The following is a 72,089-nucleotide window of genomic DNA, read 5'->3' as shown; positions in this document are numbered from 1 at the left end:
CATCAATCATAGGACTTGTAGTAGATCAATTTTGTTTGGCCGGTTTTGTTTGGCCGGTTTATGAAACTTGGCAAATCTAACACAAACTATTGTAGTTCTCCCTCTCAATAGTAATCACCTCCTAATATATCAGCAATCAAAGAACCTTTCGTTTGGAGTCAACTCTAACATTCAATGTCACACCCTGACTTTTGCGGAAGCGTGATTACGTGTGACTTGCTGAGTATCATTGCATTCAACCATAACAAACAACTATATGATAGAAACCATGATGTTCATCCATAATTAAGTTTCAAAATATTACAACCAACCTTGTTTACCAACCAACCAAGACATCAAGTTTTAAAATACACAACAACCAAAGTTTAAAGTTCCATACTGGACTTCACAAAAGACACTAGTAAAAACGAGGCTTTGAACCATGTATCCTATCAAGGATAAAACACACGATTCAAACCCTTCAGTGCTGGATGACATCACTTATTTGAGATACAACTTGATATCTTGAACTCCCGCCAGATCCATAATCAGTTTCCTGAAATACATGTAGTTTGAAAACATCAACAAAAGTTGAGCGAGTTCATGTATTTTGTATGTGTGCACGAATAACCTTGTAAAACTTCTGTATATATGTATGTATTTGTAAACCGGTATGAAAGCAACAAGGAAAGAGATCAATTAATGGTTTGCAAGGCCATTAATATGTGTGCAACGGTGTAGGAATGGCTCAATCCTTTATGCGTAGTTTGTACCGGGCCATCCGGCGGGAACGACATAGTCGCCTCATGGTCCAACCCGCGGGCTAATGGGCGGGGCTCGCAACACCCAATAGATCTATCACTCATGCTCCTCGGTCCTTAAACAAGGATTAATGGTCTCTAGTTAATCGCCTACCCATTCACATGATCTAATAGTTCATTCCATAGCTAACCATACCATTTGTAATCGTAATCATTTGTAACATGTATTTCACCCCCAAAGTTATAAAACTGAAAACAGTTAAAAGAAAAGGGGACATGAACTCACTGTCTTGCGTTCTACGATCAAATAACTCAAAGCTTCCTTTAGGTCGCACGACTACCTACAAACGTGCTACGGTTTGTTAGACGGATGGGTCGTGCCTGGGCTTTTAGTCTTACTTAATATCTTTGAGTTACCTTTCTTTGTGTCATAAATATTATTCCAAAGTATATAATTATTTGTTAAAATAATCAATATTTTAACTTAAATTATATTTATTAATTAATGGAATATTTGTTAAAATAATATACTTTAACTTGTTTCATTATGTATGTATACATGTATATCTTTCCCCATTGATGGGTATCATTACTCTTGCATTCTTAGACTTGTGTATTTTTGCCAAGTATTGGTGGTGTATTCCGGTGTATTTATACGTACGAGAATACGTATCCTTATTGTGCTTATTAAGTATTCTTATACTTAATTTTCGTATTTATTTTTCCAGAATAATATTTCTAATAAAAATTCACCAATATATATTCTTAAAATATATATTTTTAAGAAATCATTTATAGAACTTTATCTATACTTCTTCTTGGCAAATATATTTATATTTTCATATAAACCTCAAAAATAATATATTTTCAAGTTTATCTTAGAAAATATTTATAAATCCATTTTTCACCAAAAAATAATATATTCTTAGTTTATTTAAGAAAATATATATTTTCTCCAAAAATAATATATTTTATAGTAATTCAAGAAAACATATATATTTTTCTATACTCAAAAATAATATATTTTCTTCTTGTAAAAAATATGATATATTTTTGTAAAAATCATATTTTTGTTCCCTTGGTGTCCAAAACACCGTTTACCAAAATATACCCATGAATTTAATTCCGGAATATTTATGTAAGATATATTCCTTGTTCGGTTTCTCAAATTTTTAGGCATATATTATATATTTATTTCTTGGAACTTTTGTAATATCTTGTATTGTAATTTTTGGTATTTTGGTGAGTTATATTATTTCAAGTCCTAAAATAATATAACTAATACACATAATATACAACTAATCACACACATTGTGACATCTAAATATATATTTTCCTAAATACATATTTAGTCATTTTTATTTATCAAAACCAATCTCTAATATTTATAATTTTTGTAACAAAAATCATGGCAATTTTTATATGAAAAATTATGGTTAAAATACACTTGTTAACACTTGTTTAAAAATATTTTTCTAAGTGTTTAATTTCTAGAAAAATTTTGCCATAGTTTCCCCTTAAAAATGGAGGTTTCCATGCTTTCAAAGCATATCATTTTCTTTTAAAAATCATCACAATTCACCAACAAAGCAAACCATACTTACCAAGTGCCAAAATCAAGCATTTTACACTACTTCATGAACTTGAAAATTTATAAAAATTTGTAGTAACTTGGTAGTGTGTTTATATAGCTTAGTTACCCTTTAAAGTGACGTTATTTGCTTAAAAACATCATTCTTGAAGATTTTAGATGTTTAAAACTTGTAAAATGATTTTCTAAAAATGTTTCTTCTTGAAATTTTCTTGGTAATAATATGTTTCTACACTTGATTAACCACTAAAAATGTGATTAGTTTCTTTAAGAACCAAGTTTATGTAAATCTTGTATTTTAACTTAGTTTCTTGAGAAAATTATTTTTGAAATCACATATTTACAAGACTTATATTACACTTTGATCACCGTTATTCGAGAAAAACATTTAACCTTTCAAGTTCATGTTTCACATAAGGATGATCATCTTGATCTTTCACAAGATCATCCACTTATCTTGCTAGATTATGTCTTTAATCACAATCTAGCAAGGTTTATATGATGTTTAACATCATAAACACAAACAATCAACAATCAAGAAACATCTAAATACTTAAACAACATAGATCATCATGATTTTTAGTCTTATGTTAAATATTATGTTCTTGATCTTTAGTGTTCTTCATGATTAGCAACTTATATCATCTTTTAACCAACATAACAAGATGTAAAATGAGATTAGAAGGATCTTACTACTAGCACAAGGCTAGGGAAGAAAACAAGATGAAGATGATGCTAATCTTGGTGGTTAAAAGCTTGTGAGAGAGGTCTTTCACTCAACAATGGCACTTAGCTCCTTTGTTTAGCTCCTTACACCTTTGTGTGGCTAGAGAATGGATGGAAATGACTTGAAAATGATGGTGTTGATGATGGTGGTTTTGGCCGTGAGTGGGGAGAGGAGAAGAGAGGAGAGTTTGAGTGGTGTGAGTTTGTGAAATGAAGTTACATTAGTCTGATGGTTCATATAAACAATCCTCCAACATAACAATGTCTAGTGTATAATATGTTGCAAAAGAGTTTGAGAAGATCAAATAAAATCCAAGGTGGTGGCCCACCTTCATGACCGTCCCAGGGGGGGGGTTATAGGCTAGCTTGTAATGGATAGTTAGGATAATAGTTGAAATCTAATGTTTAAGTTAGGGTATTTAGTTGTTATGTCATTATATGATGTGTTATGATGTTCGGGGGCAATAACTAGCTTGGAAATGGTGAAACAATGCTTCTAGTGAAAATTTGGTGTTTCGGGTAGTGTCCCGTTGTTCGGTTGGTTACCGGTTCATTACCGGTTCGTTAAGGTGCTAAACTATGAAGTTTAGGGTGCTTTATGTTACCTTTTGTGACAGTTTTGATTCCCGACACTTAGGAAAGCATTCTGGACCATTTAACCATAATTCTTCATAATATTAAATTGTCTAAAAGCTGATTTTTGCTGAATTCTACAGAATTCTGTAGTTTATGTGAGTTTTAGGCACTTTCCGGCACTTAAACTATCACTAGGAAGGCAGTTTTATGATCCTTACTTTCCTACACACTATACTCATGTAACTCTTGTTTTCTGGCCCATTCTGTGTCTCATTACCATGTCTGTCTATGTACTGAACTTCCGTCAGCATTTTTCTGATTTGTCTGATAACTGTGCTTACTTTATTTCGTGCATCATTTGAATCAATAAGGTGTTGCATGCAATAATGATAAGACATTATGCAATATATATGATGCACATGTATGTATGATAACAGTAATCAGAAAGTATTCATGTCATTAATTTAAATCAGCACAGACATTAAGGCACTAATTACTGTTCAATCATTGTACGGATACATGCAAATTTTGATAGTTGTCACATTCTTCCCCTGTTCAGAAAATTTCGTCCTCGAAATTTAGACTACGTTAACTTCTTAGAGTTACGTTATGCGTAGATGGACATGAATAATACCAAAGTGAATAACCACGAAACCGAATCAGGACTTATTCGAATCAAGTGAATCCAAGGACATATTACAACGATAAGAACCCAACGGTTAAAAGGTATGTGATTCAGAATTTGATGTCAAGGTATAGGCGTATTATTTAATGTGACTTTGTTAACAGGATTCAATAAGTGGAGTTTCGACCAGTACAATTCCCGACGACCTTTCATAATATGCAAATGAGTTCTAGAAACAATAGCATCCACTAGATGAACTCATAATTAGCAAGCTCAAATGTAATAGTAACATGAAAATGATCCATCAACTTTCGAACAAATAACTGAATAAAATTAGTGTGTTGACATTATTGAGTTGCGAGAATACACCGAAATGAAATACAACCGAATCTGGTGTATCATCGTCTTGATTCGTAGTTGCATTAAGAGTGTTTAAATGGCGAGTCAAACGAAAAGTATACCTAGTTTCGTATGAGACGGTTGACCATGATTAGCACAAGCTACAAGTTTATACCGACGCCCCAGGTGTCGAAGTGAATGAAATAATTCAATAATAGCGGTGACCGAACAAGTTCACCGTGTTTGAAATCAAATGAAAGCGCAATGAAGCAAATCTGAAAATTTGATTCAAACGACATCATAGGATTTTCAATTGAATAAGGAACATCAAAGAACTACTGTTTTTTATCGAAGATGAAAAAGCAATAAATATCGCAAGGCATTCGATCGATAATGAAAGAAGCGTTAATAGGTACACCAGAATATAAAATGAATTTGTGTACCATCGTCTTAACACACGATTGTGTTAAGATCTCTTTAATATGATAAATCAAAGCGGATTTAAAACAAATCACTAAATAAATAATTAAATCCGTGCATGAGATGCGTAAACGAGATTAGCGTAAACTTTAATTTAGTAAAAGCACCACCACAGGGTGTCGAAATCAACAAACGACTTAATGGAGTCGTAGAACGAACAAGTCTACTACGACTCAGAACAAACGAAACGCTTGTTAAAATGAATTTGAATATGATGCTTTCAATACATCATATGGTGTCTTGAATTGAATGTGTGGAATGGACAAGTTCAAGCAATTGAACTTGGTTTTGGCGCAATCCGACAATAGTTACACGTGTCGACAAGGAAATTTCGGCATGGTTACAAAGATAAACCATGTATGTAACTTGAAGGAAAGAAGTTTCAAGAAAGTTTTGTTGACTTGATATCAAGGAGTCAACACTTACAATAATGCAGGTTATCCGAGTCACAAGGAAATATCTGGATATAGCAAAATAGTATTTGAAACTTTGATGAAAACGATCATTCAAAGGGAAGCCACATGCGTAACAAACGATGCATGTGTAACATATGAAATGATCAAGAACCGAAGCAAATAAGTGTTCGCTCTAATGAAGAAAATTGTCGTGATACAACTACCATTAAGAGGAGTAGAGATGTAAAAATCTACTCGCTAGATGCAAAAGTGGGAATTTCGATAAAAGAAATTTAAGTATGTTCGGTTAACTAATATAGCATACATGACAGAATAATGGCATTTTCCCGAGTTACTAGACATGTTTCTTACGTGATAACCTTTAATGAACTTTGATGTAAGTTCCCGAAGGTCCTAAATGCATGTTTCCTAAATTTTCAAAGTTTTGTATTCGGTGTGTAACTGTTTTGTATACCAAGTATAAAACACAACGCTAGCGTGTGTAAAAAAAACAAATTTTTTGACTCACTGTTCTTCTGTGTACTTTCTTCCTGAATCCGCAGCTGATGATAAACTGGTCAAAGATCAATCTTAGATTAGTAGTTGGATCCTTGCAGTTGGTCGAATAAGTCATTAATCCTGGGATACCGATTCTTGATGGTTGGCTTGTTCAGCTCCCGGTAGTCGATGCACCTTCGAAGCTACCATCCTTCTATTTGACGAACAACACTGGAGCTCCCCAAGGCGAGAAGTTCGGCCTTATGAATTCTTTGTCTGGTAACTCCTGAAGCTGCGTGGATAACTCTTGCATCTCTAAAGACACAAGTTGATAAGGTGCCTTGGTTACAGGCGCGACGCCTGAAACCAAGTCAATGTGGAATTCGACTTGTCGTTGAGGAGGTAATCCTGGCAAGTCTTCGGGGAAGACCTCATGATATTCCCTTACCACAGGGATATCTCCAAGCTCTAGGACGCAACCTTTTAATCACTTCATTCGTCTCTACTAACTTCCCACTAGCCAATTCGATCGAATACTGGATATCTAACCTACTAGCAACTAAATCAAGCATGTTCTTAAAGTCTAGAAATACGAAGCTAAAATCGGCACCAGTATCAAACAACACAGATGTTAGGGCTGGATTTTTATTATACGTGATCCTTATACGTGATCCTAACCAGTGATCCTTGTTTCTTTGGCAGACAGTGATCCTCAGCAGGAGTTCAGGATCAGGATCATGGACCATCAAAGGATCCTCATGCTAACAGTTACCTTCGTTTAAAACAATGTTATTTTGCAGGAACATCTAGCAGGATACGCTCTTAGCATCATAATCAAGGGACGCGTCTTCACAATTATAGCATGAGCTTAATCGAAGATAGACGTTGCAAAGGATATGGAAACTTAGCTTGATTTATGGGCGGCAATTTAGGCTAGATTGTCTTTTATTTCTAAAGGGGTAATGAGCTGATTATTAGTCTATTTACCTAAAATAGGTCACCTACACTTGTATAAATACCACTCTTCCTCATTTGGAAGAACACACGACGACATACAACGCAACTCTCACACACTTAGACACTCGAAACAATAGTGATCCTTGTACTCAGCTCATTATCATCCGAAGTTGTAACCATTTTGATCTTATATTGAAGTTTGGTGATCGGTAGTTGCCATCACCCGAGGTTTTTTATGCCGGAGATCATGTATTGATCAAGGGCTTTTTCCTCGTATAAATCATTGTGTCTTTGCATCTCTATCACGAAAGTGATCCTTTACTTTTATAATTAACCAAGCATCATACCCCGTTTACATAAAGTTTGGTTACATTATCCTATGTGATTTTTGACCAAAACAGTTTGGCGCCCACCGTGGGGCAATTGGTGCTTCATTCATAAGAAAACCTTTTGTTCGAAATCATTTCATAGAATTACATGGCTTCATCATTGAAAAACATGTCCACGGCAATGTCTGCAGTCACCTCGTCCCAGAACATTCTGCCTCCACCACCGGCAGGATCACAGAAGAATGCTGAGAAGAGACAAACTCCTACTAATTCTAAAACTCCATCTCCTTCTGCTATGAATTCTTATATTCCCAGTACTAGTGATGTATTTACTTTGATTTTGCAGATGAAGGATCGTATGCAGCGGCAGGATGAAACTAATGAAAGGATCCTCAGGGAAATTGGAGATCTCAAAAGACAAAAGAAAGCGGCAGAGGATCATTCTCCACTGATGCCCAAATCCTTGAGCTTTGATACTCCAATGATTACTTCACAGCCATCAGGAATTCCAGACGTGCAAATCATGGGAGAATCGAGAGGATTGCACCACGGATCGACAGCAATGACTCAGGCATTAGGCTCACACTTCCAGCCGGCAGGATCCTACCCCCAGCATTTGGGATCCTTCATGAATCCGGGAGCCTATCCGGGGGCACAGCAGTTTCAAGGATCCTACTTTGTTCCAGGATCATTCCAGGGCCAAGGATCCTCCTTTGTTCCAGGATCATCCCAGGTTCAAGGATCCTCCTTCGTTCCAGGATCATCCCGGACACCAGGATCCTTCCAGATGCCAGGATCCCTAAAAAGTTTGCAAACAGGAAGTCTAGATGTCCATCAAGGGGACTTCATTCCAATGCAGACCATTGCTTCCACTGGTCCCTCCGTTGTCCCAGAATCCCAGCAATATGGATTCCCTAACTTGAACCCAATGGGAGGTAACACTTTAAATAATTATCCTACCACTAACCATGGATTCATGCAGGATACAGGTACCAATCATGCTATGGCCAGGGAGTTGCAGAAGCTAAAAGATATGATCTCAAGTGTTCCAGGGGTAGTCAAGCCTATCCCACAAGGTATCTCGCTTTGCACCACCAATTTGTGATGCAGAGGTACCCAAAAGGTCCCATATCCCTACTATGAAGCTGTATGATGGTACAACGGATCCAGAGGAGCACATAGCACAATACAGGGAAAGGATGGAGATCAATCCTATCCCAGAAAAGTTGAAGGAAGCATGCCTATGTAAAGGATTTGGATCCACTCTTACTGGATCAGCTCTTAAGTGGCTGCTAAGTCTTCCCCCCTACTCTATTACTTCATTTGCTAATTTAGTTAATTTATTCAATAACCAATTCTCTTGTAGTAGAAAATTTGAAAGATTAACTAGTGATTTGTACAGGATAACTCAAAATCATAATGAATCATTAAGGGATTATATAACTAAATTTAGTAAGGAATCCTTGGACATTCCCAACTTGGATATGGCTACGGCTGTTGAAGCCTTCAAAATGGGACTGCTTAAGGATTCATTATTCTATGATGATCTTGTTATGACACCATGCAGGAATCTAGATGAAGTAAGAACTCGAGCACTCAGGTTCATCCGGCTAGAGGATGACAAGAGGATCCAGGAGAGACAAGTAGGATCCTCAAAACAGGAGAAGCATGGATCCTCCTTCAAGAGCAATAAGTTCAAATCCTACCATAGAAACGATAACCAGAATGTGCATGCTGTTGACCAAGAAGAGGATGATGAAGATTATCCTCCAATCTCAGAATACTGTTTTTCCGTTGATAATCATGACCTGATCCTTGCAATGCAGAATCTAGGTGAAAAGGCTAGATGGCCCAGGAAGAACGATAAACCATCCGGGACTAAAGACAAGTCAAAATGGTGTGCATACCATGAGGATTTCAGGCATCTAACTGAAGAATGCATAGCTTTAAGAAAAGAGATTGGATATCTGTTAAGCAAGGGGCACCTAAAAGAATTGTTGGGAAGAAAAAAGCAAAGGACTCAGGATCCTGAAAGGATCCCTGAAAAGGCTCCAGCACCTCCGGCAAATGCACAAGTGATCAACTTTATTTCCGGAGGATCAGACATCTGTGGTACATCCTTCTCGGCGGCCAAAAGACATGCAAAGGAGTCAAGAATGGATAATGGAGAAAGGCCTATTAGAACATCAAGTGTCTCAGAAGGGAAGATGATAACGTTTGATGAGGATGATCGCATTAACATTCAGGATCCTCATCATGATAGTTTAGTTATCACTCTCTTTATCACTAACCATTTTGTCCGCAGGATCCTTATTGATGGAGGAAGCTCAGTGAACATTATCCAACTTGATGTTCTGAAGAAGATGGGAATCCCAGAATCAGACATCACACCAAGATCCTCCGTGCTTGTAGGATTCAGTGGGGAAACGAAGAAAACTCTGGGGGACATCAAACTCCCAATCTACGTGGAAGGATTACATAATTACCAGAAATTTTGCGTTATTGACTGTTTGTCTTGTTGCAATGTTATCCTTGGCAGGCCTTGGATACATGATATGAAAGCAGTCCCATCCACCTACCATCAATGTGTGAAGCTCCCTAGCCCATGGGGAATAATCAAGATCGACAGTGATCAGCAGGAGGCTAAGGATTGTTATACCTCATCCATGAAGCCAACCTCGAAGCCAAAGGAGCAATAGCAATTACAGTATCCTCCGAGGAATGTCTTGGAGGCAAGGGAACAAGATGTGGACGAAATCCTCTTGGATCCTAGTGATCCTGAATCAAAAATCTATATCGGATCAGGGATCCTTGGCAAGATGAAAGAAGACCTAATATCCTTCCTCAAAAAAAAAAAAAATCTACCTTTGCTTGGAAACATGAAGATATGACAGGTATATCTAAGGATATTATTACTCACAAACTTGGCATTGACAGGTCTATCAAACCAATCCATCAAAAAAGGAGGAAGTTTGCACCAGAAAGGAATGCCATTATCCAAGAAGAAGTAGAGAGACTACTTCGAGCAGGTATGATCAGAGAGGTAAAGTATCCAAAATGGTTAGCCAATGTGGTCGTTGTCCAAAAGAAAAACGGAAAGTGGAGGGTATGTGTCGATTTCACTGATCTGAATAAGGCATGTCCCAAGGATCCTTTCCCATTACCCCACATTGACTCCATGGTGGATGCAACAGCGGGGCATGAACTGTTGACCTTTATGGATGCATCATCTGGATTCCAACAAATTCAGATGGAACCATCTGACCAAGAGGATACAGCCTTTATGACCCCAACAGGTTTGTACTGTTATATTGCCATGCCTTTTGGATTAAGAAATGCAGGTGCAACATATCAAAGGCTGGTGAATATGATGTTCAAAGATCAAATTGGACAAACTATGGAAGTATACATAGATGATATGGTAGTCAAATCGAAGAAAGCTGAGGATCACCTAAGGGATTTGGAGGAAGCATTTGATATCCTTGATAATTATAACATGAAGCTTAACCCTTCAAAATGCCACTTTGGTGTTAAGGCAGGTAAATTCCTAGGATATATGGTAACTCAGAGGGGCATTGAGGCAAGTCCGGAGCAAATTAAAGCACTAATAAACATCAAGTCCCATGCCAATGCTAAGGATGTGCAAAGGCTAACAGGCAGGATAGCAGCTCTGAACAGGTTCATATCAAAATCCTCAGAAAAATGTAAAGAATTTTACGATATCCTAAGGAAGAACAAGAAATTTGAATGGACTGAGAAACATGAGAATGCTTTACAAGCCCTTAAAGAATATATGTCCTCAGCACCAGCATTATCAAAGCCTGAAAAAGGAGATGTGTTATCCATATATTTGGCGGTATCCTCAACCGCTGTAAGTGCTGTCCTTGTTAAGGATCATGAAGGTACACAATATCCTATCTACTATGTAAGTAAGAGTTTACTTGATGCCGAATCCAGGTACTCACACCTCGAAAAACTTATTTTTGCATTAATCATGGCATCAACTAAGTTAAGGCATTATTTTGAAACCCATACTATTGTTGTTAGAACTAACTTTCCAATTAAGAATGTCCTCAGGAAACCAGAGATGTCAGGAAGAATGGCTAAGTGGGCAGTAAAGCTTAGTGCCCATGATATAAGATATGAGCCAAGAACAGCCATTAAATCCCAAGCATTAGCTGACTTTGTGGCTGATTTCAGTAGTGATCTACAAAAAGAAGCAGAATTGGAAGTCCAGCAGCTGGATGAAACCAAGGATCCTTGGATACTACACACCGATGGATCCTCAAATGTCAAGGGCACAGGGCTCGGGATACTACTAAAATCGCCACAGGGGGACATAATACCCCACTCCATAGCCTGTGAGTTCCAAGCAACTAACAATGAGGCTGAATATGAAGCCTTAATTGCTGGCTTGCAAATTGCTAAGGATATGGGGGTGAAATATCTTAAAGTATATGTAGACTCATTATTGATCACCAATCACTTTAATGGAGCCTATGCTGTTAAAGGTGAAAAACTAACCAAATATTTAGAGATAGTCAAAGAATTGGCACTCTCTTTTGTTTCTTTCAGCTTAACACAGGTACCAAGGGAGGATAACACGGAAGCTGATGCATTGGCCAACTTAGGATCATCCTTAAAAATTCCAGAAGACATAAGTATCCCTATCATCCATATCCTGGCTCCTGCTATTGAAAATCAGGTGGCCATGGAAATAGAAGAGGATACTGCAGTAATCCCTAGTGAAGAAGCTCAATCTTATTCAGGATCATGGATCTTACCAATCATGAGATACTTGCAATACGGGGAGATTCCGATGGGAGAAAATCCTAAATCTTTCAGGATTAAGGTATCTCAATTCACAATCTTAAATAATGTATTGTATAAACGATCTCTTGCAGGACCATATTTAAGATGTATCGAGGATCCTGAAATTGAAGAAGTATTGAGAGACTTCCATGAAGGAGACTGTGGAAACCACACTGGGGGCAGGGCATTGTTCTCAAGGATCCTTAGAACAGGATACTACTGGCCAACCATGAAAAGGGATGCTGTAGAATATGCTAGGAAATGTGATCCTTGTCAAAGACACAGCAATATCCTTCATCAACCAGCTGAATTGCTACACCCCATACCATCCTCTTGGCCATTCATGAGATGGGGGATGGATATAGTTGGCAAGCTCCCTAAAGCACCTGGTGGAAAAGTATTTATGCTTGCCATGACTGACTACTTCTCTAAGTGGATAGAAGCTGAAGCTTTTGCTCAAGTCAGAGAAAAAGAAGTTATATCCTTTATCAAAAGAAACATTATAACTAGATTTGTCATTCCCTCTGAAATTGTATGTGATAATGGTTCCCAATTCATTGGAAGCAGAACTACTAACTTTTGTGACAGTTGGGGAATCAAGATGATAACATCAACACCAGTTCATCCACAAGCCAATGGCCAAGCAGAATCATCCAACAAGATCATCATCAACAATATGAAGAAGAAGCTAGGATCCAAGAAGGGAAAATGGGCAGAGGAGTTACCTTATGTGCTATGGGCTGATAGAACAACTCCCAAGAATGCCACTGGTCAAACACCTTTTTCTTTAGTATTCGGGGCAGAAGCAGTGATCCCAACAGAGATGGTGATCCCAACTGCTAGAACAAATGCTCGTGATCCTGAAGAAAATGCTGCAATCCTGGCTCAGGATTTGGATACTATTGAGGAAATCAGGGATCTGGCTAGGATAAGGATGGCAAGCTACCAACAAAGAATGGCTGGTGCTTACAACAAAAATGTTAGGATAAGGAAGTTCCAAGTCGGAGATATGGTGTTGAGAAAAACATTCCAAAACACTATTAATCCTGCTGACGGGAAATTAGCACCAAAGTGGGAAGGCCCTTACTTGATTGAAGCTGAAGCAGGAAAGGGGGCATACAGATTGCTAACTATGGAAGGAAACTTGTTACCAAGAGCCTGGAATGTTGTTCACTTAAAGAGATACTTTATGTGAACATGATCCTTCAAGCATGTGATCCTTACACTGAAGTACCCTCGAAGGATCCCGGTGATGTCAGTGATCCTTACTCTGGTAATATCCTTATCTTAAAACATTTACGTTTCCTTACTTTTTACCAAAGGATAAGGATCCTGTATCCTTCATCCTCTTCTCACGAACCATTTGAGTTATGATAGTTCAGGTATCTACGGCATATCGTCAAGAATCTTCAAAAGCAACGCAGATCCTTGGGCTTGTCCCCAGTTATCCTTGGGATTATCCCCAGTTTCCGCCAGCAGCGCACGATGATCCTGATATAGTTCACGTCTTTGGGACCAGTACCCACTTCCGGGGCTGACAACCTCATCGTACTGGCTATACCCAGGATCCTCCGTATAATGGTAGACGTACCATACATCCGTTCCTAAGGTTTCTAACGTTTTCACGTTAGCTAAGGTTTTGACATTTTCATGTCACTAAGTTTGGATAGTCGCCAGTAAGGGCCATACTCCAGTTTACATACGATCCTTTGGGCTTGTCCCCAGTTATCCTTTGGGCTTGTCCCCAGTGATCCTCCGGGATCATCCTCAGTTACCCTTTGGGCATGTCCCCAGCTACTAATTTATATTTTACATTGGCTTAGTCCCAAGATATGTTCCATTTTTCAGGTTCTCGAAGTTAAACAAATAAGGATCCTTAATCCTTATCATCCATTAAAATTTCACTTATGGCTATCTTGATTAAAGGTTAAGATCCTAACTTGGATCCTCAGGTATGATCCTTGACTCTTTTGATTATACTAAACAACCCCTACACTTTGACAACTAAAACTGTGATCCTTGAAAATTTTCGATTATAGGATATTTGATCCAGGATCATATCCTAAACTTCTTAAACATAATTTGCTCAAACTTTTCTTACTCAAACGAACATGTGTCAAAACCATTGAAAATAAAAAGGATAATAACACAAGATAATCGACAAAAGTTTAAGATTTTATTTATTAACGAAAGGATTAACCCTTCCAAAGTTGTCAAAATTGCCAACCCACGTTTCTACCAGCAAAACGTGGCCCGTCCACATGGGTTGGCAAAGGGTGTCCATTGTCTATGCGGTCTTAGCAGGTACAGGAAAGTAAAAGCGGCAGGATCACAAAGGCTTCATCCCCCAAACAGAGGATCCCTCCACCTTTTGTAATCCTACCTATTGTCCAAAGGATCCAGGATCCTTAACCCTAAAAACTATTGTTCAAAGATTACAGACCATCAACCACAAAAACTACTACCAAAATTTAAAAATTGGGCTCCGGCTATGTCTAGAAGTTTCCATCATTGCCCAATCTTGCAGCTCAAACCTTCGCTGCACCATCACCACCAGCTCCACTTGCTTCACCCTGATCCTTACCAGCATCTCCACCTTCAAGCATAGGGATATCCTCAGCATCATCATCATCCTCCAACTCTGCCAGCCTTGCCTTCCAACCTTCCACGTCCCATGTACCTTTGTCAAAGGAAGGATCCTGAGCCTCTGCAGCCATTTGCAGCTGGATCTTATACATGGTTATCGCAGCAGAGACCTTAGCATCCTGGGTGATATCATGCTTCTCGTAGTCAAACTTGATCAATGCTTTGACAGCTTCATCCCTGGTAGCCCGGAGCTCCTTCTCAAGATCGGCTATCTTGAGATCCTTCAGTACACCCATCTGTTGGAGGTCGGCAATTTGGCGATCCTGATCTTCAACGTGGTTAACATAAGTCTCTATTTCAGTAAGTTTCTGCAAAAACAACAAGATATGACGTCAGACACAGGTGATCCTCAAAAACCATCAGGATAACCAACAGGGGCAGTGATCCTAACCTCATTGACAGAATCAAGAAACTGCTGACGAATCAGGGGAAATCCTTGGAGATCCTCAGAAGTCTTCCTCTTCTTTCCCTTACCCCTAATGGGTAATTTAGGGGCTGAAGCAGAGGGACTAGCAGCAGGAGTCTTCTTCTTCGAAGACTTGACGTTGGCAAGATCATCAACCCCAAACAAGGAGGCAGACTTGGCGGACTTAGCAGATTTCCCAGCACCTACACAATCAAAACAAGATAAGTCTCCTAACTAGTTTAATACTTTTGCATAGAACTTACTTTTTGGTAAGGATACTTACTTGACATTGTGGCAGATGCGGAGGATACTTCTTGTGAATCTTGGATGGTGACTTGAAAACTTCTGGTCTCAGGATCAAGCTTCTTGAAAGCTAAAACTCTCTCTCTTGCAGCAGGAGTTAACTTGAGATGAGTAACGGATATAGCTGAAAAAACACAAAAGACAAAAAAGACATTAGTGATCCTCATCATAAGAGACAAGTCTGATGGTGATCCTTCAAGGATCCTCTATCCTACCATGAGTAGCCCACTCCTTGGGCAGATCCTCCCCGTTAGGGATGGTATCTCTCCTAACAAAGAAGAATCGTCACTTCCAGTTGGTATCATTCTTAGTAACCTTGAAGACAGGGTGATCCTCCCCAGCTTTCCGTTTTAGCAGATATCGGCAAGAACCGAACGTGGTAAGATCATAAAGTTCGGCCAACTCTACCATCCCCAAATCAATTCCCTCCTGCTCGATGATCCTCTCGAAGGTATACAAGACCCTCCAGATCATCGGCATAGCTTGGATATAAAATATGCCGGTTAAAGAAAAGAAGGATTGGGTGAAGGCTGGAAAAGGATACGAATATCCTATGGTGAACGGAGTTGCAGGAAAGATCACCCAGGTGTCTGAAACAAAGTCACTCAAAGCAGTGGATGTGAAGGATTTGAAAACAGCATCCGCCGGAAAGCAATGACGAATCCTATCTACATGAGCATCGGTAAAGCAACATCTCTCCGTAGGAGAATCCTTGATGATCCCTTGGCCTTTCAGGGGACTGCTCTTCTCGTGATCCTTATGGGGAGAGTTTCGGAGCAACATCCTCACAGCAGAATAAAAACAGGGGAATAGAAAAACAGAGCAAGAGAAGGAAGAATGAAAAGGGAAGAAAAGAGAATACCTGATCGATCTTCGGTAGCGGTTATAAAGGGAAGATATCTCGAATTTAAATGCAGAGTGATCCCAACCCTATCTCCTATTTATAATCATGATTTGCAGGGATTGTCACATCTATGTCGTAATGATCGCAACGGCTAGTTCGATATTAACGGCTAGTTATTCGGAGTAGCCCGTTGGAGATAAGATCAAAACAAAATACAACTCGTTAATTTACAATAAACTCCTTATATTTTGGGGGCAATTGTTAGGGCTGGATTTTTATTATACGTGATCCTTATACGTGATCCTAACCAGTGATCCTTGTTTCTTTGGCAGACAGTGATCCTCAGCAGGAGTTCAGGATCAGGATCATGGACCATCAAAGGATCCTCATGCTAACAGTTACCTTCGTTTAAAACAATGTTATTTTGCAGGAACATCTAGCAGGATACGCTCTTAGCATCATAATCAAGGGACGCGTCTTCACAATTATAGCATGAGCTTAATCGAAGATAGACGTTGCAAAGGATATGGAAACTTAGCTTGATTTATGGGCGGCAATTTAGGCTAGATTGTCTTTTATTTCTAAAGGGGTAATGAGCTGATTATTAGTCTATTTACCTAAAATAGGTCACCTACACTTGTATAAATACCACTCTTCCTCATTTGGAAGAACACACGACGACATACAACGCAACTCTCACACACTTAGACACTCGAAACAATAGTGATCCTTGTACTCAGCTCATTATCATCCGAAGTTGTAACCATTTTGATCTTATATTGAAGTTTGGTGATCGGTAGTTGCCATCACCCGAGGTTTTTTATGCCGGAGATCATGTATTGATCAAGGGCTTTTTCCTCGTATAAATCATTGTGTCTTTGCATCTCTATCACGAAAGTGATCCTTTACTTTTATAATTAACCAAGCATCATACCCCGTTTACATAAAGTTTGGTTACATTATCCTTGTGTGATTTTTGACCAAAACAACAGATACATAACGTTGATTAATATAGAACGTACCAGTAACCACGTTTGGATCCTGGCATGCTTCCCTAGCTCCGATGTTGAACACTCTTCCACGTGCCTGATTATTTTTAGGGCAATACTTCCTGAAATGCCCTATGTCACCACAGTTAAAACAACCCTGACCACGTCCTTGTTCATTACCATTTCCGCCATGATATTTGTCGTTGTTGTTGTTTCCTCCGCGATTTCCACTACCATCTTGACCTCCATTTCCATGCCCAGTACCATGCCAACACGTCTCCTTGGCATGCCCCACTTTGCCACAATTATCACATTTTCCATACCTACATCGCCCGGTATGATGACATCGGCAATTGTCGCACTTAGGTAGGTTACCCATGTACCCTTTTCCTTTTTGGCATTGTTGTTGTTACTCGCCTGAGTACCCTTCTTGAAATATGTAAACTTCCTTTTGTTCTCCCCAGATGACTCCACATGAGTCTCCTTTTTCTTCTCAGAGATTGAAAATTTTCCCAATCTAACCGCTTCTTCAGTGAGCGCCACACTTAAGTCAATATCATCGGTAATTGTTGGAAGCTTTGATGTTGTCACCATGCTCAGGATCTGAGGTGCCAGTCCCAGATGAATCTTTCTATCCTCTTAAATTCTGGTTCCACCAAATACGGAACAACTCTGGACAAATCATGAAATCTCTACACATACTCAGCTATCTTTGGACCTTCCATTTTCAAGTTCCGAAATTCAATTTCCAACTTCTGGATTTTTGCCCTTGAACAATACCTCTTACGCATCGGCTCTTTCAGCTCATTCCATGTCAAAGCATACGCAGCAGCCTCGCCCAACGTCTGAACCTGAAGGTTCCACCATGACAGAGCCCCATCTAGAAATAGTCCAGAAATGTACGTGACTTGTTGTTCCGGGGTACACTTACTCATTCGCAAAATAGAATTCGTCTTCTCAAGACAGCGCACAAAGGCTACGGCACCCCCAGTGCCGTCAAAATTCAGAGGTTTGCAGTCCAAGAACTGCTTATCGATACATCCTGCAACACAAGCAGCGTCATTCACAGAAAGCATTTAGCAAAAGCACACTTGGAAATTACAAACGTATTTGTAATGTGTCTTAGGTGACTTAAACATTACCATTTGGGGGGTTATTCCCTGAGGTACCTCCGCTATGTTCGGAGCGAAGGGCCTCGTGCTATGCGATGGCCTGTGAGATGCGCTCTTGTATTTCTGCCTCTGTCGTCGGCAGAGGGTTGTTGGTATCGGTGTTCCTTCGAGGCGGCATCTTTCTTCTAAGAAGAAGATCGGTTGGGTCAGGTCTTTTTCGTTAAATAAATAATTAGTTGTCTGAAGGTCGTATGTACATATACATATAAGCAATCATCATAGCAAGCAATCAAGCAACAACCAAATCATAGCACAACGTGTAAATTAACAAGGTGTTTAGTGAGAACATGACGATTGAGCTTTCTTTAATTACCGACCATAATTACATTGTTTACAAAGTGTATCACATCAAAAGGAACATAGGGTCACACTACCCTTGTCCAATAAGTCTGTCAATATACCCAAAAATCACATGATCATAAGTGGTCTTCAAAAGTCTTCACAATCTCGGCTCAATAGTAGTGCTTTCACTAAAAGTAATGCATCTGCATAAGACCAAAAACCTACTGTACTGATGGCGGAGGAGGAGGAGGGAAGAAAAGCAAACTACGAACATGTGCGAGCTCTTCCTCGAGTTTGTATACACGGCGAAGCAAATAACTTATCTGCTGATCGACAGTAAGGAAACGAGTATCAAAACCTGGAAAAGGTGTAAGAGCAGTAGGTGGATGTGCAAAAGGAGACAATGATGAGTGTGGAGGAACAAAAGTAGACTGACAGGGACAAGGTGGGGGACGTGGAGTCAGCTCAAGCTCCAAAACTCTGCGACTAAAAACCTCAAACAGTAGCTGAAGTGGCAAGAGCAACACATCATGTGTGTAGCCAACAAAATGGGGGGGGGGATGGTAGGGGTCTGAGATCGGCATAGAGTATGGTGGGAACCATCAGAATGGCTCGTCAAACGGTGTAGATGTGGAAGGAGCAAATGGTGCAGTCTGAGGAATCGGAGGAAAAGCTGCTGAAGCAAAAGGATCGTAGCTCGGGGGCTGGCCTGACATACCTTCCCCTGGACGGGGTGCAGGGATGTCCTGTAAGAAAGTAATCGGAAAATCAGTGTGGTGGACATCAGACTCTACAGGACGAAGAGGAGCAACATCAGCGGGTGTGGGTGGAGGAATAAATGGCTCAGCAAGAGGAAGATCAACAGGTGCAGGTACCGGGTCTGGAATAAGAGGTGCAGTGTCGGGTAATCCAAATGGAACATGGTCAGGATCAAGAATCGGCTCACGATCAATAGGTGCAACATCAGGCTGCCCAAAATGAATAGGAGCTGGCTCAGGACCAGGCTCGGGGTCGTGTGGAGGTGTAAGGTCACGAGCAGGAGATGGTGCAGCAGACATAGCAGTGTCGTCGTCTGAGTCAGTAGCAAAAAGCTGCGATCCAGCCGCCCGTAAAGCTGAAGAATTCATAGACTCAAATGAGTCTGAAACCGAATGCAGACTGGAATCAGAAGATATCTCAACGACAGGAACAGCAGGAGGTGGGACAGCTACAACATCCTCATCTATCTCCCCATCGCCCTGGGCGTCAGCTGGGGGACCGTCTATGTAACACCTCGAAATTTTGTGTCCAATAATGTGTTAACACGTGTCGTTAGTTTACACGTGGCATTAGATGATAAATAAAGGACTAAAGTTGACAAACCTTGAAAGTATGTAAATTCGAGGGTTATAAATGCCAACAAAGGGTAAATATACTGTATAGTAACTCTAAACGATGCTCGTACCTTCAAACGAATAAATCATGGATCGTACGGAAGCGAAACACGGAAGAAAGTGAGAGATTACAAGCTGCAGGGGTTAACTGTGTCAACATGTTTAATTATACCTCTTAGTGACCCTTTGACAAACCCGAGGCTTTGTAACAGTAAAATACGCTCACTAGGATGTACTATATAAATTTTGCGAAGTTCCGTTTTAAAACGAGAAAGTTATGATCAAATTCGTACGAGAGGGGTTAAAAGCGTCAACAATGAAAGTTAAGGCTTTTCGGATAGTAATTAAACTAACCGGGGACTTAACAGCGCGGGTAAAAGGCACGAGGTCCTTAACGGTAAATAATCGAGGGCCAAATCGCAAAGTTACCCCTTCGAAACCGAAAGGTTAGGTTATTAATTACGAAGATTTGGTCAATGATTATAAAAGATTTAGAAATCTTGAAAATCATGGCTAATGCGGGCCGCGTAAAGGTTGTGCATGAGTTGATGCGGGCCGCAAGCCACATGCATATACGCGTTCTGACTTGAGGATTCAGGCGGCCCGCGTACAAGTTGCCTGATCTCTCATGTGGGTCGCGTGAACCACCCAGATGCAGAAACTTTGGACAGATGCATTATTTGAGCTTGTGAACGATCAAAAGGGCAATAAATGAAGCATGGGCGCCCTCTACTTGCCTCCTAGCACCCAGGGCCACCTGCTGGACATCCATGATGCTTTGTAGGATGAGTTGTGATGATCCTAAGCCTCATTTTTCACTATAAAAGCCAATGCATTGTGCATAAGTGAAACACACCTCAAAACTTACCTTCTGATCATTCCTGGAGCTCTCAAGCTTTCCTCTATCATTCTCAGTCGTGCACCAAGCTTCTGTAAGTTGCCTAACACTTTGTGGTTTCATTTTTCCATAGTTTTAGCCTAAAAGTCAATCCGTCGTAATTAACGATTGACTTTGCGATAAATCACGAATGGTCCAGTGGTTTGTCGAATCAAAGATAGTTATATGATGGTAATCATGTGGGCATTAAACCCCTAAAAGGGCACCCTCTGATTCCCACTCTAACTAGTCCAAATGTCGAGTCAAACGTGATTAGAAAAAGTCAACAGAAATGTCATTTTGCGATTTCTTGCATAATCTGTAATGTAGATGATATGTGACATGTTTTTAACACTCATAAAACATGATAATAAGTATATAAACTAGTCTAAGCGTGTTTGATCCGACCATTTTCTGTTTAGACCCGGTTCGGAGCCGAAAGTCGCAAAAGTTTGACTTTCGCATTGACTCCAGTTCTGACCCGTTAAAGTTTGTTTTAGATATGCCTTAGGACTCTCTTAGGACCAGGTTACATGATGGTATAAACCTCTGTGACTGTCACACCCCCAAAATCCACCTGCGGAGTATCACCGCTTGGGAGCGTGACTGACCAGGATCAAGCCACCAATCATATTGAACATGTAATCAATGTCAAGTATAATAAATGTAAACAAATCATTCAATACGATTGATGTTCCAATTAAAACATAGTTTAAGTTGCGGAAGCGTAACAATGAGTATCCAATGTATGTAAATAGTTCAGGTGTTGTAAATATAGTATAACATCCACGATCCAATCTCCACAACGACCTGCTCCTCCCTGTGCAAGCTCCATATGTACCTAATATCCTGCAAGGCATGCAGCAGAGAGTCAACAACTAGTTGAGCGAGTTCACAGTTAACAGTTCAGTAATAGTATAGTGTGAGTAGTAGTATGTTCGTTCGTTATGTCGTGTATCGTAATAGTTTCCATCGCGGCCTCCCAGGCAGGTATGCGAAGATATTAGGGGGATGATCATCCCGTATATTCTAGACTAGGTTTACTTGTATCGCGGCCTACCAGGCTGGTGTGCGAAGAATAGTAAATTACAGTTCGCGGCCTTCCAAAGGCAGGTGTGCGAAGTCAGTCATAATATCGCGGCCAACCCTTGGCAGGTGTGCGAAGATCAGTTCAATAAGTGTTACTAGTCTAGTCGTAGTTCAATCAGCTGAGTATGTACCATGGTTCATCAATTCACATCACTACGTTCCAGTATAAACAAGTACCAATAAGTAATCAATCCCATTCCCACCCTGGGAACCCCATGCCTTGGCTGTGTGAACTCACCTTGGTTTGCTCTGTATGTTATTGCTTCTAGTGTTTATAAATCTCTAAGTCCGTTACTCACGACCTAGGATATATTGCACATGATTCATTCCATTAGGGTTCACAATCTTCGATATTGAAACAACTGTGTTTTTGTGTGCTTATTGTGTACAGGATGATATCACATAGACTGTTCGTACATGTAGGATCATACAGTTACATTCAGCATCATACGATCATAAACAGAATCATACATCACGTAAGCAGTTAATTGTATTCACGTAATTCATACGTCACACTTCTGCATTTCACAATTCAGTCTAACATGGTGATTAACAAGTTTGTCACTATTAACATACTTCGCATACTCGACAGCGTTGATAAACTTAACAAGTTTAACTGAGTCAATGACTTAAGAAAACGACATATACACCTTATCCGATTCAATCATTTTATAATACACATTCATGGTCTCAAATTAAACGTACACAGAGTCAGACAGGGCCTTGCCCTTCTCAATAGCTCAGACAAGTGTGGGGGGGGGGGTTTCCCCTGTTTAAAACTCAGATAAGAAAATGGTGAGGGCTTTAAAGGTCGGGCAAGATATCAAGTCACAAAATTCAGAACCCCCTTACATGCATAAGGCTCGGACAAGTGTTTGGGCCACAAACTCGGACCTATGGGGAGTGGGATCAAACTCGGACCACATTAAGTATGTTAAACTCAGACAACCTTCAACTATTTAACTCGGTCATAATGTTTATTCAAATAAAGTCGGACTAGGGGAGAGTTCCTTAAACTCGGACAAGATGCTCAACAAAGTCGGACCTCTCTTGCATTCCAAACATAAAAATTCGGACATGATCAGCCTTTTAAACTCGGACCCCTCTCTAATTAATTAAACTCGGACCTTGTGAACATAATAAACTCGGTCCATGTGTTACTTAATAAACTCGGTCATCAAACCATTACAAAACTCGGGACTCATTTCTATTCATTAAATTCGGACCCCACTTGATGGATTAAACTCAGACTATACCTGATTAAATAAACTCGGGTAACAATCAACAAGCAAGGTCGGACCTAAAAGACATGAACATACTCGGACATATAGTGATTAACAAACTCAGCTCACTTTGATTTATTTAAACTCAGACATTTGTGTTTTACTAATAAACTCGGGCAACAAAACAAGCAATTAACTCGGATCCATTGTACCTCAATAACTCGGACATAACAACTACATAAACTCAGACTTACGCATCAATTAACACCCAGAACTGATTGAACAGTTACGAATACATCAAGACGTCAGTTACGTTTATTCATAATCCAGAAAACCCTAATTCGAGCCATCGCATAGCAGGATTCCAACTAACAGTTTGCATTTCTTCACATACCATGCATCCAAATCATTAAGCAATTGATTATATGACTAATTAACATTCTTATCACCATAATCAGAATTCAAACAATTATCACAGAACATCATGTAAAGAGCTAGGGTTTGCAAGGATTACAAGAATCAAGAATTTATGTAAATCAAACAATCAATTAAGGTTTTCATGAACACATAATCAATAAACAATTACCTTGAGATGATTCTAGAGAAATAGAGAAATCGAAAGTGATGAATGCCTTGTGCCAATGATGGTGGTGATGATGATTGCTAGAGAAATGAATTGTACGTGCTTTGTTTTCTTGTGTGTGATTTAGTGAAGAATTAGGGTTAAGTATCATATAAGTTCCACTAATTACTCTACACACCCTTAATTGTTACATTTTACACAAGCACACCATCTCACAACAATTTCACAATTTCACCACCAATTTTATGCACTAGACAAGTCTTTTCACAATTAACACGTAACCGAACACATTCACATAATATACTTCGTTGTATCAAAACGTTAGCGTTCCATAACGAATTAAGTGTGCAAATAACTACTAAACAAACAACGAATGTGCAATAAATGCGAAATAGAAATCTTGGAAATTCGAGTTGTCACATTATCCCCAACTTGAAAGAAATTTCGTCCCGAAATTTGGTACGCACTCACTGAGGAAGCTAAGTAAGTTATATCGTTCACTGGTTTTCCTGGGGTGTCACATCATCCCCCCGTTGATTTGGAATTTCGTCCCGAAATTCAGTAGTAGTAGCTTCAGCCTCAGTAGTGGTTGCATTGGTTTCGAATAACTGGGGTACTTTTCTGTCATCTGATCTTCGCGTTCCCAGGTGTACTCTGGGCCACGTCGGGAGTTCCAACGAACTCGAACAAGAGGGATTCTCTTGTGTTTGAGGACCTTACATCCCGGTCCGTGATTTCAACTGGTTCCTCGACGAACTGCAACCGCTCGTCGATAGTGAGTTCCTTAAAAGGAACTATGAGGGTCTCATCTGACAGACACTTCTTCAGATTTGACACGTGAAATACATTGTGAACTGCACCGAGTTCAGCTGTTAGGTTCAGTCTGTAGGCTACTGGGCCTATTTCTTTCAGTGATTTCGAACGGTCCAACATACCGTGGGTTGAGTTTGCCTCGTTTGCCTAAACGAACCACACCCTTCCAGGGTGAGACTTTTAATAAAACCCGGTCCCCGACCTGAAATTCCAAGGCTTGCTACGCTTGCCCGCGTAGGCTTTCTGACGGTCGCGTGCTGCCGCCATGCGTTGTCGTATCTGTGCAATCTTTTCTGTGGCGTCCACTAAAATCTCTGGACCCGTAATCTGACTATCCCCCACCTCTACCCAACCGAGAGGTGGCCGGCATTTACGTCCGTACAATGCCTCGAATGGAGAGGTTTGAATGCTGGTATGGTAGCTGTTATAGCTCTGTCGTGAGTCGTGCATCCCGATCGGAGGATATGGAGATGGGCACCCCGTGCCTAGAAACAACTTCTTTAAGATGGATGTCTGCGGGAGTGGAGAACTTATCCGTTTCCTTTACAGCCAGGAAATGTGCAGACTTGGTGAGTCGATCCACGATCACCCATATAGTATCATTCCCACGCTGGGATTTAGGTAAGCCCGTAACCAAAATCCATGGAAATCTCTTCCCATTTCCACTGTGGTATCCTGGGTTGCTGGAGTAAGTCTGAGGGTTTATGGTACTCTGTCTTGACTCTCGCACAAGCCAATCATTTGTAATGTGGGCCTTCATGCTAGGCCACCAATATGTAGTTCTAATGTCGTGGTACATTTTGTCTGACTCTGGAGGTACCGAGTAGCGAGACTTGTGTGCTTCGCCCATCACAAGCTCTCGTAAACCGCCATAAAGTGGGACCCAAATACGTCCCGTTACAAAGTAGGCGTCGTCTTCCTTTTGTTCCAATCGTTGCCTTGAGCCGCGTAAGGCTTCAGCCATGACGTTTTCGGGTTTCAATGCCTCTATCCGAGTAGCTCGTATCTGAGAAGGAAGGCTAGACTGGATAGTAAGCTGTAGCGCTCGCACGCGCTTCGGTAGAGTGTCTTTCCGACTGAGGGCGTCAGCCACAACATTGGCCTTGCCTGGATGGTACTTGATGGCGCATTCGTAATCGTTCAGTAGTTCAACCCATCTTCGTTGACGCATGTTTAAATCCTTCTGCTTAAGGATATGCTCGAGACTCCTGTGATCGGTGTAAATCGTGCACCTGGTACCGTACAGGTAGTGTCGCCATATCTTAAGCGCGAAAACAACAGCTCCCAGCTCTAAATCGTGCGTCGTGTAGTTTCGTTCATGAACTTTGAGTTGCCGCGAAGCGTAGGCGATAACTTTATCCCGTAGCGAGTTCTGAATGCGGTTTTGGAGACGTCCTCATCCCGGACTCTCAGCTGATGGTATCCTGACCTCAGATCAATCTTGGAGTATTAACTCGACCTTTGCAACTGGTCGAATAAGTCGTCAATGCGTGGAAGAGGATAACGGTTCTTCACTTTGACCTTGATCAGTTCGCGATAGTCTATACACATCCTGTAAGTGCCACCCTTCTTTTTCACGAATAGTACTGGAGCTCCCCAAGGCGAAGAGCTTGGACGAATGAAGCCCTTATCCAAGAGCTCTTGTAGTTGCTTCGATAGTTCTTCCAGTTCGGTTGGAGCTAATCGATACGGTGCGCGTGCTATAGGTGCTGCTCCTGGAGCTAGCTCGACTTGAAACTCGACTTGACGATGAGGCGGTAAACCGGGTAAATCTTCAGGAAACACCTGAGGAAAGTCACGTACAACTGGAATATCCTCCAGCTTCTTTTCCTTTGCTGATGCGTCAGTGACAAGAGCCAAAATAGTTGTGTGTCCTTTTCGTAAACATTTCTGCGCCTTTAAGTAAGAGATGATGCCAACCACAGCACCACTCTTGTCACCTTGTACTTCGAGAGGTTCTTGACTGGAGCGAGGAATACGAATAACTTTTTCTTTGCACAAGATCTCCGCATGATGTTGGGATAACCAATCCATACCGATGACGACGTCGAAACTACCCAAAACTATGGGTATGAGATCAATCGGGAACGTCTGACCCGCTAGAACAATACTACAACCCTTGACTACATGTGCGGCTTCTACACTTTTACCATTGGCTAGTTCTACGACGTGTTTGGTGTCTAGAGGTGTTGGTGTACGTTTTAATAATTTACTCATTTTCAAGGACATATAACTTGTATCAGCACCCGAATCAAACAAGACAGTAACATAAATATCGTCGAGAAGAAACTTACCCATAACCACATTGGGATCATTCACTGCATCTCCTCGACCCAACACAAAAGCACGACCACGAGCTTCATTGCCGTTGTTGTTGTTGTTTCCCCCGTTGTTGTTGTTACCATTACCCTGATTGTTGTTATGGTTGTTGTTGTTCTGGTTTCTGTTCAGCTGAGGGCAATGCCTTTTGAAGTGACCCTCTGCACCGCAATGAAAACACCCTTTGTTACCCTGCTGCTGATTCTGCTGTGCTTGAGGTTGCTGCTGATTCTGGTTTGCAGGTTGAGGGCTTCTACAATCTTTGGCCTCATGACCCGCCTTGAGGCATCTTTGACAACGAACCTGGTTACACTGGCCACGATGATGCTTGTTGCAGGTGTTACACTTTGGAAGATTTCCTCGATACCTTCCCTGTCTGTGGCTGCCTGAGGAGTGCTGACTGGGACTCTGGTAACTGTCTGTCTTTCGCTGTTGAGCTTGCGACTGCACTGAAGCTGATCCCTTGCTAGAATCCCCATCCCATTTTCTCTTACTTTCACTGGGAGTAGCGGGAGTAGCAGAAGTGGTAGCGGTAGTAGTAGCGCTGATACAACTAGGCAGCCTATTCTGTTCCACTGCCTGATCCATGAGGCGATGAGCAAGACACTGAATGTCTCGGATATTGTCGAGGTTAGCCGATGTAGCAGGGCTCTGAATCTCTGAGGCTAGACCCTTGAGGTACAATTCAATACGCTTGCTTGGAGGGTCCACCATGGTTGGACACAAGATGGCCAGTTCGTTCGACCGTTTCGTATAAGCATCAATTTCTGACCCCGTCATTTTCAAATGGTAAAGCTCCACTTCCAACCTGTGGATGTCATCACGCGTGCAGTATTCCCTTTTAATGCGTTCTTTGAATTCGTTCCAGGGGTGGCGTGAACAGCTGCGAGCCCTAATATCTGAACTTACACGTTCCACCAGGTTAGCGCGATTTCTTTCAACGTGCCAGTGGCGTACTTGACCCTGCGTGCCTCAGGGCATTCTCACATCTCGAATACTGACTCGAACTTCCCAACCCAATGGAGTAGTCCCACTTCTCCTTCTGTGCCACTGAATGTGCTTGGACGATGGTCCATGAAGTCCTTGAATGTGCAGACAGGTTGATGTGCACTCTGACCCGTTGCGCGAGAAAGATAGGTCAAGGTTAAGCGCGAGAGTTGGGTCACGAGAGTAGGATCTAACATCCTAGAATAGGTTTGGAATAGCAGGTTATACCTCCTGCTTGTGCGGCTGCAAGCGCCGCAGAAACTTGTTCGTTAATGAGAGCCGTCAACCGGGCTTGAGTCATGTTAACACGTCCAGACATGATCGAGCGGTAAGGGTAGCATAAGTATGAATGGTTCGCGGGTAGTGCGATGACAGAAAAGTGTAGGCACATAGGTGTTCTTAAGCAGTAACAAGTAGTGAGCAAAGTAATGTAAGCATACTACGAGCAATGTTCTATGCAAATTCTAGCAAGCAGGTAATAAACATAAACCTTATTACCTAGGATGTCGAGTCTTGCACGTGGAGCGAAGCGTCGTTGTGGATCGTTGAGAGCACTGTTCTGGTTATAGTCTGGTTTTAATAAAAACGTTTTCCCCATATTAAAACCAAGTTCTCTATAACCAATGGCTCTGATACCAATCTGTCACACCCCCAAAATCCACCTGCGGAGTATCACCGCTTGGGAGCGTGACTGACCAGGATCAAGCCACCAATCATATTGAACATGTAATCAATGTCAAGTATAATAAATGTAAACAAATCATTCAATACGATTGATGTTCCAATTAAAACATAGTTTAAGTTGCGGAAGCGTAACAATGAGTATCCAATGTATGTAAATAGTTCAGGTGTTGTAAATATAGTATAACATCCACGATCCAATCTCCACAACGACCTGCTCCTCCCTGTGCAAGCTCCATATGTACCTAATATCCTGCAAGGCATGCAGCAGAGAGTCAACAACTAGTTGAGCGAGTTCACAGTTAACAGTTCAGTAATAGTATAGTGTGAGTAGTAGTATGTTCGTTCGTTATGTCGTGTATCGTAATAGTTTCCATCGCGGCCTCCCAGGCAGGTATGCGAAGATATTAGGGGGATGATCATCCCGTATATTCTAGACTAGGTTTACTTGTATCGCGGCCTACCAGGCTGGTGTGCGAAGAATAGTAAATTACAGTTCGCGGCCTTCCAAAGGCAGGTGTGCGAAGTCAGTCATAATATCGCGGCCAACCCTTGGCAGGTGTGCGAAGATCAGTTCAATAAGTGTTACTAGTCTAGTCGTAGTTCAATCAGCTGAGTATGTACCATGGTTCATCAATTCACATCACTACGTTCCAGTATAAACAAGTACCAATAAGTAATCAATCCCATTCCCACCCTGGGAACCCCATGCCTTGGCTGTGTGAACTCACCTTGGTTTGCTCTGTATGTTATTGCTTCTAGTGTTTATAAATCTCTAAGTCCGTTACTCACGACCTAGGATATATTGCACATGATTCATTCCATTAGGGTTCACAATCTTCGATATTGAAACAACTGTGTTTTTGTGTGCTTATTGTGTACAGGATGATATCACATAGACTGTTCGTACATGTAGGATCATACAGTTACATTCAGCATCATACGATCATAAACAGAATCATACATCACGTAAGCAGTTAATTGTATTCACGTAATTCATACGTCACACTTCTGCATTTCACAATTCAGTCTAACATGGTGATTAACAAGTTTGTCACTATTAACATACTTCGCATACTCGACAGCGTTGATAAACTTAACAAGTTTAACTGAGTCAATGACTTAAGAAAACGACATATACACCTTATCCGATTCAATCATTTTATAATACACATTCATGGTCTCAAATTAAACGTACACAGAGTCAGACAGGGCCTTGCCCTTCTCAATAGCTCAGACAAGTGTGGGGGGGGGGGTTTCCCCTGTTTAAAACTCAGATAAGAAAATGGTGAGGGCTTTAAAGGTCGGGCAAGATATCAAGTCACAAAATTCAGAACCCCCTTACATGCATAAGGCTCGGACAAGTGTTTGGGCCACAAACTCGGACCTATGGGGAGTGGGATCAAACTCGGACCACATTAAGTATGTTAAACTCAGACAACCTTCAACTATTTAACTCGGTCATAATGTTTATTCAAATAAAGTCGGACTAGGGGAGAGTTCCTTAAACTCGGACAAGATGCTCAACAAAGTCGGACCTCTCTTGCATTCCAAACATAAAAATTCGGACATGATCAGCCTTTTAAACTCGGACTCCTCTCTAATTAATTAAACTCGGACCTTGTGAACATAATAAACTCGGTCCATGTGTTACTTAATAAACTCGGTCATCAAACCATTACAAAACTCGGGACTCATTTCTATTCATTAAATTCGGACCCCACTTGATGGATTAAACTCAGACTATACCTGATTAAATAAACTCGGGTAACAATCAACAAGCAAGGTCGGACCTAAAAGACATGAACATACTCGGACATATAGTGATTAACAAACTCAGCTCACTTTGATTTATTTAAACTCAGACATTTGTGTTTTACTAATAAACTCGGGCAACAAAACAAGCAATTAACTCGGATCCATTGTACCTCAATAACTCGGACATAACAACTACATAAACTCAGACTTACGCATCAATTAACACCCAGAACTGATTGAACAGTTACGAATACATCAAGACGTCAGTTACGTTTATTCATAATCCAGAAAACCCTAATTCGAGCCATCGCATAGCAGGATTCCAACTAACAGTTTGCATTTCTTCACATACCATGCATCCAAATCATTAAGCAATTGATTATATGACTAATTAACATTCTTATCACCATAATCAGAATTCAAACAATTATCACAGAACATCATGTAAAGAGCTAGGGTTTGCAAGGATTACAAGAATCAAGAATTTATGTAAATCAAACAATCAATTAAGGTTTTCATGAACACATAATCAATAAACAATTACCTTGAGATGATTCTAGAGAAATAGAGAAATCGAAAGTGATGAATGCCTTGTGCCAATGATGGTGGTGATGATGATTGCTAGAGAAATGAATTGTACGTGCTTTGTTTTCTTGTGTGTGATTTAGTGAAGAATTAGGGTTAAGTATCATATAAGTTCCACTAATTACTCTACACACCCTTAATTGTTACATTTTACACAAGCACACCATCTCACAACAATTTCACAATTTCACCACCAATTTTATGCACTAGACAAGTCTTTTCACAATTAACACGTAACCGAACACATTCACATAATATACTTCGTTGTATCAAAACGTTAGCGTTCCATAACGAATTAAGTGTGCAAATAACTACTAAACAAACAACGAATGTGCAATAAATGCGAAATAGAAATCTTGGAAATTCGAGTTGTCACAGTGACCGGTTCGTTGCTTGTCCGAATCTTTTACACATTTCCGTTAATTGCTTAAAAGTTGACCGTAACGCCCTTTTTAATTTAAAACGAGAATTTCGGACACGTGAAAGGATCATGACCTTGGTTACTGATTTCTAAGCATGTCCCTAAAATTTCACGTCAATCCGAGGTCCAGAATATGAGTTATGCTAATTAGCGCAAATTGCGAAACTTTAGTAATTAAATAGCGCAATTAGCATAACGCCTATCTAAACCCGGATTTCGACACCAAACCTTTTGTTCACTGTTGTAAAATAATATTTTGGGATTTTTAAAGATTTTTAATTATTTTTAACCTGCTCATAACCTGCGGTTATGGCAACGGTTCGGTAAGTACCGAATATACCCTTTTCGGCCATAACTTGAGTTCTACAAGGTCTTTTGACCCGATTCCAGTTGCTACTGATTTTAAATAATAAATAAAGTATTTTAGACTTTATAAACTGTTCGGGAAACTCAGATTTCCTGTATAACTCTAAAACCTCTTTTATAATCTTTAAAAAGACCAAAATACCCCTACGGGGCATAATATGAGCTTAAACTCGTTACGGGCATTACGGAAGGTATCCTACTGATACCACAACCTCTTTAAGGCATATTGACTTAGGAAATCAGTGTAGGACTCCTACGGTTAACCGTTGCGCCTTTTGCGCGCACGGTTCGGCTTATGTAACTAGTTTACATAAATTAGCCGAAATGGATCAAACCATATTGTTTGGACCCCAAAATCCAGAGTATGATTATTATACCCATATAAAACAAGTCTTCAAACTTTTTGGGTCAAAATCACACTCCATTCACGGTTTTCGCCTTTCACGCGATTAAACCGTAACAATACTTTGAAACTGACCGGTCTAAGCTACGGCAAATATAAAGACCCGTTAGGATTCTAATAGGTTATTTTAAAACCTTCGTTCCAGAATAGGAGACCAGTAAAAGCCATCTGTGATTTATTCAATTAAGGATTATACTTGTAAAGGTAAATACTTTTAACTTATTTTCCGTTATACGAGCTTGGGTTACGGTATCTAAAATACCGCTTGGTCGGGCAATTGACCCCAACTCATTGGTAGTTGGGTATTATCAATGTGACCCGTTTAAAAACTTGTTTTGTTGGCTTAACGCCTTTGGGGGCTTAATGACCATGTCCCGGATATCCTTGGCAGCATTTATGAATGGCCACGACCTTGACATCCCGGTGTAGGCGTACACCCGACATTATGTCTATGACTATAAAAGTGTAGCCGTTGGTTACCCGCCACGGTTTTACACTATGTGGTGTGTCTATTAAACTTTAACCCGACACGACTCGGGCGACTGAACGCATAGTAACATGTAATTCTTTACAAGATTTGATTATAAATTATCCCAAGTTATAAAGAGTTTGTGCCTTGAGCATTTAAACCAATTTTATTAAACATTTTACAAAAGTGTCAGTTGAATGTATTTACCAGTGTAAACTGACGTATTTTCCCCAAAAAGACTAAATGCAGGTACTAGGCGTAATTGGCTGGGATTTCTCCTTAGCATCATTAGAAGTCTCGCAAGCTTAAGATGCCTAAAGTCTGTTGAACAATACTTTTGTTATTTCTATTTGATCCCCAGTGGATTATTATTTCAACAATGGTGATACATTGATATTAAACTTAAAGTTGAAATATATTATCTTTATGCTTCCGCTGTGCATTCTTATATTGTGTGGTTTGACTATAATGTTGCCAACTACGTCACGGTAATCCCCCACCAGGCCCACCGGTGAGACACGTGGAAATCGGGGTGTGACAGGTTGGTATCAGAGCCAACACTGAGTGAATTAAACACTAGGCTCTGTGTTTAATCTCAGTTACACAATTGCACATACTTGAGTCTAGACAAGAACATAGGACAAATTCGAATTGTTATTCCAGTTTGTCTTTTTATTGTTTATTGTTATTTAAAGTTTTGAAAGCAGGAAATATGCCACCTGCAATCAGACGAGGAAGAGGAGGAAGAGGCAGAGGAACGATCATTACTCACAATGATCACGAAGCTGGACCTTCGAACACGCGAGCTCCTTCCAGTACAAGGAGTGAAGAACCACAGAGACGAAGAAACCTTTTCGAACCTGCGAGACATTCCACCTCGCATAGCTCAACACCCTCATACCGCCATTCATTTGGACCAGACTCGGAAAACAATCCAAATAACCCTCAACCATCCTTTTTACCTCTACAGCGATCTGCTTCGCACCGATCTTATGGCGATCCCTCACCTTTCTTCATAGGACAGTTTAACCCAGCGGATTATGTCCAAGAGCCGACAGGGTATAACCCTTTAGGACCAGAGGATCACTTTTCTGAAGATAATGCAGTGGATATGGACGAGGATACAGACCCCGTCGAGCCTGCAAGGGGTACTCCCAATCATCCAATCGAGATCTCGGATGGGTCATCCTTCCATGGAACGCCCTATCAAGGTCCCGATAGTTACCAGGCGAGGTTTGACCAATGTAATTGGTACTTTACACCTTCACATCATTACTCGCCTCATGATCAACAGCAACAACAGGATCCTTCTGAGGATTCGCGGTTTGTGGCCGTTACGCCACCACCACCGCCACCGGTTCAACCAGTAATTCCAGATCCGCCAAGGCGTAGAAGATCAGGAGCACGGATGTCTACCCGAGGAGGGGAATTCCATTTCAGCACCCCTCGCCACTCGAGTGCTAGTCACTTTCCGTCAGTGCCTGAAGAAGAACCACAATTAGGGGAACCTTCTGGTCACCCTGCAGAGGTGAATTCTGCACCAGTTGCACCACCTCTGCCACCATTCGGATATGACAATCCGATACCAGCGTACGGCGCTTCCACGGCGTACAATCCATTTGAGCAGCCAACTCATACGCACTACAACTATAACTATGATGCCGATCCATATGTAATCGCGGCAAATTATAATGCCCTCCATGGAACCTCTTGGAGAGCAGATTACTCAGCTCATGGGTATCCAATACCCTCTAGACCTCCGGTTCCGCAACCGTCGCAGCAGCCACGTTTTTCTCCACCGGAACAAGAAGAAATACTCCACCGTTTAAACCGTGTGGAAAGAGACTTCGAACAAAACACAAGAGTAATCGTGGATTTCTCAAGGGCTTAGCAAACCTACTGAAGGGAAGGAAGAAACGAGACCATTAGTCTTCTTATGAAATGTTGTATTTGCAATTTAGTCCCTGCATGGACTTGTCTTTCTATAAACCTCTGCGTAGGTAGTTATTTAAGTAAAAGTCTCGTTTAGGGAAGCGTGTAATCGTATTTAAAGTTTATGGAATGTTATGTTATAAATTTCATTTTTGTTATTATTATATATGAAATAAATCAAAAATCATTCCTTTTAAAATTTAAATCTGCCTAAGTAAAGAATCTTAAGAGTGAAACCTAGCCAGGTGTCTTTTTGGACCCAGCCAAGATGGTAAGACCTGATTAAAAGATTCAGAATTCCAGTTGACCTCTGTAATCATGTTAACATTCATGGCAGATGTGATTCGTTAAAAATCGCACGCGTCATTCTGTATAAAAATCCTTCTAAGGATTTCAAAGCCCAAATAAATGATTTATAAATCATGGGTTAAATCATCAATAAAGATGATCAATTATTAAACATCCATTAGTGATGTAGTGCCTACGGGCCATAATTATTGTCATACAAGACAAAACACAGTGGTGGTCTATGACTCCCTGTCAGAAAGGGTAAAAGGACTACGGTTCAAACCTTCATACCTTGATTCTCTGTAATCTCGGCTAATATTATAAAAACGTCCTCGTGACTAGGCTTTTGTGCCAATAACAATATTATTTGTAATTAGGATAACTATGTTCAAATCCTAAATAAAAGTGAGTAACAAATTAACCAGATATGGTCTCTGTTACCATGGTTAATGAATTGTCATAAAAGACAATTCCATAATAAACTCCTAAATAAAATTTTTCGTTATCTTCTGTAACAGATTTAAGTTACCATGGCTGATCCTAGTGGAGAAAATAGCCACTCGAAAGAAGATGAATATGATAACGCCCAGGTTCATTTGACGGGCGCAGAACTGAAAGCTCTTGTCGACAATGCTGTTAAGGCAGCTCTGGATCGACAATATGAGGAATATACCAAATCTCGGAGCCGAACCATATCCAAACCACCCTCAAAGCCGAAGAAACACACAAAATCTCACAGCAAATCGCTGTCCAAGCCTAAGAAGGACGATGATAATCATTCGTCCAATGAAAAAAGTGTCCGTCAGGAAAGAGTATATACTGACGCATCTCGCGCCAGAGGCTGCACCTACAAGTACTTTGTATCATGCAAACCCCGAGACTTCACTGGGGAGAAAGGAGCGGTCGGTTGTATGACATGGCTTGACGAGATGGACACCGTGGTGGACATCAGCGGCTGTGCAGAAAGAGACGTGGTAAAGTTTGTGTCCCAATCATTCAAGGGCGAGGCCCTGGCTTGGTGGAGGTCGTTGGTTCAGGCCTCGGGAAAGGCTGTTCTATACAACATGACATGGGATGAATTCGTTTCTCTCATCAAGGAGAATTATTGCCCTCAACATGAGGTGGAGAAGATAGAATCCGATTTTCGATCATTGGTTATGACAAACCTTGACTGCCAAGCTTACCTAACGAGCTTCAATACGATGTCCCGGTTGGTTCCATATCTGGTAACCCCGGAGCCAAAAAAAATCGCTCGTTTCATCGGTGGGTTAGCCCCCGAAATAAAGGCAAGCGTGAAGGCCTCTCGGCCAGCGACCTTTCGATCTGTAGCAGACATATCTTTGTCCCTTACTCTGGATGCGGTCCGACAAAGATCGCTAAGGAACAAAGAAGCTGAAAAGAGAAAGCGTGAAGATGAAACTTCACGGAGGTCGAGCAAGAAACACCGTGGAAACGGTGATAACAAGAGGGGGTCAGAGTCAAGGAAGGATGGGCAACAGACTGGTGAGAAGCCCAAGTGTAAGACTTGCAAGAGACATCACTTTGGGAAGTGTAGGCTCGAGTCAAATTCGCAGACTCAGTCGAAGTCGTATGCTTGCGGGTTGTGCAAGTCCAAGGACCACAAGACCGTGGACTGCAAGAAGATAAAAGATACAACCTGCTATAACTGCAACGAGAAGGGGCACATTAAAAGCAACTGCCCTAAATATGCCAAGAAGCCTGAAGAGGCCAAGATGAACAATGCTAGAGTCTTCAGGATGGAGGCGGAAGAAGCAGTGCTGGATGACAACGTAATCACAGGTACTTTTCTCGTAAATGATATCTTTGCAAGAGTACTTTTTGATTCGGGCGCTGATAAGTCTTTCGTAGATCATAAATTTTGCAAATTGCTGAATATGCTTGTCAAAACCTTAAATGTGAATTATGAGGTAGAGCTAGCAGATGGTACCATAGAAACCATCTCCACTGTGTTAGATGGATGTGTGATATCCATTAAGAACCACTCTTTTCCTCTATCTCTACTCCCCTTTAAATTGGCCGGTTTTGACTTAGTGTTGGGTATGGACTGGTTATCTCACAACCAGGCCCAAATCGTCTGCAACAGAAAGCAGATTGTGATAAAGACTCCGGCTGGTGAATCGCTTACCATTCGGGGGGATACCCAGTACGGATTGCCTGAGCAAGTGACTATGCTCAAGGCTTCAAAATGTCTAAAGAAGGGTTGTGTCATCTACATGGCACAGGTGATTATTGAAGAACCTAAACTGAAGATAGAAGACATTCCCGTCATTTCGGAGTATCTAGAAGTTTTCCCTGAAGATCTACCTGGTTTGCCACCAGATAGGCAAGTGGAATTCAGGATCGATATCATCCCTGGAGCAGCACCTATCGCTAGAGCACCTTACAGGCTAGCACCAACCGAAATGAAGGAGTTAAGGACCCAGCTGGATGAACTGCTAGCTAAAGGTTTCATCAAACCCAGTTCGTCTCCCTGGGGAGCACCTGTCCTGTTTGTAAAGAAGAAGGACGGATCGATGCGTCTGTGCATCGATTATCACGAGCTTAATAAAGTCACGATAAGGAATAGATATCCCTTGCCGAGGATCGACGATTTGTTCGATCAGTTACAAGGGGCAAGTTATTTTTCGAAGATTGACTTGAGGTCAGGCTACCATCAACTGAAAGTCAGAGATGAAGACGTACATAAAACCGCATTTAGGACTCGTTACGGTCACTACGAGTTCCTAGTAATGCCTTTTGGGCTCACAAATGCACCGGTTGCGTTCATGGATCTCATGAATCGCGCCTGCAAGCCGTACTTGGACAAATTCGTCATCGTTTTCATCGACGACATTCTTATATACTCGAAGAACCGAGCTGACCATGAGAAACACCTTCGATGTATTCTCAAGCTGCTACACCATGAGAAACTCTATGCCAAATTCTCTAAGTGCGAATTCTGGCTACGAGCAGTCCAATTTCTAGGACACGTTGTCAGCGAGCGTGGTATCCAGGTGGATCCCGCTAAAGTAGAGGCTGTCATGAATTGGCATGAGCCAAAGACGCCTACTGAGATTCGTAGTTTCCTGGGGTTAGCAGGATACTACAGGCGATTCATTGAAAATTTTTCAAGGATTGCTGCGCCCTTAACTTCCCTGACCAAGAAGAAGATAAAATTTGATTGGGGCCCTAAGCAGCAAGAATCCTTTGATATTCTAAAGCAAAAGCTGAGCAACGCCCCTGTGTTGACATTACCTGAAGGTAACGAAGAGTTCGTAGTTTACTGCGACGCATCACCACTGGCATGGGATGTGTGCTCATGCAGAAAGGCAAGGTTATTGCCTATGCTTCGAGACAGTTAAAGGTGCACGAAAAGAATTACACCACCCATGACTTGAGTAGAAAGGAAAGGGTGAAACCCATCCGAATCAATGCCAAAAGCATTGAAGTCAAGAATAATTTGATTGAAAGGGTGTTAGCTGCACAGAGAGAAGCTGTGTTGGAAGCTAACTATCCTCAAGAGAAGCTAGGAGTAACTGAGGAGCAGTTAACTCTTAGCAAGGACAGAATTTTACGTTTGAATGGACGAATATGGGTTCTGATTTATGGAGGACTACGAGATGTTATCCTCCAGGAAGCCCATAGTTCCAAGTATTCTGTTCACCCGGGAGCTGATAAGATGTATCAGGATCTAAAGGCAAATTATTGGTGGATAGGCTTGAAAAAGTCTGTAGCCGCTTATGTAGCAAAATGCTTAACTTGTGCGCAAGTCAAGGCTGAGCATCAAAAGCCATCTGGCTTGCTACAACAGCCTGAACTTCCTGAATGGAAGTGGGAATGTGTAACTATGGATTTTATTACCAAGTTACCCAAGACGAGGAAAGGAAATGACACAATATGGGTTATCGTTGATAGGCTGACTAAATCAGCGCATTTCTTACCCATCAAGGAGACTTATAGCTCCGATATGTTAGCCCAGTTATACGTTGATAAGATTGTAGCCTTGCATGGCATACCTGTGTCTATTATCTCTGATCGGGATACTAGATACACGTCGCATTTCTGGAAGAGCTTCTAGCAATCTTTGGGCACACGTTTGAATTTTAGTACGGCTTACCATCCCCAGACAGACGGTCAGAGTGAGCGTACTATTCAAACGTTGGAAGACATGCTTCGTGCATGTGCTATCGATTTAGGTGGTAGTTGGGATAAGAACCTACCACTAATCGAATTCTCCTACAACAATAGCTACCATACCAGCATTAAGGCTGCGCCTTTCGAGGCATTATACGGTAGAAAGTGTAGATCGCCTGTTTGTTGGGCGGAAGTTGGAGATGTCCAATTGTCTGGACCAGAGATAGTTTTCGAAATGACGGACAAGATCGTCCAGATTCGAGACCGTCTCAAAGCTGCCCGTGATAGGCAGAAGAGTTACGCGGATCCAAAGTGTAAAGATTTTCACTTTGAAGTAGGTGAAAAAGTGTTACTTAAAGTATCACCCTGGAAAGGGGTGATGCGTTTCGGTAAGAAAGGCAAACTAAGCCCGAGATACATAGGACCTTTCGAGGTTATTGAACGGGTCGGGTCCGTTGCCTATAAGCTAAACTTACCGGAGGAGCTCAATGGAATTCACAATGTGTTCCACATCTGCAATCTAAAGAAGTGGTTCGCTGATGAATCATTAGTGATCCCACACACAGATGTGCATATAGATGAGAGCTTGAAATTTGTGGAGAAGCCTTTGTCGATTGAAGATCGACAGGTAAAGAAGCTTCTAAGGAAGCATGTAGCTATAGTAAAGGTCAAGTGGGATGCCCGTAGAAGTCCCGAATTCACGTGGGAAGTTGAAGCCACGATGAAAGAGAAATACCCGTATTTGTTTGAGTAAATCTCGGGTCGAGATTTATTTTAAAAGGGTGAGAATGTAACACCTCGAAATTTTGTGTCCAATAATGTGTTAACACGTGTCGTTAGTTTACACGTGGCATTAGATGATAAATAAAGGACTAAAGTTGACAAACCTTGAAAGTATGTAAATTCGAAGGTTATAAATGTCAACAAAGGGTAAATATACTGTATAGTAACTCTAAACGATGCTCGTACCTTCAAATGAATAAATCATGGATCGTACGGAAGCGAAACGCGGAAGAAAGTGAGAGATTACAAGCTGCAGGGGTTAACTGTGTCAACATGTTTAATTATACCTCTGAGTGACCCTTTGACGAACCCGAGGCTTTGTAACAGTAAAATACGCTCACTAGGATGTACTATATAAATTTCGCGAAGTTCCGTTTTATAACGAGAAAGTTATGATCAAATTCGTACGAGAGGGGTTAAAAGCGTCAACAATGAAAGTTAAGGCTTTTCGGATAGTAATTAAACTAACCGGGGACTTAACAGTGCGGGTAAAAGGCACGAGGTCCTTAACGGTAAATAATCGAGGGCCAAATCGCAAAGTTACCCCTTCGAAACCGAAAGGTTAGGTTATTAATTACGAAGATTTGGTCAATGATTATAAAAGATTTAGAAATCTTGAAAATCATGGCTAATGCGGGCCGCGTAAAGGTTGTGCATGAGTTGATGCGGGCCGCGAGCCACATGCATATACGCGTTCTGACTTGAGGATTCAGGCGGCCCGCGTACAAGTTGCCTGATCTCTCATGCGGGTCGCGTGAACCACCCAGATGCAGAAACTTTGGACAGATGCATTATTTGAGCTTGTGAACGATCAAAAGGGCAATAAATGAAGCATGGGCGCCCTCTACTTGCCTCCTAGCACCCAGGGCCACCTGCTGGACATCCATGATGCTTTGTAGGATGAGTTGTGATGATCCTAAGCCTCATTTTTAACTATAAAAGCCAATGCATTGTGCATAAGTGAAACACACCTCAAAACTTACCTTCTGATCATTCCTGGAGCTCTCAAGCTTTCCTCTATCATTCTCAGTCGTGCACCAAGCTTCTGTAAGTTGCCTAACCCTTTGTGGTTTCATTTTTCCATAGTTTTAGCCTAAAAGTCAATCCGTCGTAATTAACGATTGACTTTGCGATAAATCACGAATGGTCCAGTGTTTTGTCGAATCAAAGATAGTTATATGATGGTAATCATGTGGGCATTAAACCCCTAAAAGGGCACCCTCTGATTCCCACTCTAACTAGTCCAAATGTCGAGTCAAACGTGCTTAGAAAAAGTCAACAGAAATGTCATTTTGCGATTTCTTGCATAATCTGTAATGTAGATGATATGTGACCTGTTTGAACACTCATAAAACATGATAATAAATATATAAACTAGTCTAAGCTTGTTTGATCCGACCATTTTCTGTTTAGACCCGGTTCGGAGTCGAAAGTCGCAAAAGTTTGACTTTCGCATTGACTCCAGTTCTGACCCGTTAAAGTTTGTTTTAGATATGCCTTAGGACTCTCTTAGGACCAGGTTACATGATGGTATAAACCTCTGTGACCGGTTCGTTGTTTGTCCGAATCTTTTACACATTTCCGTTAATTGCTTAAAAGTTGACGTAACGCCCTTTTTAATTTAAAATGAGAATTTCGGACACGTGAAAGGATCATGACCTTGGTTACTGATTTCTAAGCATGTCCCTAAAATTTCACGTCAATCCGAGGTCCAGAATATGAGTTATGCTAATTAGCGCAAATTGCGAAACTTTAGTAATTAAATAGCGCAATTAGCATAACGCCTATCTAAACCCGGATTTCGACACCAAACCTTTTGTTCACTGTTGTAAAATAATATTTTGGGATTTTTAAAGATTTTTAATTATTTTTAACCTGCTCATAACCTGCGGTTATGGCAACGGTTCGGTAAATACCGAATATACCCTTTTCGGCCATAACTTGAGTTCTACAAGGTCTTTTGACCCGATTCCAGTTGCTACTGATTTTAAATAATAAATAAAGTATTTTAGACTTTATAAACTGTTCAGGAAACTCAGATTTCCTGTAGAACTCTAAAACCTCTTTTATAATCTTTAAAAAGACCAAAATACCCCTACGGGGCATAATATGAGCTTAAACTCGTTACGGGCATTACGGAAGGTATCCTACTGATACCACAACCTCTTTAAGGCATATTGACTTAGGAAATCAGTGTAGGACTCCTACGGTTAACCGTTGCGCCTTTTGCGCGCACGGTTCGGCTTATGTAACTAGTTTACATAAATTAGCCGAAACGGGTCAAACCATATTGTTTGGACCCCAAAATCCAGAGTATGATTATTATACCCATATAAAACAAGTCTTCAAACTTTTTGGGTCAAAATCACACTCCATTCACGGTTTTCGCCTTTCACGCGATTAAACCGTAACTATACTTTGAAACTGACCGGTCTAAGCTACGGCAAATATAAAGACCCGTTAGGATTCTAATAGGTTATTTTAAAACCTTCATTCCAGAATAGGAGACCAGTAAAAGCTATCTGTGATTTATTCAATTAAGGATTATACTTGCGAAGGTAAATACTTTTAACTTATTTTCCGTTATACGGGCTTGGGTTACGGTATCTAAAATACCGCTTGGTCGGGCAATTGACCTTAACTCATTGGTAGTTGGGTATTATCAATGTGACCCGTTTAAAAACTTGTTTTGTTGGCTTAACGCCTTTGGGGGCTTAATGACCATGTCCCGGATATCCTTGGCAGCATTTATGAATGGCCACGACCTTGACATCCCGGTGTAGGCGTACACCCGGCATTATGTCTATGAGTATAAAAGTGTAGCCGTTGGTTACCCGCCACGGTTTTACACTATGTGGTGTGTCTATTAAACTTTAACCCGACACGACTCGGGCGACCAAACGCATAGTAACATGTAATTCTTTACAAGATTTGATTATAAATTATCCCAAGTTATAAAGAGTTTGTGCCTTGAGCATTTAAACCAATTTTATTAAACATTTTACAAAAGTGTCAGTTGAATGTATTTACCAGTGTAAACTGACGTATTTTCCCCAAAAAGACTATATGCAGGTACTAGGCGTAATTGGCTGGGATTTCTCCTTAGCATCATTAGAAGTCTCGCAAGCTTAAGATGCCTAAAGTCTGTTGAACAATACTTTTGTTATTTCTATTTGATCCCCTGTGGATTATTATTTCAACAATGGTGATACATTGATATTACACTTAAAGTTGAAATATATTATCTTTATGCTTCCGCTGTGCATTCTTATATTGTGTGGTTTGACTATAATGTTGCCAACTACGTCACGGTAATCCCCCACCGGGCCCACCGGTGAGACACGTGGAAATCGGGGTGTGACAGTCTACAAACAAATCAACATCGTCATCGAACAAGTCATCGAAAGGCCAATCCTCGGGAGGGATGACCACAAGAGGAACAGGATCGAGGATCGGAACCACATGTGCTCACCATCGGGGTGACCAATGATGAGGTGATCATGGACTGGAGCAGGAATGTCAAAAGGATCCTCGTCAGGTAAACCATCAGCAAAAGGTAAATCATCGCCAAAGTCTGGTAGCGCGAACGACTAGAAGTCGTCCCCGTCCTCGGATATCATATCAGGATCACTCTCAGAGTCTGACGTAAATATCTCTGGCTCGGGTATAACCTCGTCGTCTGAAACGACAGCCATCGGGTCATGGGTATCAGACAATGCACTCTCTGAGTCTCTGACAAAACAATCATCACTTAGATAGTTATTCACGTGATCCTTCATGAAACCTTTCTATCTTTCCTAGTCTACCCCATGCGGACTAAACCACCAATGTGACCTTGCAATCGTGTTTCTTGTCTTTCCTTTTTGTAAAATGTTTGTTCCATGGATCTGGGCATTTTGTGTATGCAATGAAAACATGTTGTAAAAATATTTTTGTGGGAGGGCCCTAATGATTGTAGCTAGACTCGAGAAGGAATCCTAGTTCGCTACAATCAAAGCTCTGATATTGAACTGTCATACCCTGACTTTTGCGGAAGCGTGATTACGTGTGACTTGCTGAGTATCATTGCATTCAACCATAACAAACAACTATATGATAGAAACCATGATGTTCATCCATAATTAAGTTTCAAAATATTACAACCAACCTTGTTTACCAACCAACCAAGACTTCAAGTTTTAAAATACACAACAACCAAAGTTTAAAGTTCCATACTGGACTTCATAAAAGACACTAGTAGAAACAAGGCTTTGAACCATGTATCCTATCAAGGATAAAACACACGATTCAAACCCTTCAGTGCTGGATGACATCACTTATTTGAGACACAACTTGATATCTTGAACGCCCGCCAGATCCATATTCAGTTTCCTGAAATACATGTAGTTTGAAAACATAAACAAAAGTTGAGCGAGTTCATGTATTTTGTATGTGTGCACGAATAACCTTGTAAAACTTCTGTATATATGTATGTATTTGTAAACCGGTATGAAAGCAACAAGGAAACATATCAATTAATGGTTTTCAAGGCTATTAATATGTGTGCAACGGTGTAGGAATGGCTCAATCCTTTATGCGTATTTCATACCGGGCCATCCGGCGGGAACAACATAGTCGCCTCATGGTCCAACCCGCGGGCTCATGGGCGAGGCTCGCAACACCCAATAGATCTATCACTCATGCCCCTCGATCCTTAAACAAGGATTAATGGTCTCTAGTTAATCGCCTACCCATTCACATGATCTAACAGTTCATTCCTTAGCTAACCATACCATTTGTAATCATAATCATTTGTAACATGTATTTCACCCCCGAATTTATAAAACTGAAAACAGTTAAAAGAAAAGGGGGACATGAACTCACTGTTTTGCATTCTTCGATCAAATAACTCAAAGCTTCCTTTAGGTTTCACGACTACCTACAAACGTGCTACGGTTTGTTAGACGGATGGGTCGTGCCTTGGCTTTTAGTCTTACTTCATATCTTTGAGTTACCCTTCTTTGTGTCATAAATATTATTACAAAGTATATAATTATTTGTTAAAATAATCAATATTTTAACTTAAATTATATTTATTAATTATTGGAATATTTGTTAGAATAATATACTTTAACTTGTTTCATTATGTATGTATACATGTATATCTTTCCCCATGGATGGGTATCATTACTCTTGCATTCTTAGACTTGTGTATTTTTGCTAAGTATTGGTGGCGTATTCCAGTGTATTAATACGTACGAGAATACGTATCCTTATTTTGTTTATTAAGTATTCTTATACTTAATTTTCGTATTTATTTTTCCGGAATAATATTTCTAAAAAAAATTCACCAATATATATTCTTAAAATATATATTTTTAAGAAATCATTTATAGAACTTTATCTATACTTCTTCTTGGCAAAAATATTTATATTTTCATATAAAACTCAAAAATAATATATTTTCAAGTTTATCTTAGAAAATATTTATAAATCCATTTTTCACCCCAAAATAATATATTCTAAGTTTATTTAAGAAAATATATATTTTCTTCTTTTCAAAAATATGATATATTTTTGTAATTATTGTAAAAATCATATTTTTGTTCCCTTGGTGTCCAAAATACCGTTTACCTAAATATACTAATGAATTTAATTCCGGAATATTTATGTAAGATATATTCCTTGTTCGGTTTCTCAATTTTTTGTGTATAAATTATATATTTATTTCTTGGAATTTTGGTAATATCTTGTATTGTAATTTTTGGTATTTTGGTGAGTTATATTATTTCAAGTCCTAAAATAATATAACTAATACACATAACATACAAGTAATCACACACATTGTGACATCTAATTATATATTTTCCTAAATACATATTTAGTCATTTTTATTTATCAAAACCAACCTCCAATATTTATAATTTTTGTAACAAAAATCATGGCAATTTTTTATATGAAAAATTATGGTTTAAATATACTTGTTAACACTTGTTTAAAAATATTTTCCTAAGTGTTTAATTTCTAGAAAAATTTTGTCATAGTTTCCCCTTAAAAATGTAGGTTTCCATGCTTTCAAAGCATATCATTTTCTTTTAAATATCATCACAATTCACCGACAAAGCAAACCATCATTACCAAGTGCCAAAATCAAGCATTTTACACTACTTCATGAACTTGAAAATTTATAAAAATTCGTAGTAACTTGGTAGTGTGTTTAGTAAGCTTAGTTACCCTTTAATGTGTGGTTTTTGTTTAAAAACATTATTCTTGAAGAGTTTAGATGTTTACAACTTGTAAAATGATTTTCTAAAAATGTTTCTTCATGAATTTTTCTTGGTAATAATATGTTTCTACACTTGATTAACCAATTTAAATGTGATTAGTTTCTTTAAGAACCAAGTTTATGTAAATCTTGTATTTTAACTTAGTTTCTTGATAAAAATACTTTTTAAATCACATATTTACAAGACTTATATTACACTTTGATCACCATTATTCGAGAAAAACATTTAACCTTTCAAGTTCATGTTTCACATAAGGATGATCATCTTGATCTTTCACAAGATCATCCATTCATCTTGCTAGATTACGTCTTTAATCACAATCAAGCAAGGTTTATATGATGTTTAACATCATAAACACAAACAATCAACAATCAAGAAACATCTAAATACTTAAACAACATAGATCATCATGATTTTTAGTCTTATGTTAAAGATTATGTTCTTGATCTTTAGTGTTCTTCATGATTAGCAACTTATATCATCTTTTAACCAACATAACAAGATATAAAATGAGATTAGAAGGATCTTACTACTAGCACAAGGCTAGGGAAGAACACAAGATGAAGATGATGCTAATCTTGGTGGTTAAAAGCTTGTGAAAGAGGTCCTTCACTCAACAATGGCTCTTAGCTCCTTTGTTAAGCTCCTTACACATTTGTATGGCTAGAGAATGGATGGAAATGACTTGAAAATGATGGTGTTGATGATGGTGGTTTCGGCCGTGAGTGGGGAGAGGAGAAGAGAGGAGAGTTTGAGTGGTGTGAGTTTGTGAAATGAAGTTACATTAGTCTCATGGTTCATATAAACAATCCTCCAACATAACAATGTCTAGTGTATAATATGTTGCAAAAGAGTTAGACAAGATCAAATAAAATAATCAAATAAAATCCAAGGTGGTGGCCCACCTTCACGACCGTCCCGGGGGGGGGGGGGGGGTTATAGGCTAGCTTTTAATGGATAGTTAGGATAATAGTTGAAATCTAATGTTTAAGTTAGGGTATTTAGTTGTTATGTCATTATATGATGTGTTAGGATGTTCGGGGGCCATAACTAGCTTGGAAATGGTAAAACAATGCTTCTAGTGAAAATTTGGTGTTTTGAGTAGTGTCCCGTTGTTCGGTTGGTTACCGGTTCATTAAGATGCTTAACTATGCAGTTTAGGGTGCTTTATGTTACCTTTTGTGACAGTTTTGATTCCCGACACTTAGGAAAGCATTCTGGACCATTTAACCATAATTCTGCATAATATTAAGTTGTCTAAAAGCCGATTTTTGCTGAATTCTGCAGAATTCTGCAGTTTACGTGAGTTTTATGCACTTTCCGGCACTTAAACTATCACTAAGAAGGCAGTTTTATGATCCTTACTTTCCTACACACTATACTCATGTAACTCTTGTTTTCTGGCCCATTCTGTGTCTCATTACCATGTCTATCTATGTACTGAACTTCCATCAGCATTTTTCTGATTTGTCTGATAACTGTGCTTGCTTTGTTTCGTGCATCATTTGAATCAATAAGGTGTTGCATGCAATAATGATATGACATTATGCAATATATATGATGCACATGTATGTATGATAACAGTAATCAGAAAGTATTCATGTCATTAATTTAAATCAGCACAGTCATTAAGGCACTAATTGTTGTTTAATCATTGTACGTATACATGCAAATTTTGACAATTGTCACATTCAAAGACTTGAGTTTTATTAGGCATAAGACAAGGAGTTTGAATATCCAACAATCAGCATCGAACGAGTTAGCTCTTACAAAGATAGAGATAACTTTAGTGTGCAACTACCACAACTTGATCACCGTCTTCAACCAAAAATGTATGACTATATCTAGTATCTCCACAAATCAACCGATAACCCAAAGTCTTTCATTCCGGATTTCCCTCTCATGGCAAGCAAATGCTAATTAATTCAAGACTCCCACTCAATCAACAACTACACCCCTCTGAGTAAGCTTTATGCTTGATCAATCATCCTTACCATAATGAGCATATGATAATTAAATCTTCAACTAATCACCCAACGAATAATATGTTTCATCACGAACACACTTTGACAAAATCACGAACGCAAGCTTGAAATGATCATCACGCAACCAACAATATTCAACCGGAATGATTAAGCCCGCATAATTTATCATAACCCAAAGTGAGAAACCTACTTAGATGACCAACCTAATTAATCATCACCGCACTGTGAACCCAAATTAGTCTGTCTGAAGTGAGAAACCAAATTAGGAAACTTCTAATATATCATCACTCAGATCCCACGCGAGAAATCAAACCATAACTTTAACATGATCTTGATCACTTTAGCTTTTAACAACCAATTAACAAAGAAACTTGTTTCTTCTTAAAACTTTATCTTCCCATTTTCTTTTCAAAATCTATGAAATCCAAATATTCTCCCACTTTTCTCATCAAATCATAATCTTTAACAATGATTAGTCCTAAATCGTCACAAAACACTCAATAGTGTAAACCATCTTCAAGTAATTCTCCCCAATATCAATAAAGTGTCCTCGGGACAATCGTAGCCTATGGAAAGTTAAGTAAAACCCAAATAGTTTTATTCGACTACCAAAAGCCTAGAAACAAACATTGTCCATCATTTTCGAACAAAAATTTTGAAAAAAAAAATATCTTTAAATGTTTCTCTAACAATCATCCCCTTATTCGGAAGATCCTTAAAAGTTTTCATTCAAGATTTTTTTTTTTTTTTTGGAAATACTCTTTTTTTAACCATCGATAAGTACGTCTCATAAGCTTGGCATATTTGGGTATATAAACTTGAAAGATTTTGAGGTCACACAGCCAACAACTACGCCAACAGACAACTGTGCCTAAGGGGTTACACGTAGTTCTTGAACAACTGCGCTAGATCAAAACAACTGTGCCGGTTAGACAATCGCGCTAGATCATACTGTTTTCAAATCTGAACATGAATTTGATCTCAACAACTCAAACAAACACTTTTAATGAACACATCTCTGATTAGGAATAAACTTTATTTTCTATTGATCTCAAAACGTGTTTACGGACTGATGACAGAAAGCAACTCTCTAAATGCTCCCAATAGAAACTCTCCAAAAATACTTAACAAAATGACTCACGCACACGTATTTACAACCCACGCCTAAGTGTGCCAGGCTTAGCCCAACTGCGCCAATTAAGATTTAACGCAGTTGTTCTAATGTGCCTAATGTGAAGTTAGGCAGTAATTATGCTATTACAAAATACAACCTTAGGAAAACCTACCACATCAATCTTAATTTATCTATGAAGCCTTCGTCACCCGAAATGCATCAACATCAAACAGTTCCACCTAATATCCTTTCCTTTTTTTTCCTACTCAAACACTCTACTCATGTTTATGCTCTACATTTTCTAGGAATCATCAAGATCATTGTTTTCTCCAAATCCCTCATTTTTATAAGGTGTCGTATAAATTTCTTCGTATATCACTGCTAAACCTCAACATTCTTGTTGTTCGTCAATGACGAGTCATCATCACCACATGATCAAGATTTAATGGGGTCTGTGTCAAATTTAATCGGCGTAGGTGTCAAAATTTCACATGAGTCAGTCTGGATTAGATTGTATTAGGGGTGAGCAAAAAACCGAAATAACCGAACTGAAAAAACCGAACCGAAACAAAAACCGATGGTTCAGTTTTCGGATTTTTAATAATCGAAAATTTCGGTTCGGTTTTCGGATAACCATTTTCAATAACCGAAAATAACTGAACCGATAAGTTATAATAGTTGGCCAAATTCATATATTTTTATGGTTAAGTTTAAGTTTTTTAACCCATGCTACTAAGAATTATTAATTTTATTCTTGATTTTTTTTTGAACGAATAATTCTATTCTTGATTGTTAAATATTTAGAGAGTAAATTACAAGTTTTGTCCTTTATGTTTACATCAAATTGCAGGCGCTGTCCTTTAGCGCAAAAATTGACAGGCGGTGTCCTTTACCTTTCAAAATCTTGCACGTTTTGTCCTTTAGGCCAAACCCAGTTAGATTTTTTTAGTTAAATCTAGTCATGTACAAGGCACATGAGGGTACTATTGTAATTTCACCATTCAAGTGGTTATTGTGTAAGATAAATTATATCAAGGGGCTATTATGTAAAAATAAAACAAAATAATTTAAAATATTATTTTTATAACCATATATATATATATATATATATATATATATATATATATATATATATATATATCTGAAATTAGCAATCACCTATCATCACCATCCTCCACCTCCACCACCACCCTTCACCACCACCACTACCACCCTCATCATCTTATTTCTAGCACACGTTTTCTTAACATGAAACACAGACTCGTTCTTCACTTCCACCTCTCAAAATTACCGGATAAAGATTTCAAGAGCAATATCAAAATAGTGAAAATACATTAAACCTCCAGACTTTCTAAACCAAAACACCTACACTAATCAGGTATACATATTTAATTCAACTTTATAGCTTGAATTATTCTCCCACCATGTAAACCTCCCACCACCGCTACCCATCATCACCGTCACACCCACCACCGCTACCCATCATCACCGTCGCACCCACCACTCGAAACTCCCATCTCTATGACCTAAAAACATAAAAGGCTTGCTCTTACTATTAATCTCACCCCTAACTTAAATTCTTCAAACAAAACAATCTAACAGTCAAATCCTTCGAACCGGCTAACAAATACCTCTCCGTTAGGGCGGAGGTTGATGAACTGGCAGCGGCCGTTGTCGTCGACGGCGATGAGGAAGACGCCGTCCGGTGAGGCGGTGATTCTGTTAGGGTTTCAGATTTGAGGAGGTCGGTGACGGAGATGCGGTTACCGATTGGGGAGATTAAGAGAGTGTTGTTGGAAACGACGGCGTTTTGTGCTCCGATTGGGGAGATTAAGCGGTAGTTCATGGTGGTGGTTAAAGGTTTAGAGGCTGAAGAAAGTGATGAGGTGTGTTTTGTGCTCCGATTGAAGAGATTAAGTACTGTTTTTTTTTTAAGTTATATGTATCATTTTCATTATATTACACAATAGTCCCTAGACATTAAACATTTACACAATAGTCCATGTAGTGGTAAATAGACAAATATGCCCTCATGTGCAATGCACATGACCAGATTTAACCAAAAAATCTAACTGAGTTTGGCCTAAAGGACAAAACGTGTAAGATTTTGAAAGGTAAAGGATACCGCTTGTCAATTTTTGTGCTAAAGGACAGCACCTGCAATTTGATGTAAACATAAAGGACAAAACTTGTAATTTACTCATATTTATAATAAGAACATTAACATGTTTATTTATCATTAAAATGATTTATCCATTGTCAAAGTATTATAAAAGAATACGTTTTAATAAAAACTTTGGAGAAGCATTAAAATAGATTAAAATGTTAGGTTTACTTGAACAGTATTTAATTAAAAAGACTAAATATATTTACTAAAATGTTAACATTTAAGAAAGATTTTTAAACTTTAAATTATACTTTTTATTTTTGAATGTTACGTAATTTGTTTAAAAAACCAAAAAAACTGAATAACCGAACCGAACCGTTGCTAAAACCGAAATAACTAAAACCGAACGGTTTTAAAAACCGAAAAGCAAACTTTTGGTTTTACCCAAAAACCGAATCGAACTGTGCACACCCTAGGTTGTATGCATAACAAAAATCATGGGGTGCAGACAACCACCATAGCCCACACCTAGGTCGACGATAATGATAACTTTTCTTATAATCACTGCAGAGCTAACGATACTCACTACGATCATAATTAGTAACTCTTAACTCTTGATGGTTAACAACGATTTTTCCAATCTCTAACAAAAAAATATATATTTATTAAAAATTCAATTGATAATCCTCGTAGATTAGCGAGATCACTGTCTATATACACTTTCAGACGAACTAACAGTTGGCGATGGCCGATGTATCCGACAAAAAAAATGTAAAGACAAGATTCTTCAGTCATTATTGGTTGAAAAAGCTTCGATAAAGCCAAACTATCGATGATCCTTCAAAAGTTTCATTTTAGAAACCAATAATGTTGGTGATTGAGTTGTCAATAAAATAAATGTCGGTACTCGGTATTTCCATGGTTATGCAACCTTGGACATTCTCAGAGTCATCCCCGAAAACTCTTGAAAAAATTTAGGCCTCGGGCGACGAAAAGAATTGGGCCCAAAATTATGGTTAAGGGTAGGGCTGTAAACGAACCGAACGTTCAGCGAACAGTTCATGAACCGTTCGGCGGGAAGTTCGTTTATGTTCGTTAGATTAGCTTAACGAACGAACACGAACAAAAAAATTCGTTCGGTTAGCTTAGCGAACGAACATGAACACAGGTCTCGTTCGTTCGACTGCGTTCGTGAACGTTCGGTAATATGTTCGTTTGATTATATTGAAAAAATAATAAATAATAAACCTTTTATCTAAATATATTGAAAACTTGAAACCCTATTTTTTTCTAAGTTAGCTAAATTTTGGACATTCTAAGACCTTTTTGGGGATAATTATGTGTAAGTTAGTTAAACTTTATTCATCGTTTGGTGGTGTGGTAGACTTCTTGTGTTTTGATTTATCATTTGATGGTTGTATTTAACTACTTATATCCAATGTTTAAGGAGAACAATGTTTTCATTTTTTATTTTCAAGTTAAATGTTCGTTTGCGTTCATTTTTATTTTCTTGCGTTCGTTTGTGTTCGAGACCAGCGTTTACGAACTGTTGGTGAACAATTGAATTTCCTTAACAAACGAACACGAACATAAACTTATGTTCGGTATGCGTTCGTGAACAGTTCGCGAACACGCTAATTTCCTTAACGAACGAACACGAACATGACCTTGTTCGTGTTCGTTCGGTTCGTTTACAGCCCTAGTTAAGGGTAAATGAATTACAAAAATAAAAACTTAGTCATAAAGCACTCGAACTTGAGACCTTTGGATTATTCTGTGATGGTTTTTGCCACTACACCACCAATACTTTTTGCATAATAAATGGATAGATATTCTAAATATATAATTTAATAAATATATAAAAGCTTACAAAGACTTTTCGAGCTCTTTGAAATTTTGAGCCTCTGACATTGACACAGGTTTGCCGGGCCAGAGTCGGCCCTGGGCTCTGCCCTGGACATTGTATTCTATTAGTGATCACTCGGTCAATCATGAATTATAAACCCATGTCTTTTTCCTAATAAACCATTATTGATGGACCGCTGACAGATGGTTGGTAACCCAATCATGAATTATTCTAAAGCTACTCGATAGTTGTGGAAACCATTTTCTCTCTCGACAACGATGGTTTAGTTTAATTTCTAGGCTAGTTAATTTTTTTACATCAATTATTCAGGTTTAATAATTCTATTCTTGATAATCATATGAAAATATACACCCTTTATAATATTATCTAGCCTAATTAAATCTTTTACATCAATTTAGTTAGACTTTTGATTATTAGCTAGTGTTGCAAAGCCAATATATTATATACTATAACATTTTGAAGTTGCAAATATAGTAGACTTTTTAAGTTTCCCATATTTACCACAAAAATTTTCATGATTTTTATTTAGCAACATTTTTTTGCCAATCAAGAAAAGGTCGCTTATGACACAGGTGTTTTACTGTTCAATTAATTCATTTGGTTATTTTTGATAACATAATTAGTTGAAATATTTTTTGTTTTCCTTATATAACTTTTTAAATAGTTGTTTTACAAAATTTTAAACTAACCCACATTCACGCTAGGGACTATCTGAGAACGAATGTGCAAAATTTAAGGACTATAGCTATAATTTTAAAAGTGTATGGACTACAAGCGAAAATAAAGCAAATCACATAGACTATACGTACACCTTTCTCTAAATTTGATTTAAAACTGAGTCTGATCAAGTTTGATAAACCTTTTTGGGGGTCTTCTCTTTCAGTTGGTATAGTGAGCGCCAGAGTTATAACGAGCCGAAACAAAATCAACCAAATTTCCGAGGCGTTGTGCGGAACTGAATTGGCTCTAATATAACATATATTTTTTATGTTTCCTCTTTTGGTTGTTATGGCAAGTGTCTAAACCGTAACGAGCCGAAATGAAACCGACCGAACGTAACTAGCCAAAACGAAATTGACCGAATACCCGCCGCGTAACGCAAGCAACCCCGCTAGTTATATACAGTTATTGAATAGATTGTGAAAAACTAAAATCTTTAATTAATATAAATAACTAACTTTTTGCATCACGCGTCACGATTTTTAAGCCCGTAAATTTTTTTCTCACTTCTCGTGTTGCACTCCTTGGTTCTGTATTACTTAATTTAAATAATTTAATTAAAAAAACAATGGTAATAGAACATAATATATAAAATTATTAGTTAGTAACTTATTGAAAATTAAAGAATCAGTATAACCTATTTAAATCACTTGAATCATATTCAACTCTTATAATACACGAGTGTCTAACCTAGTAGTTAATAACTTTTAATATAAACAATTTAGAACATCATTAAAAAATTTAATACGTTTTAACTTAAACAGCTTCCTATCATGTCAGATGTATTTAGATTTACATCAACTCTTAAAATTTATCATCCATTAGAGTATTTGAAAATTTGCGTTTAAATGTGATTAAATCAACAGGTTTTGCTTTCATTATTCATATTTATTTACTTTCTTTAAATTAAATGAAATCAGAACACGTACAATATCTGGTTCTATGGTGTAGTGGTTAGCACTCTGGACTTTGAATCCAGCGACCTGGGTTCGACTCCCGGTAGGACCTTAAATGTTTTCTATTTAAAATCCCGTGGTTTTTTTTAAATGTGTATACGTCTGCTTCATTTATTTAATTTTTACTAAAATCGAACCTTTGGCCTATTATAATCGATTAGGTTAGGCGAAATCACTCAGGTTATACTGAAAACAATCTCTTACAAAAGTTCCTTTAGGGTGAGTATATTTCTTGTTTTTTCCTCTTCATCTTCCCTTATTTTCTTCTTTCTGCAAACGAACCCATACATAGTGTTTTAGCTTTTCAAATTTTATAACATATTAAGCTTTGCTATATTACAAGTACTAGATTATAATCCAGTGTGTTACACGGGTTAAATAAAAAATAATGTCATATGTTAACACATACAGTCGTCAAGATATGTCTTAGACCATATGTAATGGGGCTTTATAAGGGCATGAAAGATTTTAATAATGTCCTTACACCATTACTCATGGGCGTTATAGGGGCATGAAGAAGAGTGAGGGCATTTCTAGAATAATGCCCAATAAGAAGGAAAAATAAGGAAACTAATAAATAAAAAGGGGATTATGAAGTGTTAACCATTACATGAAACATTATGATGGTGATATGGCAAAAAATGCCCCTTAAAGGGCATTAACCATTACCCATAGTCTTAAAAAATAAATATTACCTGACATAATTAAATTTTGTTAAGTTATTTTTAGAAAAAAAAAATAATGTGTAATAAATTTTTATGTAACCGATAATGTTGATTCAACTAACGTGTAATTGCTCCTTTAAATATTATTTTAACATCGTCAACTTAACTTAAATTACATTTTTAAATATATAGATATCTAGTGGAGAGTTCTGAGAAGAATTTTTTTGTAAGAAGAAAAAAGAAGAAGTTTCAACCAATAAAAATGTTTCATTTTACTTCATTTAATAAATGCATTTAATTTTAATATAAGGATATATTGGTAAACTTACATAAATCATTAATTTGAATTATTCTACTTTAATAACTAACTAAATTAAATTTGTAACTCTTTTTCAAAATATATACTTTTTTTCCAAATTAGAAAAACAACTTAATTTAAAGTGTAGAATAAATTACTAGTTGTGTATGATAAATTACGAGTTGTGTAAGATATATTTCGCAGTGTGTAGGATAAATTTCGACTGTGTAGGATAAAATTCTATAATGTGTAGGGTATATGTAGGGAAATTTTGATATGTGTAGGTTTTGTAGGTTATATGTAGGATAATTAATGATTAGTTGACTAATTAATTAAAGAGAGAAAACATTAATGATATGAGTTATAAATGAAATAGTGTTTTACTAATATGTCCTTTCTTCTTTTTCTTCTCACATTAAATTTCTTTTCAAATGAACCTTCCCCTATATATCTATATCTATATCTATATATATAATATATGAATAAAATGTGGGACACGTGTCAAGTGGTGGTGCAACCACAATGGATTTTTGGCGGGAAAAATGTGAGAATCCTTAAGTTTTCACACGGGATCCAAATGGAGATAACCATACCCGCTTTGTTTGACTCGTGTATATATACTCCTTAATTAACCTAATTTCCTAGATCCCTCATTCGTTTCATCACCAATCCGCTGCTGTGCAAAACCCTAGAACATGCGAACTATTCAGATCTTGAATCCCAAAAAACATCATTTGTCTCATCCAGGTTTCTTTTGATATTCACTGATTGCTATTTTCACAATTCTAATTCAAATCACAACTTTTTTCTTCATCTTCTTTTTATTTCTCTGTGATTAGATTTTAATTTTGCTATGAATATCGCCTCATTCAACACTGCTACTATTCTGCAAAATCATTGATTCGTATCAACCAGTTCTTCTAAGATTTATTGATTGTTATTTCTTCTCATGATTCCAGGCGTTTCGTCTCTCCCACATTCATCTCACGGCGTCTTTTTGAGAAACCCTAAATCACAACCAACTTTCTTTGTTTATTGATTTCAAGAAAGGGATGTTTTTTATTCTTTCATTTGAATCATATCACCACCACCGTTAAGATCTGGTACTTCCGGCTGTATGTTTGTAAATCTACACTTTCTAGGTAATTTTTTGTTTCCTAGATCTTTTATTCTTTGATTTTTTTGGTTTCTTTAATATCTGGTTAAAATTAGGGTTTGAATGGATAAAACTCAAGATTCTGAAGCTTTCAGATGAAGCTGTAATGGAAGATGAAGAATTTCCGGTGATCTTAGGTTACACCGATCAGGATCTGGTTTCCACATACTTCGTGGGAGACAACAGGTAAAGGAATTATTTATATCATTGTTTGTTTTAATGTTTTTTTCAAGTGTTCCACATATAAAGAAATAAGAATGTAATTGAAGTGGTGTAGTTGTGATAAGATATATTTGGATTCTTGTGTATTTTGCAGTTTTTTTATTATTGAAATTGAATGTCAATATATTAATGTTATCAGCTCTATATCTTAACAGAAGCTCAAATAATACCTAGCTCTGAATGGTTTACTCTATGTAATATGTATGATTAAATTTGTTCGTTGTAATTTATATCTGTTAGTTGATATATGTAATATGTACTATTAAATTTGTTCGTTGTAATTGATATGTGTTGGTTGATATATGTCTAAAAATTCATTCAGATCTTATACCTCCAGATTATTATTCACGGTTGTTTGGTTTTCTTATTTTCAGGCAGAATCATCACCTCACACTTGTGAACTCTGATATACAACATGGCTCCAGATGCTTCCCATGCTCTTGCAGGTTCCATCACTCACCACTCAATCTATACATATTAACCACATCTTCTCTATTCACCTAACAGATATCCCAATTTCGATTTCAGTGAGAGAAAAAGTTCAACAGTTGTTGAACGCTGCAGTTACCGGAGACCTCAATTTCTTGAAGAGTAAGTTTCTTTTTTACAATCAATTGTTGTATGAAACATACATAGCATTTTGATTCATGATCTATGTATGTAGTAGTTTATCAGTTTAGAAATGTGTTAACCTAATCTTCTTCAAGGTACCATCTCTTCTTCATCTTCATCATGATCTTCACCGTTATTCAATTTGGATTATTATTCGATCTCATTCTCCTCTTCAATTGTAGTTTGCTTGCAGCACTCGTAAGTTAGGTTCCGATAGTCAATTGTTTTCAGGTACATCTCCAGATCTGGAGTAAATTCATCTCAAAACGTAGCTTAGAGTGTGGTTTTTATGATAATTAGTTTTTAGATATGCAGATCTCGGATACATATATAGAATTTGTAGTTAATTGATAGCAATTTTGTGTGTGTGTTGTTATGAAATGTCTCTTATGACTAAAAATGGACTTCAGGTATGACCTTAATGTTGACTTATTGGATGTGCATGCCGACAAGAGTACATTTCACCGTTTCGACAAGCTTAATCTCAAGTACAACCCTTTTGGACAAAGTCGACTCAGAGAGAACTTCTTAAAGCAAGATAATTTGATTCAAGGTTCGTCTTCTGTTTAAAGTAAACACTTCAATTTATAATTGCACGTTATAAACATATATATATATATGAAGCAACTTTTATCTGATCTTGATGCAAGTAAATACCAGGTGGTGGAGTATAGGGTGTCGATATACGGGAGGAAGCAAAGCGAATGGGATCAGTTTTTCTCCTCCTGATATGTTGCGTCAGTTGCGTCTACCGATTTATAATCAAGTGCAACATTGATTGTGTTTCTCTCACAGGTGGTAGAGCTGCCAGAAGGGCATTTGAGTTTGGACAGACGTATGTGGTGAAACCTAAATGGAAACACCAGGCAACCATTGTCTGGTTGTCTAGCCTCGGTGATAATGGTTCAAGGTAATATTTTCTTCTGTTTCTACACAAAGTACCAGTTGATAGCGACTGAGATTCGTATTTTGTGTTCGTATTTTCATATATTTTTTTGGCAGCTGGTCACAGCTCTTGGAGACGCTTCCACTTCCAAATGTAAGGATACGTTTACTGTAATTTGTTAAAGAATGCGTTTAGGGAGGATGGGGCACCTTTCGGGTAAGGTGTGCGGTCTGGTTTCACGGGTATGCATACCCGCTTAGGGTAGGGTGTGCGGCTTGTCAGTGATTTAGTGTAAAAATAAACATGCTTCTTTGAGTCATGTCATATGGTCATGTGTTATAAGGTCGTTCCTTTACGTGTGTGTATATAATAGAACAGGTTTCTCCAGATACATTGGTTGTATTAAAGATGAAGTGCATATGTAACGTTTGTTCATCGCAGGTGGCTACTGTAGCTGGTTGCATATCTATGATCACTTATATGAGCTTCAGCGGCCCTTCTATTGGTACCGGTTAGTTTTTCTCCTCTTTATATGTTGCGTGACTTGCGTCTACCGATTTTTAGGGCATCTAGGTGTTGGTTTTGGCTGGAAAACATATTAGCACGGGATCCGTTTATATTTTTGGGTTGGAATGTGAATTCGGGTCACTATCTCAAGAAAACGGATGAGCAAGACTCTTTCAACGGAAAGATATTTTACTTCATTAACTACTTGTCTATAAAGCAAGTATAAACCTACGATAATTTGTTTGCGCATGAGCAGGACTCTTTCACGCGATGTTTCAAGTCAAATCCTCCAAAGCCTTGGAACTGGAATATATATTTATTCCCGTTGTGGTGTTTGGGTGTTGTAGTTAGATATGGGATTCTTTTCCAGAGAAGTATGTGTTTCTGCTATCCGACTATTCGATTGCTTTTTACTTAGATTTATGTAAATTAATTTTCAAGTTCCAACAAAAATAGGGAAAAGAATAATAGAACATTGATGTCAGATGAAGCTCTAGATTATAGTTCTTTTCCTCTTATTTGTTCTGCAGGGTTCTTATTCTGACTATAGGATGGATCATATTCCTACCATGTTACATTCCCGTGCACGTGCTATTACAAGGGCACAATAAGTTGAGGAAACGGTTAGAGGTATGAGTGATTTCTTACATCTGTTACATCTTTGCTAACTTACCGTTAAAAGATGCATGTACTCTTGTGGTTAATCTCTTATACCTTTCTACGGGTGGCAGCGCGCTCTGGTGGAGTCAATTTGCAGCTTCTTTGTTGCATCATGGACAGGGGTCGTCAAGTATCACGGCCCACGACCATGCGAAAGGCCTAAACATGTAACATTTGAATTATTTTATTATAATACTCACATTTGATTGTTTTATCCAAATATTTGACCGATTGTTGAACAGGTGTTTGTGGCCAATCATACGTCTATGATTGATTTTATTGTTTTAGAACAGATGACTGCATTCGCAGTTATCATGCAGAAACTCCATGGATGGGTCGGTGAGTGCACATATTCAGTTTTTGAACTTATAATAAAATGTTGAGTAAATTGCAGTTTTCGTCCATGTGGTTTGCTCCAATTAACACGTTTCGTCCACCTTAACACCTCTCATCCTTGACGTTTGATCTTTTCACACTTTCCACCCCTTGACCTTAACATCGTTAACTTTTCTATTAGTTTTTTTTCGTGTGTGAAATCACTAATATACCCTTGACTCCATCTTCTTCTTCAACATGTCTCAGACCACCCACCACCACCCCCTGGCGGGTTGGTGGTGGTGGGTTGAAGAAGATTACGGAGTTAAGAGTATCTGAGTAATTTTGCACAAGAAACTAAGAGAAAAGTTAACAGTGTTAGGTCTAGGGACGTAAAGTGTGAAAAGATCAAACATCAAGAATGGGAGGTGTTAAGGGTGGACAAAACGTGTTAATTAAAGCAAACCACAAGGACGAAAACCGCAATTTACTCTAAAATACTGAATGGTTACATGGAATAAACCATCTTAATGGTTTTTTTCTTCCTCGTGTAGGACTTCTGCAAAGTACTATTTTGGAAAGTGTGGGGTGTATATATTTTAACCGTTCAGAAGCAAAGGATCGCGAAATAGTAGCAAGAAAGTATGTTCAGTGCAAAATCTTTGGCCCTTTTATTTAATTTTTTAAAGTTTATAAATATTGTAACATGAGCTGGCAAATGACAATCCAGGTTGAGGGAACATGTTGAAGGAACCGACAACAATCCTCTTCTTATATTTCCCGAAGGAACGTGCGTGAATAATAATTACACCGTTATGTTCAAAAAGGTACATTTGTTGATGCACGTTGGAAGGATGTTTTTAATAAATGGTTATATTAATTTGCTGCTAATGTCTTTTAGGGTGCATTTGAACTCGGTGCTACTGTTTGTCCAATTGCAATCAAGTACAACAAAATATTTGTCGACGCGTTTTGGAATAGCAGAAAGCAAGATATTTCCTTCCAAAATTCGTGTTAATTTCTCAATATTATTTTTTTGGATTAAATTGTGTAAATATTTATTAGTTTCATTATGCCGACAGTCGTTCACGACCCACCTATTGCAGCTGATGACATCATGGGCTGTGGTTTGCGATGTTTGGTATTTGGAGCAGCAAAATATGAAGCCTGGAGAAACAACTATTGAATTTGCATAGAGGTTTGACTTTTTAAGACATTCATCTTAACTCATATTGACTATCTTTGTCATTCTTTTTTTAGTATATATTTTGATATTTTATATAGCTGTACTCCCCGCTATTTACTTTGTGGGACCAAGTTGTCAAAGTAGATTATCGAAAGCTTTTGAGTATCATTATCTATATGAGCTAATGAGCATTCATGGCCGCTTTTGAATGAGATCCATAGCTTCAAGGTATATGCTATTAAATTTCTTTTTTATTAAAAAAACAAAAAGGGGTAGTGTAGTAATAATGGGTTTTGTTCAATGTTGATGCAGAGCGAATTTAAAAAAAGGAAAACTAAATGTTGTGGCATTGCATTTGAGTAATGGTGACGATGAGTAAGGTGGAAGAAGAGGCTGTAAAGAAGATGATGACGATGATAATGAACAAGAACAAGAGGAGAGATATGATGAAATTTGTTACCGAAGAAAAGGGAAGCATTGTTCGTAGAGCTTGTAAATACACATTTTGGAACATGTGTAACGTGTTGAATCTTTTTTATGCAATGAATGATAGGTTACTGGAGACGCGATTCTTGGTATTGTGAAGGACGTCATATATGAGTCGTTAATTTGAATGGAAGCGAACGCACAACTGTAAACCGTGTTTGAAAATCATGTTTTTGATGGGGATACTGTTGTATGTCAAGATAGTAGATAAATACAAAGCATGAGTGGAAGTCTTTTTGCTTTTCATTGTCAGGGTGGCTTAATTTTTGCGATTTTGATTTCAGTTTTCAGCTCTTGATCATCATATTTTAGTTTATAATAGTGCACAATTCTTAGTTTGTTCAAGAGTAATGGGAGATTCAAGCTACACAAGCATAATTGATTGTTTTATTAAGACTTAAAAAATGACTTAAGTTGTTATCTTCGGTTTGTATAAAGAAGTAAATGGAAATTTTGGTGTAAATCAAATTAAACGTACCAACTTAACTGAAAATAAATGTTTATTGTGGCACTAGGGACCTTTGTCATTCTGCAAGGGCTTCATTTGTGATCATGTTTCTAACACTTGAACAGTATGCATCTTTTTAGAGTTAATTACTATTTTCATCCTTGTGGTTTGTCAAAAATCACTATTTCGGTCCATTAGTTTAAAAATTGTGATTTCAGTCCCTGTGATTTCACTTCAGTAACCATTTCAGTCCATGTGGTTTCACTTTCGTAACCATTTCAATCCATTTATTCTGTTACTACAGGGACTGAAATGGTTACGAGGTGGACTGAAATGGTTACTAAAGTGAAACCACAGGGACTGAAATCGCAATTTTTAAACTAATGGACTGAAATAGTGATTTTTGACAAACCACAGGGACGAAAACAGTAATTAACTCATCTTTTTATTGTATAAAACATCGAGTCAAATCAGCTTCACCTTTACACTTTTATCCATAAATGATGGAGTGCCAATGCAGTATATATACGTGTGTATGTGGGAAGTGGACGTTGAAGTTGGCACATTCAATTCATGGGTTGTTATTATTTATACATAAATAACTAAGCTAATAAAACAATATGACATTTGAAAACAAGTCTTTTTATTTTATTCAAGGACACAATTAAAAGGTTATTAACTTTACACGAAAACTATGAATACATATGGAGACAAAGTTAGGATACTAATGAAACAGAACAAATAAATTACTGTGGGGAGGGAAAGAAGATACTAATGAGTTTGAAAATGTTGTTTATGTACATTTTATTATTGAAAACTAAGTTTTCCTAGCCCGGGATGTTTCCGGGTGATAGCCTAGTAATAATACATATAAAATACTAATGACTAATATTCGAATATTTTCTATTACCACTTATTTTTCTTCTATTATTTGATATATATTTTAACTATTCAGTTTACTTCTACATTTGATATATTTTAACTATTCAAAATAAAGCTTTAAGGACTAATATTTGAGTGCAATTTTTTAATACCACTTACTTTCCTTTTATTATTTGATATATTTTAACCATTCAAACTATCCAACCATATTAAATATTACAAAAGTTTTAAAAACCATCATAAAAAAACTATTATTGTCATTATTCTTCATTTTTAAATATATTTTAACAAACATAATATTGATTTTGGTGATATAGAGACTTGGATATAAGTTTTTAAGTAAAAAAATATAAGTTTATTGTAAAAAAAATCATAATTAACTTCATATTAAATAACTTGTTAAAAAATATAATAACTATTTATAAGCAAATAATAGATAATTATTCCTAAATAAGTAGGAGAGAAGCAAGAAAACTATAGAATAAATTGCTCAAAATGGTGACAATAACTATTCCTAAATAAGTATGAGAGAAAACTATCAATGAATAGTTTAGGATGATGACAAGTGTCAATAAAACTATACGGTGTGGGGTATCGCCCCATGCCACCTCGGCATGATGACAACCCTAACACTGTGCCGATTCGGCCATCAAGGGGCACTATAGCCGATTCTTCTGAAGCTTGGCGAGCACCAAAGCTTAAAAGTGGGGTGATTTTGGAGGATTATAATCGTTTGTAATGGTTTAAAATTTAAAGGAAAAGATTCATTTATTTTATATATAAACGCAATCTTTCAATCCAATCACATTCAACCTAATCATAATTCACAAAACATTCTAAACCCTCAAATGCTTTCAATGCTCTCTATTATTTATTAAAAATGTCTTCTAACTCATCATTCGACTGATCTCGTGAAAATGCAGAGTGCTCGACGACTTGATTATCCAAGCCGCTAAGGAGGCGTTCAAATTTTAAGAAACCAGGCGGAATCGTCCAATCCAGGTACAAGACAAGGACCCCTTCTATGATATCGGTTGGGTGCTCACCAACGGTTGGTAGATGATTATTTTGTTCAAAACCCTTTGTATGATGATGCATGCTTCTGATGTCTTTTTCGCATGATTCGCCGATTTTTTAAGAGAATTTCAGGTGATTTAGAATGTGAGTATACATTTTCTAAACAAAGAGAAGATGAAAGACGTAAACTTGGATTCTCTGCTTTACAAAAATGTACAGTCTCAATTCGTCAACTAGCGAACGACATGTCAACGGATGTATGGGATGAGTATCTACGAATGTCAAAAAAAGTATGCCGAGAAAGTCTTGACAATTTCTGTGAAGGTATTGTTGTTGTTGTTGTGTTGGTGACGTGCCGATGATGTAGCGTGATAAAGCCATTATCCGACAACATTTAGCCTAAACATTTTCTTATATTATATAGTATAAGAGATATTTGTTATTACTATATTTATATATTTAATTAAGTTCTTATAATAGTTTGTGATAGGTTAAGAGCTGTTTTGCTTTAGTCATTGTTTTGTTAGTTTCATCGTATTTGTTTAATAATCTCACATGAAGAGAAAAAACAGTGTACGCCACCATTGGGGACTCACACGGATTGGTATCACAGTCAACATGAGGGAACTAAATAACGTGTCCCACTGTAAATCGGGCGATGATAGGTTTAATCCCTACATATTCATAATAGATTCTCACCTCCTTACCACTAAGGTGTTGTTTGTTTTGCAGACATAGAATGTCTGCATGCTGATTTCATCTGTTTTTCATGTCTGCAACTGAAGATGTGGTCTGAAGCTCTTCAAGCTGAAAATATAAGACTGTTTGTTTTTATACATCCAAAAGAACCTTTCTTTCTCTCAGAGACAAATCATCCCTCCTCTCCCTGCAATTGTTGCTATTCTACTGAAGCTAGAAACCACTATTCCAAAATCAGATGCAATTCAAAGTTCAAACACAAACAGAAAATAAAAATTACCTGCTCCAAATCATCAGCTACAGCAGGAAACTCCTCCAATATGAATTTCACCTCTTCTCATCTTCTCTCTCCTAGAACTCCCCCTCTTGCTGCTCCGCCTCCGGCGATACTTCCGGCTGCTTTTGTGCCGCTTGATGACTCGAGATCGACCTCGAATGTACCAGATCTAGTCGAAAACGGGGCATACAGACATCGAATGTACCAGATCTGGTGAGTCGCGACGGTGGTGGTGGCCGACTGAGGCGACGCTGGTGCTGGTGACCTTACGGCAGTGGTGGTGGTCCAGTTTTGGTTCAAATTTGAGTTCGTAAGGTATATGAGGGAGGAGGGTTTTTTTGTGAAGATGTTTGAAGAAAGGGTGTCATAGTGTAACACCCCGTGTTTTCAAATGTTAAAGTCAAAGTCAAAGTCAAGATTGACTTCTTTGACTGTAATTAGTCCATTTTATGTTTTGTTTTAGTGGTATTATGTGGAGTAAGTGTTGTTAATCAAAGGAATCGAAGTAATCGGATAATTATCGACGCGAAACCTTTTGCGACCTTGAATAGTAGGAAGTAACAATGCGATAAAGTCAATCAATCAATAATCAAGCTAATCGAATCATCATCGAACTCGAAACTCGAATTATGCGACTTTGGTATTATTATACGTGTGTGTGTGCCTTACGTGTTACTTGTGCGTGTTTAATTTATGTTATGTGCGGTGATCAATCAAATCGAAATTCGAAACTCAATCGAACTCAATCGAAATCGAATTATGATAAATGGTGGCGAAAAGATAGTGTGAAATATAGATGCTTGCATATTGATATAGTGGTTGGGATTAAAAGTAATTTGAATAGGAAACTCTATCGTATCCGTATCATCCTCAATCGAAATCGAAATATCAGAAATCGTCGCACCGAACGCTCAAAACAGGCTGTTGATCGATCAGACTTTCAGCCGATCGAACAGCCCAACCGATCGGACAGACCGTCCGATCGAACAGGCTGTCCGATCGGGATGCCTGGCCGATTGTGTGACAACTCGAATTTCCAAGATTCCTATTTCGCATTTATTGCACGTTCTTGTATTGTTTAGTTGATTATTTGCACAATTAGTTGCTATGGAATTGTATATGTTTTGATACAATGAAGTGTATTGTGTGATTGTGCATGGTTATGTGTTAATTGAGATAAATTTGTTGAATGCATAAACTTGGTGGTGAAACTGTGAAATTATTGTGAGATGGTGTACTTGTGTAAAAGTTAATACTTGAGGATGTAGAGAGCAAGTAGTGAAATCCTAGTGATACTTAACCCTAATCCCTTTTTCACTAATCATATCACAAAAATCCAAGCACGTACTTTCACTTTCTCTGGCAATCATCATCACCATCATCCTTGGCACAAGACATTCATCACTTTGATTCCACATTTTCTCTAGAATCATTCAAGGTAATTGTTTATTGATTATTGTAATACTTGTAAACCCTAATTGATTGCTTGATTATTATCAATTCTTAATTCTTGATTATGTGTTCATGAAAACCCTAGTTCTTCATATAATATTCTGTGATTTTTTATTTGATTCTGATTATGATGATAATGATATTGAATAGTTGTTTAATCGATTGCCTGGTGATTAAGAATACATGATTGATTGGATAATGGAATTGATGCTAGACAGATACGATATAATTAGGGTTTTCTTCGTCAAGAAATATGAAAACGTAACTGTTACGATGCAAAGAACGAATGATTGAAATGTTTGTCAGAGTTTTGTATTGATTAACTTGTCCGAATTTTATGTGGGATATGATGTCCGACCTTTTGAGAAGCTTTGAATCCGAGTATTGTTGCTTATATACATGTTGTCCGATGTTTGTTATAAGGACTCAAGGTCCGAGTTTTATAGGGGGTTAGGGATCCGAGTTTTGCTTGTTAACATTGTCTGAGTTTCATGACTTTTATGTGTTGTCCGAGTTTTATAACAAGCATATCATGTCCAACCTTTAAACCCTTGGGAGGGTGGTCCGACTTTTAAAACAAGCAAAGGAGGGTCCGAGTTTCTATATGTTGATGAGTCCGAGTTCTTTAGTTGTGATGTTGGTCCGACTTTCAAACCCAAGAGAAGGGGGTCCGACTTTTTAACCCAAGACCCTTGGTCCAAGTTTTTGCATGAAGAGGAGGGGTGTCCGAGCTTTAACCCCCACCCCCTTATGGTCCGAGTTTCATGGCCTAATTCCCCTTATCCGACTTTTAATCCCCATGTGCTGGTCCGACTTTTAAACAGGGGAAGCCCCCCCCCCCTCACTTCTTGTCCGAGTTTTAAGGGCAAGGCCCTGTCCGACTTGTGCGTTGTGAACATGGAGCTATGAATGTATGTTATATCATGATTGAACCTGTTAAGTTGTTAACTTTGTTAAGTTACGTATATGACTATGTAAGTGGTTAACTTTTGTTAACTCCGTTAGTAAATCCTGTTAGTTAATTAACGGTGTTACCTTATTATTCCTGTTATGTTTATAAACCCTGATAAGTTGCTAACTTCGTTAAGACTGCGGCACTCTCTAGTATGTGAATCAATAGCCATGTTAGTACAAACTGTGATGAACATTTGTTTGAAACATAAATTGCATGAGAACTTACTAACTGCTTACGTGGTGCATGTTGCCAATTGCCAAACACACTTTGTGACATAGATTACATGTGAAATATTGCGAATTCGAAACTAATTATGTATACGTGCGTACTGTAGGTCGTGATTGATTAATTGTGAGCGTGTGTATTCCAATAACATACCGAGCAAACCAAGGTGAGTTCACACAGCCAAGGCATGGGGTTCCCAGGGTGGGAATGGGATTGAATGATTTATTCTTACATACTTAGTTAATCGAACCTAATGATATGGTCCTCGGGAGAGGAAGAGTAAAGATAAGATACGGCTAGACTTGTATACCCATTTGAACTGATCTTCGCACACACGCCAGGGGTTGGCTGCGATATTATGACTAATCATTCGCACACATTCCTTGGGAAGGCCGCGAACTATAGATACTAAAACTTCGCAAGTAATGCCAGGGTGGCCGCGATACAAATATACATAGTCTAGGATATTTGGGAGTATTACCCCAAATCTTCGCATACATGCCGAGAGGCCCGCGATGGAAACTAATACGATACATGACTTAACGAACGAACATAATGCTACTCATACTATTACCCTTACTGAACTATACACTGTGAACTCGCTCAACTAGTTGTTGACTCTCTGCTGCATGCCTTGCAGGTCGTTAGATACATGGAGCTTGCACGGGGAGGAGCAGGACGTTGTGGGCATGGATCATGAATGCTTAATTACACACTTATGACATTTCATACATTATTATTTATGATGGGTTTATTTACATGCTTCCGCTACTTAAACAAAGTTTGGTTTTGAACATCAATCATATCGTGATGAATTACATTATCTACCTTTTTATTAAATGATGTGTTCGATATGATTGGTGGCTTCATCCTGGTCAGTCACGCTCCCAAGCGGTGATACTCCACGTGTGGATTTTGGGGGTGTGACAGATTGGTATCAGAGCCATTGGTTATAGAGAACTTGGTTTTAATATGGGAAAACGTTTTTATTAAAACCGGACTATAACCAGAACAGTGCTCTTAACGATCCACAACGACGCTTCGCTCCACGTGCAAGACTCAATATCCTAGGTAATAAGGTTTATATTTATTGCCTACTTGCTAGAAATGCATAGAACTTTGCTCGTAGTATGCTTAGATTACATTGCTCACTACTTGTTATTGCTTGAGAACACCTATGTGCTTACACTCTTATGTCATCGCACTATTCGCGAACTTTTCTCACTTATGCTGCCTTTGATATGAAGATCAATGGTCGGACGTATCAATTTGACACAAGCCCAGTTGACGGCTCTTATCAATGAACAAGTTGCTGCGGCACTTGCAGCTGCAAACGCAGGAGGTATACCCTGCAGTCGTAACTCATTATAGGATCTTTAGATCCTACGTTCCTAAACAACTCTTATGTTTAACCTTGTTTTGATCTTACACATTAGGTCAACACGCCCATCAGCCTGTTTGCACTTTCAAGAACTTTATGGACTGTCGTCCAAGCACATTCAGTGGCACCGAGGGGGCAGTGGGACTCCTCCATTGGTTTGAGAAGCTAGAGTCGGTATTTGAAATGTGTGAATGCCCTGAGGCTCGCAGGGTCAAGTATGCCACTGGTACCTTAGAGGGGATTGCGTTAACTTGGTGGAACGCACAAGTGCAGATTTTAGGGTTGGCAGCTGCTAACGCCACCCCTTGGAATGACTTCAAGGAACTGATTAAACGTGAATACTGCACACGGGAAGATATTCATAAGTTGGAAGACGAGTTGTATCATCTGAAAATGGTTGGGTCAGAGATCGAAGCTTATACTAAACGGTCGAGCGAGCTGGCCGTGCTGTGCCCAACCATGGTGGAACCTCCAATCAAGCGCATTGAGTTGTACCTCAAGGGATTAGCGCCAGAGATACAGAGCCATGTGACATCGGCTAATCTTGATAATATTCAGGCTATTCAGCGCCTCGCTCATCGTCTCACGGATCAGGCAGTCGAACAGAATAAGCTGCCTAAACGCATCAGTGCTACCACTACTGCTGTCACTACTTCTGCTACTCCCAGTGACAACAAAAGAAAATGGGATGGGGATTCCAGTAAAGTTTCAGCTTCAGTTCAGTCACAGGTTCAGCAGCGAAAAACTGACAGTTATCAGAGTCCCAGTCAGCACTCTTCGGGCAATCAGGGGCAGGGTGGATATCGGGGAAATCACCCATTGTGTAATAGGTGCAACAGACATCACAGTGGACGGTGTCGCAAGGAACGTTGTCAGAGGTGTCTCAAGATGGGGCATGAAGCTAAAGACTGCAGGAGTTCGCGACCTGCAAATCAGAATCAGCAATACCCACCACCAGCTCCACAGTACCAGCATCAGCAGCAGCATCAGCGGGGCAACAGGGGATGTTTTCAGTGTGGGGCTGAAGGGCATTTCAAGTTTGATTGTCCCCAGTTGAACCAGAACCAGAATCGCAATAACAACAACAACAACCAGGGCAATTATCAATTCTTAATTCTTGATTATGTGTTCATGAAAACCCTAGTTCTTCATATAATATTCTGTGATTTTTTATTTGATTCTGATTATGATGATAATGATATTGAATAGTTGTTTAATCGATTGCCTGGTGATTAAGAATACATGATTGATTGGATAATGGAATTGATGCTAGACAGATACGATATAATTAGGGTTTTCTTCGTCAAGAAATATGAAAACGTAACTGTTACGATGCAAAGAACGAATGATTGAAATGTTTGTCAGAGTTTTGTATTGATTAACTTGTCCGAATTTTATGTGGGATATGATGTCCGACCTTTTGAGAAGCTTTGAATCCGAGTATTGTTGCTTATATACATGTTGTCCGATGTTTGTTATAAGGACTCAAGGTCCGAGTTTTATAGGGGGTTAGGGATCCGAGTTTTGCTTGTTAACATTGTCTGAGTTTCATGACTTTTATGTGTTGTCCGAGTTTTATAACAAGAATATCATGTCCAACCTTTAAACCCTTGGGAGGGTGGTCCGACTTTTAAAACAAGCAAAGGAGGGTCCGAGTTTCTATATGTTGATGAGTCTGAGTTCTTTAGTTGTGATGTTGGTCCGACTTTCAAACCCAAGAGAAGGGGGTCCGACTTTTTAACCCAAGACCCTTGGTCCGAGTTTTTGCATGAAGAGGAGGGGTGTCCGAGCTTTAACCCCCACCCCCTTATGGTCCGAGTTTCATGGCCTAATTCCCCTTATCCGACTTTTAATCCCCATGTGCTGGTCCGACTTTTAAACAGGGGAAGCCCCCCCCCCTCACTTCTTGTCCGAGTTTTAAGGGCAAGGCCCTGTCCGACTTGTGCGTTGTGAACATGGAGTATGAATGTATGTTATATCATGATTGAGCCTGTTAAGTTGTTAACTTTGTTAAGTTACGTATATGACTATGTAAGTGGTTAACTTTTGTTAACTCCGTTAGTAAATCCTGTTAGTTAATTAACGGTGTTACCTTATTATTCCTGTTATGTTTATAAACCCTGATAAGTTGCTAACTTCGTTAAGACTGCGACACTCTCTAGTATGTGAATCAGTAGCCATGTTTGTACAAACTGTGATGAACATTTGTGTGAAACATAAATTGCATGAGAACTTACTAACTGCTTACGTGGTGCATGTTTCCAATTGCCAAACACACTTTGTGACATAGATTACATGTGAAATATTGCGAATTCGAAACTGATTATGTATACGTGCGTACTATAGGTCGTGATTGATTAATTGTGAGCGTGTGTATTCCAATAACATACCGAGCAAACCAAGGTGAGTTCACACAGCCAAGGCATGGGGTTCCCAGGGTGGGAATGGGATTGAATGATTTATTCTTACATACTTAGTTAATCGAACCTAATGATATGGTCCTCAGGAGAGGAAGAGTAAAGATAAGATACAGCTAGACTTGTATACCCATTTGAACTGATCTTCGCACACACGCCAGGGGTTGGCTGCGATATTATGACTAATCATTCGCACACATGCCTTGGGAAGGATTGAAAGAAGGATTTTCCAACTTTCTTTCAACTCTTTTACACTCAGTGCCTTCAAACCGGTAAAAACGGAGCTTGAGCCAACTCACTAATCATTCTAATAGTTGTGTGGCTCAAGATTCGGATTCTATCTATGAGGTTCACCGATTTCGGGTTAAACTTTAAACTCCGTTCCGAACCGTTCACCGGCCAGACTTGGGTGATTCCTGTCCGAGCAGGGGAAACAAGTAAGAACGAAGGTTCCATGGTTCAGCCCGTTGTCAAAATACCTCAATATAACGTCAAACAATCAGAACAGCCAAGTGTTAGATGAACAGGCCGACC

The 72,089-nt window shown here is 38.7% G+C and overlaps 1 protein-coding gene and 1 non-coding gene across 2 annotated transcripts; one reads left to right on the top strand and one right to left on the bottom strand.

Moving 5' to 3' along the window:
* Positions 1-19,312: 19,312 nt before the first annotated feature.
* On the bottom strand, positions 19,313-51,005 carry LOC118481037 (leucine-rich repeat extensin-like protein 5). The gene is made up of 2 exons (XM_035976123.1): positions 50,791-51,005; positions 19,313-19,982 (listed from the first exon to the last, which is right to left on the bottom strand). Exons 1-2 carry the CDS (start codon positions 51,003-51,005, stop codon positions 19,313-19,315), a joined length of 885 nt encoding a protein of 294 aa, XP_035832016.1.
* A 3,784-nt stretch (positions 51,006-54,789) lies between these two features.
* Positions 54,790-54,861, top strand: TRNAQ-UUG. Its single transcript has one exon. It is a non-coding gene; the product is annotated as a tRNA-Gln (tRNA).
* Positions 54,862-72,089: the final 17,228 nt, after the last annotated feature.

Source organism: Helianthus annuus, chromosome 8 (assembly GCF_002127325.2).
Source record: "Helianthus annuus cultivar XRQ/B chromosome 8, HanXRQr2.0-SUNRISE, whole genome shotgun sequence".
In the NCBI taxonomy this organism is placed as follows: Eukaryota; Viridiplantae; Streptophyta; class Magnoliopsida; order Asterales; family Asteraceae; genus Helianthus; species Helianthus annuus.
The sequence above is the reverse complement of the archived record's forward strand: the minus strand, read 5'-3'. Positions and strand labels throughout refer to the sequence as shown.

Coding starts and splice junctions, on each gene's coding strand:
- LOC118481037 (XM_035976123.1), bottom strand. CDS start 51,005: ATGAACTACCGCTTAATCTCCCCAATCGGAGCACAAAACGCCGTCGTT. Junction 19,983..50,790: donor ACCTCCGCCCTAACGGAGAG/GTATTTGTTAGC, acceptor CAAAATTTCGAG/GTGTTACATAGACGGTCCCC.